The following is a 72,089-nucleotide window of genomic DNA, read 5'->3' on the forward strand; positions in this document are numbered from 1 at the left end:
AAGAAAAAGCACCTATTGCGGCGATTTTTATTCTGTTGCAAATAAAATTGCCACAATGAGTCACTTTTTGCAACGAATCAAAATTCGTCCCTTTTAATTGCGACTTGCATGGAGTGGCCCCTTACTGGATTCATTTGCAGTGATTTTAAGGTTATTGCGGCCATTGTTTTCACTGCAAAAAGAAAAACACCTTGCAATGGGCTAAAAGCTGTCTATACTTGGTTTGGGGTAGCAAAACACATGACATGTTTTATTCCCCCCCTCCCCTGGAACCAGCTTAGCCATTCCCTAGTACTTTCCTTCTCCACTCCTCTGTTCTTCCCCATTCCCGAATACCTACCATTGCAGTGTCCACCCACCCCCACACGAAGAGACCAACATTTTTGATCACCAACCAAACTTCTATTCCTCCACTTCGTTAGCCTTCCTAGTGAAAGCTAGGGTTGTCTTCTCCTCCCCATACAACTTGGCACCGTGCAATTGAGGATTTGAAGCATTTGGGGTTTTTTCAACGATTTTGAGCAAATTGGGGTGGAGATTGTCGACTAAGACTCTTGGGTACGTTCCGTCACCACAAGTATGGCTGCAACGAATTTGTCTATCTGTCCCCCTTCATCTGTGCTTGTTGTGGTATAAAAAATTGGGCTTTTTGTTTGTAGACTAATTTATAGGTATTTGAGTTTGAAATCATGTTTTTTTTTGCATGAGATTTTTTTGTATACTTGCATTTTGTGGACGTGTTCATGTGGGTATTAGATGTTGCAAATTTTTTATTAATATTTTTAATTTGCACACCACATTTTTCCCATTGAAGCATTAAATCCCTACTTTCTCAGTCACCCATTGACAATCCAATTGGATTGTACATATATAAACCTTTTATTACCCCACAATAGAATGCATGTTGTATAGAATTTGCTTGCAGGCTCTGAATGTTGTTCTCAATTGCAATAAGAAAGGTATTAGATTGAACATATAACCCCATGAATAATATTCTAAACTAGAAGAGGAAAAGAAATGCACTACATGAACCATGATGAAATCTAGTTAGTTGATCAGCATCTTTATCTAACTTTATCATCGCCTAATTAGAATTATAATTACCCTTGATAGAGTGTATGGTACTTATATTTTTAAAACAAGTGATATTTTTTCATATTTAATTTTAACCATCATGATCTTATGATATATATCAAATGTTTGACTGATGAGTAAGAAAAAAAAAATAGATAATCTTTTTGTTGTTCTTTAATCTAGATTTTATTTTCTAATTTTAGGTATACATATTTAGTGTTGTCCATTTAAGATATAATATATAATTAGTAGACATAATTAGAGATGACAAGATTTAAAATAAAAAATAAATATCATTTTTGGAAAAACATAGAAAGTGTTGATGGAATCATTTGTTGAGAATGAATAATGGAGGTTTTAGATAAACGATTAGAGGGCAAAGATCCACAAGTACTTGAATCATGGCAAAGTACTGAAGTAGATAGGTTGTTTTGAGAAGAACTTTCAGGAAGAGAGGGAGAGAGATCCAAAATCATGAATTTGTGTCAAGGCTTTCGTGCATGCATGGAGTATAGCATTTGAGGGGGGAAGTAGCTTATACATTTATTTTGATTTGATAATTTGTATCCAAGTAAGGATAAATGGGGCAAGGATTGGTAAGGGCTAAGGGGTTAATTAATTAATTTATTTTTTAAAAATTTGATCAAAATATTTTAAAATTAGCAATGATATATCATGTTTCTAAGAATAGGAAATATCTTTCAAAGTGAAAGTGAAACACAAGAATATAAATATATTCTTGCTGGCCTAATCTATGTGCTCCAATTGCAAGATTTGAAAACGATGACAATTTCTAGAAGCCACATATGGTGTGACCTGTCTGCAACATGTTCTATAGAGTCTTTCTCGAAAATTTGGTCGATATTTCAAAGTAGTCAATTTTAGTGCATTGCTTTGCTTTTGTGAAGCATTTTTCATTATTGAGTTATAGCATTTTGGAGTTTAGGGCTTGAAATGAGAGGAGTGGTTAAGTGATTGAGGTACATGAAAGCTAAAATCTTGTGCGTCGATGTATATATATATATATTTATCTCTCTCTCTCTGACATCGGTAGTGGCTCCTTGTAACACTATCACATATATACTTTATAATTTTAGTACACTTGTCATGTATCTTGTAGTGATTTGATTTGTATAAGTGTATTTCTGATGTTTATTTGTATAGAGTATAAATACTGCTCTTATATTTCACTTATATTCATTCGGTCACTATTCATTTTAGATTAATAATATTTTGCCTCTTTTCTCTCAGACCTTCGAGACCCTTCTTCTCCTTCTAGGGTTTTGTCATATGTATTAGAGTGATTTGCCTCTATGGCGCCGAGTCATAAGTTCCTTTCTGAGCACTTTGTGAGTCCTGTCTTCCTCCATTCCAGTGATAGCCCCTTTATTCTTCTTGTTACTTAGCCACTCGTCAGTGACAACTACCATACCTGGTGCCATTCCATGGCCATGGCCTTATCAACGAAGAATAAGCTCGATTTTGTTGATGGTTCCATCCTAAAACCCTCATATTCAAATGATCATCTTCTCTCTCCATGATTTCGTTGCAATAATATGATGATATCTTGGCTTTTAAACTCTGTTTCTCCTGATATCTTTACTAGTATTTTGTATAGTACTACTGCGTATGAGATCTAGCTAGATTTGAAGGAACATTTTTGTCAAAAAAATGGTCCTCGTATTTTCCAGTTACAGAAATCGATTTCTGCCCTATCTCAAGGGTCACTCTCCGTGAGCACTTATTTTACTCGCTAAAAGCTCTTTGGGATGAGTTAGCAAATTACAAGCTTGTTCCAGCTTGTGGTTCTAGAGCAATGTGTACGTTGAATTATTATGTTGAACAGGAGCATGTTTTAAAGTTTTTAATGGGATTGAATGAATCTTTTGCATCTACTCGTGCTCAGATATTGCATATGGAGCCTTTGCCTCCTTTGAACAAAGTTTTTTCATTTGTTTTACAAGAAGAACAACAACGAGAAATTTCTATTGTTCCTCTTCAAACTATTGATTCTCATGTATTCATTTCTAAAACTGATGGAGCCAGATCTATAAAATCCTTTTCTAAGAAGGAAAGACCAGTGTGTAAACATTGTGGAATTACTGGTCATGTAATTAAAAAATGTTTAAAGCTACATGGTTTCCCACCAGGCTACAAACCAAAACCTAAGCAACAGTCTATGGTCAATCAGGTTTCCAATAATGACAACCATTCCTAGGCAGTTTCTCCTTTCTCTTTGACTGAGGCTCAGTATCAACAGTTACTGTCCCTGCTTCATCCTCAAAATCCCTTTGATGAATCTCCTCATGTTGTTAATGCAGTAATTTCGAATTAATCATTTTCTTTTACATTTTTTCCTCACAATAATATTCACTCTGTCTTCTCTTCCAGTACATCCACTGGTTTTTATTTCAATTCTTGGATTCTTGACACGGAAGCCACAGATCATATGGTTTATTCTATTGATTATTTTACTTCCATAACAAGTACTGTACATTTTTTTGTTAAGCTTCCAAATGGCCAATCTGTGTTTGTCACATATATTGGTTCCATTCAACTTTATGAACATCTCATTTTAAATGGTGTTCTCTGTGTACCTTCCTTTACTTTCAAATTAATTTCCATAAGTAAACTTACTCAGTCACTCACTTGTTTTTTGTTGACCTTTGTTTTATTCAAGACCTGATTCATTGGAGGTTGATTGGAGTGGGTAAACAGCAAGGAGGCCTTTACACACTGCAGCAACCAGGCTCTTCTTTTTCTAAAACTCATGTTTTACTTGCTTCATATAATGCCTGTTTTCATAATCATTTGCCTATACATGTTTGTTCTGCATTATCCAAATACTCACTGTTTGAGCTTTGACATAATAAACTGAGTCATCCTTCTAATTCAAGGGTGTCATTTTTGAATAATTTTGTTCCAAATATGGTTGTTTCACATGATCCTTCTATGATTTGTCCCCTAGCTGAATAGAAAAAGTTGCCTTTCCCTCATACTGCTCAGTTAGCTGATGTTCCTTTTGATCTTGTACATTGTGATGTTTGGAGACCATATTCTGTGTCTACTGTTGAAGGTTATAGATATATATTTTTTAACTATTATTGATGATTCATCTAGTGCTACATGCGTTTGTCTTATTAAAAATAAATATGAGGTTCCTTTTCTCATTAAATTTTTTTTCAAGATGATCAAAAATCTATTTCATCTTAAAATAAAAAATTTCGCATGGATCATGTAGAATTTTCACTTTCTCATTTTTTTTTTTTAAATTTTAAAGGTATTACACACCAACACAATTGTGTTGAAACTCCACAATAGAATCCACAATAGAATTCTATTGTGGAGAGAAAACATCAACACATAGTTAATGTAGCCCAAGCCTTAATGTTTCAATCTCACTTGCCTATTCAATTTTGGGGTGATGCTATTTTAATAGCCACCTACATTATTAATAGTTTACCTACTCGTATCTTACATCATAAGTCTCCCTTTGAGATTTTTTTTTTTTAAAACATCTCCATCCTACACTCAGTTTAAAACTTTTGGTTGCTTATGTTTTGCTTCCACTCTACAAAGATCTCGGACCAAATTTGATCCTAAAGCTCGTGCTTGTGTTTTCCTTGGATATCCTTTTGGAATCAAAGGATATAAACTTCTTGATCTTAAAATGAAACAAGCTTCCAGAAAATGGTTTTCCAATTTCTTATATTTTATTTTTGACTTGGGCTTTGTACTCCAAAGCTGATTATTCTCTTTTCACCTAGTCCTCGTGTTCCTCTTTCGTTACACTTCTTGTTTATGTTGATGATATTCTCATAGCTAGTAATGATGTGAATTCTATGGAGCACTTGAAACTCTTGCTTGATGATAAATTCAAGCTCAAGGATCTTGGTTAGCTCAAATATTTTCTTGGGTTGGAAGTGGCTAGATCTCCTGCAAGCATTTCTTTATGCCAGAGAAAGTATTCTTTAGAAACTCTTCAAGGGGTTGGTTTAGAAACATGCTGGTTAGCTTGCTTCTAAACTAGCCTCTTTTCCAATGGAGTAGAATATTAAATTAAGTAAAGAAGAATGAGTTTTACTCCCTGATCCAACTCTCTATCGTAGACTTATTGGAAGACTTCTTTACCTTACATTGACTCAACCAGATCTATCTTACTCAGTGCATAGGCATAGTCTAGACATGGTTTAGCCTAGGCAGGCTCATCTCATAGTAGCTTATAGAGTTTTGCAGTATATTAAGAGTATCCCTGGTCATGGTCTCTTTATTCCAGCTGCTAACTCCTTGTCCCTTAAAGCCTTTGCATATTCAGATTGAGCTTCTTGCCCTAACTGCCATTGTTCTACCAGTGGTAATTGTGTATTTCTTGGCGGTTCTTTGGTTTTTTGGAAGACAAAGATACAATTCACTGTTTCTCGTTCTTCCGTAGAAGCTGAATACGGTTCACATTCTAACAGTGTTCAACTCTTTTGTGATAGTCAAGCTGCTTTACACATTGCTGCCAACCTTGTAATTTTTCATAAATAGATAAAGCATATTGAATTGGACTACCACTTCATCTATGAAAAAATCCAAGTTGGGATCATTAAGACTTTCCATTTGGCTTCTCATCATCAACTTGTTGATGCTCTAACCAAAACCCGGGTCATCAACAGTTTCAGGATTTAGTCACCAAGATGGGAGTTCATTCTATCTACTCTCCATCTTAAGCACATATATACTTTATAATTTTAGTATAGGTGTCATGTATCTTGTAGTGATTTGATTTGTATAAGTGTATTTATGATGTTTATTTGTACAGAGTATAAATACTGCTCTTATATTTCACTTGTATTCATTCATTCACTATTCATTTCAGATCAATAATATTTTGGCCTTTTTCTCTCAAACCTTCGAGACCCTTCTTCTCTTTCTAGGGTTCTATCTCTTCATTTTTCTCTAGGGTTTCGTCATTACAAACACCACTGTAACCTCCATTTGTCCAACCACCTAAAGTAAGCTCTCTTCTTTATCTCATTTTCTTCTTTCATGTTTTTCTTGTAATTTTATTTAACCATCCACTATATCTAAGCTAGATTTTTTTGGAAGTTTTTATTGAGAATCATAATCTAGAGTCGTTGCTCTTCTATTGTGGAGTTTGAGGTTGCAAGCATTGTGAAAAGTGGAAACATGGCCTTATACATTAGAATTGGTGTACAAAGTGATTGATGCACATGAAAGTTATTAAATGTCTCATCCATTTGATATGTTTTTTTCCCAATCAATAGTTTTTAGAATTTGGGGTTGGGAATGGAAGGAGTATGGTTGGGTTATAGTCATTTTGATATATTTTTTTATTCTTTTTGGCAGAAATGCTTATGTAGTAGACCTGGTTTGTGACTCATTCATATAAAAAATTTTAAGTTTTGGATAAAAAAAAAAGGAATTCTAAAATTTCCTGTGAAGTAGGTTGTTGTAACTTGTATTTTGGAGTTGAATTAGATTTGGGGATTTTTTTTTTCTTGCAGGTTTGATTGTCTTTCATTTTAAATATTGAAGTGCTTATATTATTATCACTGATATCAATTCTGTTTGGTTTCTAGGTAAACAAAAGATCAGTTCAAATATATGAGCTCTAACTTCAAATGAAAATGAGGGTTTGGATGCAGCTTTCTTGTAATATATGTTATATAAAAGGCTCTTAACATTATTAGAAATCAAACAATCTTGACTGGAATGGAATGTTATTTATGTTGTGTGCAATTTTGTGGTGTTGTTGGTGCTACTAGCATTGTTTTTATGCTTTCACAAAGTTTACTGATGAACTTGCAGCATGAAGCTGCTACCTAGAGTTCGCAGCATAATGCTGCTGTCCAAGAAGAGAATGAGGCACTAGACAAACTGCATTATGGAGGTGTACCTGTTGTGATCAGAGTAGATAAAACAAGTGGTGATAATGGGAGCATAACACAACAACTTTATGATAAAGTAGACTAGGAGTAAAGTAGACAAAAAGTGTTCTTTTATGTACAATGGACAAAATTTGTCCCTTTTGTTTTTTTTCTATTTTTGGCACTCATGCCTTGTATACTTGCTCTATATAAATAGAATTGTACATAGCTGAGAGGTGTTAATGAGAAATATTATAATTCTTCTCTTCAAGTTTACTCTTTTTTCGAGTAACTCACTCAGGTCATCAACTTGCTTTTCATCGTCAGTTCATTCATTGAATTCATCAGTTTGGCCTTCATTTATTCAACATGGTATCAGAGGTTGGTCATTTGTGATTCCAGCTTCTATTCTATCTATTTCTTTTTTAATCCAATCTTCTTATAATTCCATCTCACTGATCATACTGCTGTCACAATGGCTGATGAAGCCTCTTCTGTCAACATCTCTCATAACTCATGCCTATCTAAAAATCCCAACAATCATTTCTTCCTTCATCACAGTAATAACGCCAATACTGTGGTGGTTACCCCACACTTAACATGACCTAATTATCTCTCATGGAACATATCATTCACACTAGCTATCTCCATCAAGAACAAACTTGGTTTTGTTGATAAAACCATTGAAACACTTGCCATAACAGATCCTTTCTACATACCCTAGTTGAGGTGTAACAACCTCATCCTGTCATGGATTCTAAATTCTAAACTCCATCTCTAAGGAGATTGCATCTAATGTTTTGTACATTAGCTTTGCCAAAGTAGTATGGGATAAGCTCAAAACTTAATTTGCACAACTAGACAATGTAAGGATATACCAGCTTCAACAATAGCTTGCATCCATCACACAAGGATCCCAATTTGTAAGTGACTATTTTACTCAACGTAATGCTACTTGGGAAGAAATGCACAACTACAAACCCCTTCCCCATTGTTCTTGTGGCCGGTGTAATTGAAATGTTATAAAAACCCTTGCTGAGGATCAACAGACAGACTGCATTTTTAAATTTTTGATGGGGTTAAATGACAACTTTGATAGCATAAGGGGGCAAATGATTTTGATGACTCCTATGCCATCTTTGGGTAGAATTTTCTCATTAGTTTTACAAGAAGAAAGGTAGAGGGAAACTCGTGCCCTCTTGCTTCCTAATCACGAGACTTCAACCTTGGTTATATTTCAGTCTTAGGGAAGGAAAATGGACAAGGTTGATGTAACCTACTACCATTGTGAATAAGAGTGGTCACACTAAAGATAAGTGCTATTGATTAATTGGTTTCCCTCTAAACTTTAAATTTACCAAGTCTAAGGGGGGACTCTCAGTTGGAGACTCTACAAACCAAGTCACATTGCAAAGCCATGAGAAAGCACCCATGGAAGGATCAAAGCTGCCCATCTCTAAAGCTCAAATTCAACAGCTCCTTGCACTTGTCAATGCTCAAACAACACAGCTCAATGTTGGTAACCCTCTATCCCTTGATCAAAACAAGTCTGCTGAGTCCACAACTAGTTCCCCTTATTCCTCCAACATGGCATGTACAGATTTACATGCAAATTCATCCATTTTTTCTGCAACTCACCAACAACAGCTTGCATCCTTTCTAAACAACCATTTAACTAACTCACAAATTGCACCTTGCGTTCTTCATACTAGAGCTACAGGCCACATGGTTTGTTCTCCATCACTTCTCACTTCTATCACTGGTGAGACTCATTCCTTTGTTCAGTTGCCAAACAAGACTCACATTGGAACCGCGAAACTGTTTGATACACTGACCCTCAGCAATGTACTCTGTGTACTATCATTCACCTTCAATTTAATCAATGTTAGAAAACTCACTCATAGCACCTCACTTTGCCTTATCTTTCTAAACAAACTTTGCTTCATACTGACCCTCTCTTCATGGATGACGATTGGACTTGCTAGGGTTACTAATGGCCTTCACTTCTTCACTTCCAATTTACCTAGCTACAACACAGTTGATGGTTCACACTCTCTTAGTAATATTGTCAGTCAATCAACTCAAACAAACCAATTTGATCTTTGGCACTTTAGGTTAGGACACACTTCTCAATAGAGAATGAATGTATTTTAGTCCTGTGTTCTCAATGAAAAAAGTGACAGAGATATACAATGTACTATCTACCATTTGGCTAAATATAAAAGGAAATCATTCAGTCTAAGTACCTCTTGCACTTTCGCTCCTTTTGAACTGGTTCATTGTGACATTTGGGGGCCCTATTCACAAGCATCAATCCAGGGTCATCATTATTTCTTAACTATAGTTGATGATCACTCTCGGGTCACTTGGGTTTGTTTGATGAAATTAAAATCTAAGACAATGACTCTTTTACAGAACTTTGTTCGCATGGTTAATACCCAATTCAACACCAACATAAAACAAATCAGGTTTGATAATGGACTAGAATTCGACATGCCCACTTTCTATAATTCTAATGGCATTTTGCACCAAAAGACTTGTGTTTACACCCCTTAACAGAATGGGGTGGTTGAGAGAAAGCATCAACACCTCTTATGTGTTGCTAGGGCCCTCATTTTCCAAGCTTCTTTGCCTCTTCATTTTTTTGGGGATACTGTCATGAAAGCCACCCATCTCATTAACAGAATACTTACTCCCATACTGAACAATAAGTCCCCTTTTGAAGTCCTTTTCTCAGCCATACCATTATACACACATCTAAGGGTATTTGGATGCCTTTGCTTTGCATCTACCCTCGAGCATAACACATCCAAACTAAGTCCTAGGGCCAAGAGATGCATCTTCCTTGGCTACCCAGGGTGTCAAGGTGTACAAGCTCTATGACTTAGAAAGTCATTCCTGCTTCATTTCCAGGGATGTTATTTTTTATGGGTCCATTTTTTCTTTTCAAGATCCTGGTTCCAACACCATCCATGATATACCATCACCTGGTTTGGTCTTATCTTCACCATTATCAGACTCTACTTTCTCTTATCGTCAACCTATCCTACACTCAAACACACATACAGGACCACTATCACCTAATTCCCTCGATAGTCACTCCCCACTGCCTGAGGAATCCTCAAATGTTCAGTCCCATATACTATCATCTCAAACCTCTCCTTCATCACTTTACCCTAATGAATCAGTTCATATCCCACCTCCTAGAAGGTCAGATCGAGTTAGACAGCAACCTACCTACCTACAAGATTATTACTGTCAACTTGCCACCACATCTGATTCTTTCCCAACTCATCTTGCCTCTATTGCTTATCCTCTCCATCAACATTTAACCTACACAAGATTGTCACCCACTCACAGGTCCTTTTCTCTTTCCCTATCTCTTCTACCTGAACCACAAAGTTACCAAGAGGCTGTGAAGTTGCCACATTGGCAAAAGGCAATGAGATTAGAATTAACAAATGGAACTTGGACTCTCACTACTCCCCCTTTTGGTAAATCCACTATTGGGTGCAAATATGTGTATAAAGTAAAACTAAAATCTGATGGGAACTTAGAAAGACATAAAACCAGATTAGTGGCCAAGGGCTACACACAAAGAGAAGGATTTGACTATCAAGAAACCTTTAGTCCAATGGCAAAACTCATAATAATTAGACTCTTCTTAGCATCGGCAGCCATTCACAAGTGGCACTTATTCAATTGGATGTGCACAATGCCTTTTTCATAGAGATTTGGATGAAGAAATGTATATGGACTTGCCTCTAGGGTATTAGTTTCAGGGGGAGTTACCACACTCTATAGATAAGAGACTGGTTTGTAAATTACACAAGTACATTTATGGGCTTAAACAAGCCTCTTAGCAATGGTACTCAAAATTCTCTCTCTCTCTCTCCTTTTTTTTTTTTTTTTGCTTTCAATTGGTTTCCAGCAGTCCAAAGCAGATTACTCATTGTTTACTAAAGATGTCAAGTCAGGTTTTGTGCCCTTGTTGGTCTATGTTAATGATATAATCATTGGAAGTTCTAACATGGTTGTTGTTGACATTATCAAAGCAAATCTCCATTCTCAATTCAAGATAAAGGACATTGGAAATCTAAAGTATTTCTTAAGTTTGGAAATTGCAAGATTAACTTTAGGGATTCACTTGTGTCAAAGGAAATATAGTTTAGAAGTTCTTGAAGATGCTGGTTTACTTGGATGCAAACCAGCAAACACTCCAATAGAGATGAATCACAAGTTGTCACACTTATCTTCAAACTCTCTTCCTAATGCCACAACTTATAGTAGATTAATTGGGAGGCTAATCTATTTAACTATAACTCGACCAGACATTACATATGTTGTTAGCATCCTCAGCCAGTTCATGGACAAGCCATCTCAAATTCACATGGATGCAACTTATAGAGTTCTAAGATATGTGAAGGGTTCCATAAGGACTTCTCCTTTCATCACAATCGATTGTGCACTTGAAAGCCTCTAGTGACTCAGATTGGATAGCTTGCCCAAAGACTAGAAGGTCCATAACAGGCTTTTGCATCTTCATTGGAGATTCCTTAATTAGCTGGAATTCCAAGAAGCAAGCCACGATTTCTAGGTCCTTTGCAGAGGCAGAGTATAGGGCTTTATCTCACACCAGTTGTGAGGTTGTATGGTTAATTTCTCTGCTCAAGGATTGTAGCATAAGCCATCCAAAGCTAGCCCTCTTGTACTGTGACAGTCAATTAGCTATACACTTGACGAAGAACCCAATGTTTCACGAGAGAACCAAATACATGGAATTGGATTGTCATTTTGTTAGAGAGAATGTATTATCTAGAGTTCTTACACCTATGCACATAGCTTTCGAGTTTCAATTAGTAGACATGTTCACCAAAGCCCTTCCTGCTGCTGCTTTCTTCTTTCTGCTGTCCAAGATGAGCACCTTGAATATCCATGCGCATCTTGAGGGGGAGTCACAAAGTTCATTGATGAACTTGCAGCATGAAGCTGTAACCCGGAGCTCACAACATAATGCTGCTATCTAAGAAGAGAATGAGGCAATAGACAAACAGCATTGTGAGGTGCACCTATTGTGATCAGAGCAAATAAAACAAGTGGTGATAATGGGAGCATAACACAATAGCTTTATGATAAAGTAGGTTAGGAGTAAAGTAGACAAAAAGTGTTCTTTTATGTACAATGGATAGAATTTGTCCATTTTGTTATTTTTCTATTTTTGGCACTCATACCTTGTATACTTGCTTTATATAAATAGAACTGTACATAATTGAGAGGTATTAATGAGAAATAGTATAATTCTTCTCTTCAAGTTTACTCTTGGTTCGAGTAACTCACTGAGGTCATCAACTTGCTTTTCATCTTCAGTTCGTTCATTGCGTTCATAAGTTTGGTCTTTATTTATTCAACATGCTTCCCACATTTGTTTGTAGCTTAGAAGAAGTAATTTGCATATGCCTATTATCATTATTAGATTAGAGTTAGGTAATGAATCATGCTAATTTGAAGTTTTCCTTTTGTTCAATTTTAAGCTTGTATTGATATAATATAATCAATGCACTTTGAATAATGACTAAGCATGAGGATGGCTCTTAGAATGCTAGTTACAACCAGCTTGTCATTTGTCACCCAGCTTAGGTATCAAACTCTATACTTTAGTATATCATGCTTGAAAAATCATTTAATTGTGGGTGTATTTGTGTCCTAAGAAATATGTGGTTGCATTGTTGAAATAATGAAGATTCCCCATTGGATTCAAGATCTCCTTATGCTAGAACATACTCACTTCGTAATAGACCTATATCTACTGTGAATACGATGCATTAATGAAAGGTAGATACTTGGCAAAATGACTCATCCTATCATGTATTCATATTTTCAGTTTTCTATTGTCTCTAATTTGCAGGCCTTGAGACCCCAACATATGTAGACCAGTCAATTTGGAAAAATGCACTTGCAAGCATTTTTACTTTGAATTTTTCTGGAGTAATTTCAGCACCTTTTGGTTTTTTGAATAATTCACTACTTTAGCTTTTGAAGAAATTTCAGCACTTTGTATTTATGGAGTAATTTTAGTATTTGTAGTTTTTGGAGAAATCTCATCACTTGTATATTTCTAAAGTAATTACAGTACTTGTATATTTCCGAAGTAATTTCAACACTTGAGAATTTGAGATTTGACTTGTTCCTCCAACCTCATGTCTTGTGTTTAGAAAATCTTAATGGGTAGAGTTGCCCTTGGGGAACTATACACCATGATAGTATATTGACTATGTGCCATTTTCGACAACACAACCACTACTTGGAAAATATAATAGTATTCTTGTTGTCTCTTTTATTATTAATCTTAACGGCTAAATGTGTTATGTCATGTCCAGGTCTTAGCTTGCAAGCATGGGTTTCTAAAAATTTCATTTGTGCATTAATCCAACTTCATTTTAATCTTATATACTACAACTTTTTCTAAACACTTAGCTTTCATTTATAGAGGCATTATAATGTCAATGATGGAACTAATGAGGATGGTCTCGATAATAATAACATGAAAAGATGATGAAATAATAATGATATAACGAGATGGATTGTGATGATTATGATGATGAGATGGATCGTGACGGCTATGAAGATGAGGATGTGATGTGATCATGATGATATGAGAAGATGATGATAGGTATGATAATGATGAAATGAGATGGATGATGGTTATGAAGATGAGGATGTAATGAGATCATGATGATAAGAAAAGATGATGAAATGATAAATTATATGAAAAGGTGATAAGATGATAAGATGATGAGCATGGATAATGATGTGATGAGATCATGATTATATGAAAAGATGATGAGATAATAAATAATGAGCTATGTGGGCAAAGAGGTATGGGTGACTTGACACCTTGGCATACCATGTGTTGGGAGAGTATAACTACTGGGCGAGATCCTACATCTGACTTGCCTGACCCATCTATCCAGTCCTCGCTTGGGGGGAGGGCCTCCACCTGGATACCATGGCGAGAGGGCATGGATTCTCCCGTTTGAAAACTTGAGGGCTGGTGCCAAGCTAGGCCTTGGGCTTGCTAGGGTTTCACCCATCCACCTGTCCCTTAATATATATAAATATAAATATATAATAGTATAAGTTGTAATAAGATGTATATAAAAAAAAAAAAAAAACCCAAACTATAAATACCATAGTAAATCTCTCCTCTTTCTATCCTTACGAGTCGCCGCCCTCCTTTCCACCTTCCCCTCTTCTCATTTTCCCTTTCCTTTTAGGCTTTCACACCTCAATGACCATTATCTGCTTTTCTATCTTCTTTATCTTCTCATCCGTTTTCCCTCCTTTCTTCTCCTTCTCCTCTAAGTCGACTTCTGAATTCACTTCATTGTTGTCAGTCATGACTCATGGCCAAGGCACAGTTTACCGTGGTATGATCACATCTTGCACATGGGTCTCTACGACCCAAGAACATAGTCATCGATGTGGATCTGTAAGTTAGAGACCCACGACAACCACTGAGGGTTACGGGTCTGCTGATTTAATGACCCACAATTGCGACCATGGGCCATAAAGATCTACCAAAGATTTGTGCACACATCACTTTAAGACTCTTCATGCATGAGTCTATGCACAAACTGGGACAATTATTACTTGCGTTTAATTATTTATTTGCTTTGACCTTTAGCTTTGTAAGTTTGAATTGGTTTTTTGTTGGATTTGTTAGATTTTCTCATTTTTAACTTTGCTTTCTGTGATTGTTTTGTTAATTTTTGTAAAAAAATGTGGTGCTAGATAAGGTGGAGGGAAGGTGGTGCCGCTTATCTGCTACCCAAAATTTGGATAGGTGCACCTGTCGATGAGGGCCTGGGGCCCAACTCGACCCTCTGGTCCATGTGGCGGGGAATGGATCCAGAGCCATCTGTCTTGCGGGTGCAAGTAGCATCCCTAATGGAAATTGGATGCTTTTATAAAACAAAAGTAAAAGCTCTTTTGCCTATTTCACTCTCTAATAGTTGTCAAATAACGAAAAAAAACATAATTATATTGTTTTTATTGCGTAAAGTAAAAGTTTTAAGCCCTTTGTCGAGTTCTTCCATCTGCACAAGAATGTAAGAGGCAACATAGTCCATATATACTTGTAGTTAGGAAGGCAAACCACCAATAATGATAATAATAGAGAAAGCGAATAAAACTATAAATATTTTACGATACTTATTTTGAGTTCTTATAAATAGAAATATATTGGATAGGATAGAATGCACACCTAAACTGTTTTTGGCTCTGCTAGGGTTTCCTTACATGACTTTGCAAGGGCTCATTTGTCTTACCACTTCCAATGTTCTCCCTTACGTGAGGCTGCATGGCAGCCGCTGACAGCCACGCTGCTGGTAGGTAGTCTTTTGCTGATCTTGTCGTTGCGGTTTCGCAGCCTATCCCCAAAATCACAATTACTCCTCATGCACTGAAGTTCATAGATGGTGAGATTTTCTTCCAGTTCTCTAAGGATGAAATTAATCATTATGGAGAACCGGAAGGGTTCTCCATAGTCTGGAAGTTCCTTCAGCAATGACCCTCATTGGACGCCACTCAAGCTTTCATCCATAGTAGCTAGGGTCTGTCCTTCAGCCCGGTGATTTCCTTTATGAAGCATCCTTGTAATGTTTTTGTAAGGTTATCTTTTGAGGCCAATTTTGTGAAAGCCCTGTCCCAAGAATCCTGTGAAGTGAATGGTGTAATTTACTGTGCCTTTCATTGGACTTCAGAATTTAACAAAGATCAAGAACCATTAAGCGTTCCTGTATGGATCTCACTGCCAGGTTTGCTGCCTAACTTCTACCAAGAGTCATTTTTACATATTCTTACGGCCCCCATTGGACTTTTTATTCATCGGGACAACCCTACTCGTTGTGCGACTTGGACGGATGGAGTAAGAGTATGCTTGGAGATGGATGCAGCCAAGGAGCCTATCCCTTATTTCTGGATTGGTGCCACTCGCTTAACAACAAGTCAAAAGCAAGAGATTATTTATGAGACATTGCCTGCGTATTGCGGTAAGTGTAAGATGCAAGTACACAATTCTAAAACCGGTTGTGTGGGGAAATTGGTGAATGGTGAGAAATCATGGTTCCAAAAAAAAGGAGAACCATCAAATGGTGGAATAAGGTATGGTGCAATGCAAAGTGTTGATCCAAAGACTAACAATTTGGAGACAAATTTTGAAAAGAAGACTGATGAATCGAAAGGACAAGAAACTGAGGGTCCTTTTGTGGATGCATCCCCGTCCCTTGTTCAAGGGAATAATCCAGCTGATATTATAGTGGCTGATGATGGGGTGGTTATCGCACCCAGGGTTGATGAAGGTAATCATTTGATAACTTAAACTCAGACTGATACGGTTATTATTGTAGAGTCCAATCCTTTGATAATGGACGACCATGACAACATAGAGCAGGTCCTTGATCAAAACCTGGACGATGCGCAACTGAATGTGAATTTCTTTTCTCGGGAATATGATTTGCCTTGGAGCCTAAACCTAATATACCTCAAGAGGTCCTTCCCCAGGATAAAGAGTATCATATCGAAATTGAAGGAACAACCACAAAGCAAAAATATAAGAAGAAGCAGTTCGTGAAAGTAAGGAGCTCCACTCGGGTTCTTGCCTGATCCTCTACCTCGTCTCAATGATTGATCCGGTGCTTGTACGAAATATCAGGAGAATTGGCACATCCAGATTTGTTTAAAGAAGTTAATTGGTAAGTACAAACCAAAGATCATGGTAGTATTGGAACCTTTTTAGAATTTAGACAAAGCTCAAGGGTTGATGAGAACTTAACATTTTAACTCGATTATTTCTAATGAAGTAGTAGGTGGGAAAATTTGGGTTCTTTGGGAAAATATTATTGATGTTCAAGTGGTGCAGATGGGTACGCAATTTATTTCTCTTCAAGTTGATATAGGGTCTCATTACTTTCTGTGTAGTTTTATTTATGCAAAGTGTAACATGCATGATCGGAAAAGCTTGTGGGAGGATCTTAGCACTTAGCTCATGGGATCAAAGCCTTGTCTATTTGTTTAATTTGCAGTGATTCAGAGAGAAGGGGAGGATGTTCAAGACCTAGAGCTGCGGTGGAAGATTTCAATAATTGGGTTCAACAGGGAGGCTTGGTTGAGATGAATTCGAAGGGTAGAGCCTTTTCTTGGTGCAATGGTTAGTCTGGACATGCTCACTCTTGGGCAAAACTAGATCGGGTCTTCATGGATGCTCCCTTGCTTTCCTTGTTTCCTAATGCCTTTTGTTCCTCTCTGTTGAGATCTACGTCTGATTACTCTACAATGTTTCTCAACAAATGTGGGTGGATCATTCACAGTTTTTAGATTCCATTCGGCAGGTTTTGTTTGAATTTGTTGCTGGTAGGGGTCTTATGAAGCTGGTGGCAAAATGGAAGAAAACTAAGGTTGCTTTGCGGGCATGGAATGAGTTGGTTTTTGGAAGAACTACTATGCATATAAATATGCTTGATAATCAAGTTGAGGGGCTTGAAAATAGACTGCAATAGAGCTGAGATGAAGAGACAGAGAGGGACCTGATTTGCTCTTCTGCAGAGTTGGAAACTTGGAGACGTTGCAAAGAAACTAGATTGGCTCAGCTGTCTAAATTAAAATGGCAAGTGGAAGTTGATCATAATTTCAATTTTTTTCATGCTTGTCTAGTGAACAAATGGTGCAAATGAGTGGTGGAAATGCGCTCTTTGAATGGGGTTATTTTTTATTCACCAGAGAGTATTCATCAAGGGGCTATGGATTTCTTTTCTAATTTTCTGCACGGGGAGCTGCCTAGAGTATTAGCAGATCTGTTGCAACTCATATTACTAGTTATCTAGGATGCCAAAAATCTTAGTTTGTGCCCTGTTCCCTCTCTGGCATAAGTATCTTCGGCGTTGTCCTCTATCCCATCTAATAGTACTCTGGGTTCTAATGGGTTTGGTTTGCATTTTTTCGAAATTTTTTGGGAGGATGTGAAAGAAGATGTCTTGGAAGTTATATCTGAATTATTTTATTTATTTATTTATTTTTTTGTCCAACCAGCTTCCAAGAATTTTTACGGCTTCTCTTCTTGTCTTAATTCCAAAGGTTGATATGCTTTCAGGTTTTCATAAGTTTAGACCTATTAGTCTTTGCTCGGTATTTTATAAAATCTGCTTCAAAATCATTGTTAATCGCTTGATAGGTTTCCTCTCAAGAATGATCTCATGGGAACAAAGTGCTTTTATCTCGGGGGAGAAGCATCTTTGAAAATATTAGCCTTACACAGTAAATGGTTAATTCCATCAATAAGAAGGCTCATGGTAGAAACATCTTAAAGTGGATATGGCAAAGGCTTATGATCGAGTGAAATGGAATTTCCTATTGGAGGTCATTCGATGTTTTAGTTTCTCTCCACAGTTTTGTGCTCTTATCAGGGCTTGTATTTCGGCTCCTTGGTACTCTAGTATGATGTATGGCACTAAAAAAGGATTTTTTTCAAGGAGGCCATAGTTTGTGACAAGGTGATCCCCTCTCACCCTATTTGTTCATCATATTACAAGAAGTTCTCTCAACTGATCAAGCAAAGTGTGGAGGCAAAAAAATTTGGTCAATTCTCACAGGCTCGAGGTACGACTATAATTTCTAATCTTATGTATGCTGAAGATGTGGTGATTTTCACTAATGGCAGCTCAAGATCCATCAGGGAGCTGTTGGTCTTGCTAAAAAAGTATGAATGTTGGTCTGGTCAACATATGAATCAATAAAAAACTGCCTTATTTTGCTCTAAAAAATTCCTCTGGCACTCAAGAGATCACTCCTAGGAAATGGTGTCTAAAGTTCAAAAGAAAATCTCTGAATGGAAGATCAAACTTCTATGGGTGGGTGGCAGACTTATATTATTATGGCATGTTTTATCAAGTGTGGCCCTTCATCTTTTTGCTGTTTTACAAGTCCTGCAATCCATTACAGTTGAGGAAGGTGGCTTGGGTCTGAGGCACCTTGATGATATGCAAAAAGCCCTACACACCGGGTTTGCTTGGAATCTTATTCAAGGTAAATCTTTATGGGCTAATTTTTTCAAAGAAAAGTACGTGAGTTCTAAGCCTTGGACCCTGATTGATGCAATAAAGGGTACATGATTTTGGAAAATGATTATTAAATGCCTCTTGATGGTCATGAATAATTCAAAGTGGCGTTTAAAAGAGGGGAGTGTATTCTTTTGGTATGACAAATGGCAAGATAGCGGTCCTTTAATTGATGATATATAAATTGTGGGTCACTCTTTACTTAAAGTTAAGGATTGTAAATTATCTAATTGTTGGGATATGGATCTACTTTTGTAATTAGTTCGGCTGGATAATTTTGAGGGGATTTTGGAGGCTCTAAGAAATAGGAAACTAGGTTCAGATGTGTTGATTTGGACTAAAAATGAAACTGGTTTGTTTTCCACCAAATCAGCTTGGGACTATGTTCGTATCAGGGGTTGCATCTTAGAATGACATTCATGGATGTGGCATAAAAGACTTCCTCTTTAAATGTCTATCCATACGTGGAAGGCTTGGAATTTAGCCTTGAGTGTGGATGATCAACTTCGTCGTATTGGCATTCCTATTACTTCCTAGTGTGATTGTTGTGCAACTGGCAATTATGAAGATCAGAACCATGTGCTTTTTGCAGGTGAATTTGCTAGCAAGATTTGACATTACTTTGGAGCTCTATTTGGTATATCGCTTGGCCGTACCTAGAAAGAAACTGTGCAGACTTGGTTTTGCCATGTGAAATCCTCGACTCAGGTTGAAATAATAGTGGGGATTTTATCGATTGTCATCACAAGGAGAATTTGGTGGAGAAGATGCCTGGCGCATATGGAGGGATGGTTTGAGTCTGTTATAGAATTCTTGCATTCCATTCACTGGTGGATTGGTCTCCTGTGTCACTAGATGCGTAAGATTTCTCACCTCTCTTGTTTTGATATGCAGGGACTGGAAAGCTTGCAAGTTTAGCCTATGTTTCCTTCAGAACGGCGTTGTAAAGCTATTGCTTGGCACTGACCAGCGATTGGTTGGTTTAATATGAACACAGATGGTAGCAGTATGGGCAACTCGGGCGCCTCATTGGCACAGGTCGTAATAATAAAGCGAAGCTCTTAGCACTCCTTCAGGGGCTCAAGGTATGTAAATCTTTGGGTGTTAATTACGTTGAAATAGAACTTGACTCTATGGTTGTGATATCGTGGAGGAGGATTAGAAGATATGGGGTGCGGTACTTGGAGGATTTCTGGGAGGAAGTTCTTGACATTACGAACTCCATGGTTTGTTCGGTGCACCATATTTTTAGAGAAGGAAATAAAGTAGAAGATTGGTTGGCAAAGCATAGGGCTTCTGGTTCAGATTTGGTTTGTTCAAACTTGGCGGAAACTCCCCGAGTGATGCGAGGACTAATTCGCATGGAACATTCAGGGATGCCTTCGTTACATCTAAGATAGTTTCAATTTTCTATAGATTATTGTATTGGGTTATTTTCCTTTGATTAATGGTTTTTTTGTGTTTAGTATTTGTTTTGGTTTATAGGTTGTTTTTTCTGATGCATGGGATGTTTTTATTGAATATGTGTAAATCTCACATGTCCTGATTGTTACCACGGTATTCCTCCGTCATAAGCGAGGGCTATCAATAAAATTGAGGTCCTATCCTCTTCTTAAAAAAAATATTGGTAAAATTAATAAATAATATATTAAACCTATAATTCTATAACAACTTAAAGATAACTTCACCTATTAACAAATTTTCATCACACAATCTTTTGCCAACATTAGGGAATAAATTAACAAAAACATTAATATACAATAACAACAATAAATAACATGAACACTAACAATATAAAAAATAAAAATGAAAAATGTACAAATATCATTGTCAAACTTCGAGAAAAATTCATTTGTGCCTTAAGCCAGCTTCATTTTAATCTTATATGCTATGACTTTTTCTAAACACTCAACTTTAACTTATAGAGTCATTATGATACTAATGATAAAATAGGAGGATGGTCTCAATAATAATAATATGAAAAGATGATGATGAGATGATGATAAGTATGAATAATGATGTAATAAGATGGATAGTGATGGTTATGGAGATGAGGATGCAATGAGATCATAATGATATGAAAATCAAATGATGATTATTAACGTCGTGTTTGCATGCTTTTGGGCTAGGCTCTCAGCAACTAGATCTTCTGTCTTGGGCCTATGAATACAAAATAAATACCACGAGACGGGGCCATGGTGGCGGCAAGGGAGTCTCTGATGCCAAAGTCAGTATTAATGTAGAGCAAAGTGTAAGTAAGTAAAAAGTTCAGAGAGTCTAAAAAGGGTTCCTGATACCTGGGATTTGCCTTTTATACCTGATCATTGGGATCAATTGCTCGTGCTCTATGTCAGGGGGAGGTGTCCCCTTTGTAGTTCCTTCCGCCATGCTTCTTTAATGCAGTGTAGCTCTCTGAATGATGCATTTAATACATCATGGCTTTCTTAGGGGCGCATTTCATGCAGCGTGGCTCTCTAAGGAGTGTATTTAATGCGGCATGGCTCTCTGCCCTGTTGTACCAAGGGATGCTTGCTATCAGGCTTTTTCTTCTCCTTCCGTTAGAGGATCAGGGGCTCCCTACAATCTACACCCACATGTTCACTCAAGGTTATCTGGGATTTAGTTCTAGCGAGATGGTGTGCTCCTACCTCCTTTGTGCTAGGGTGGACTTCGTTGAACTTTGCCCTTGGCAATGGGGGTTGAGCATCACATTAAGGTTGGACTTGCCCTGATTCCTCAGTCGAGTAGTGTGTTTAGGCTAAACTTGCCTCGTTGACCCTTGTGCTTGGCATGGGGGGGGGGTCAAGTAGCTCATTAAAGTTAGACTTGCCTTGTATCTTTTGAGTTGGCCAGGCGGTTGAGAGACCGGATCCACCTCGTTGACCCTTGTGCTTGGCAAGGGGGGTCGAGCAGCTCATTAAGGCAAGACTCACCCTATGTCTTTGGAAAAGGCCAGGCAGTCGAGAGATCGGGCCACCTTATTGACCCTTGTGCTTGGCAAGGGGGGGTCAAGTAGCACATTAAGGCTAGACTCGCCTTGATTCTTTGGAGAAGGTTGGGTGTTCAAGAGATCGGACCCTCCTCATTGACCCATGCACTTGGCAAGGGAGGGTCGAGCAACTCATTAAGGCTGAAATTGCCCTGATTCTTCAGTGGCGGTGACTAAACTCACCTCATTGACCCTGGGGTTGAGCAGCACCTTAAGGCTGGACTTGCCCTGATTCTTTAGTGGAGGCTGAGCAATGCATTTAGGTTGAACTCATCTCGTTGACCCTTGTAGGCAAGGAGGGTTCGAGCAACACATTAAGACTGGACTTGCCCTGATTTTTCAGCATATGTTGGATTGACTTGTTGGTGCCTGATGAGAAGGTCGGCAGGAGTTGTGGGCTGTCAACCTACGAGAGTCAGCTTGGTTAGTTTAGATAACCTTTGGGACTTTGCAAACCTAAGTTGTTTTGCTGAAGAGCAGCGAAGTACACTTGCACTCCGTTGAAGGAGATATTCTTTTTTAGAGTCATATCTGGTAGTCAAAGGACTAACCTGCATTGTGTCGAGGGTGGGATAAGGATGCCTTAGGCCATGTCTGCACTTTGCCATGATGGGGACGGGGTAAGTTGTTTGGACAACCAAGAGGTCAGACCGAGCCAGGGGTTGGTTCTACCTACTGGCTCTCACGGAGAGGTAGGTTGTTCGGACAGTTTATGATTGTACCCACTCCTGTTTGTTGGCATCGTGAGGAAGGTTGGTGAGGGTTAGGTTGGCACTGATCCCACCCTTCATTGCAGTAGAGGTCAAGGTAAGTTATCGGGCGGCCGTAGGACTGAACCTGCTCTCTCCTGCTAGAGGAAGGAAATGGCCTTTGACCCATCTCGCCCTTTGAAGCTCCGCGGGGAGGTAAGTATATGGAAATTTGGGACTAGACCCACTCTTGCCTGTTGATGCTTACGAGGGAAGTAAGTCATTGAGTACCTAAGGAGTAGCCCGCACTTCACCCTGGGAGGGATCAAGCAGCCTTAAAAATTACACCCATCATCTTTGCAGATTCCATTGATTGATATATGGGTTTGATGGAGATATTGATTTTATACATTCTATTTCTAACATAAATTTATGTTTTTCATTAATAAAGTTTGTACAACAATTAGAAATACAAATTTGCAAGCCTCATGGGGAGATTGGCTTGCTCCCTGCTTCTTCTCTTATTTTTTCTATACACACACTCCACTCCTTCTCTAGACCTGCAGGTTGAGTCATTTGACGAAGGTTAGCCATGGCTTCATGTATGGCGTATACCTAACCCTCCTCAGTTGTCACCTCCTCCTCTAAAGCTTTACCTTCTTAATGGGTTGGAGAGCAGGCCATGTGGACCCTGCCAGCTCTTGGTTTTAGCTCCTGCATGTATCATTCCCGCGTTAGGACTTGTTCTCCCCAAATTTCTCCCACTCCCTGAAAGGTTGGGAATAGGTCAGGAACTTCATCTTCAGATGGAAGGTAGAGGTGATTGCTTTTAGGTTCTTGAGGATTGGTCGGCCAATTATGGCGTTGCAAGATTATGGGGCCTTCACACAACTAAGAAGTCCACCATGATAGAGGCCGTGTAGGGAGCATTGCCCTACAAGACGGAGAGAGTGATGGTCTTGACTGGCCAAACTGTCTCCGTATAAAAGTCCTTGTGCAGCATTGGAGCTAGTTGGAGTTGGGTAGTATCTATTCTAAGGCGAGTGTGAATGCTTCCCAAAGTAGGATGTCTGTTGAGCTGTGATTATTGATAAGGATCATCTTTGTAGTGAAGTTGGCGACTAGCGTGATTATCACCAAGGTGTCGTTGTGCGGGTAAAGGCTCATTCCTTATCACCTTCTCTGAAGGAGATTATGGGGGCAGGCTCGCTCCTTCTGTACTTGGCCAGGCGGTACGTGACCGAGTACACTTCTTTGTATTGGGCCTCTCTAGTGTGTGCCTTTTTCCTAGACCCTCTGCCAGCACTGGCGAACCCACCTGCTATGGTTCTCATTTGCCCTAGTGGGAGTCCTTCTCAGACCACACGGGAAGCCTTTGCTCGACTCCCCTTTGCCGCGGGCTTTCTGCCCTTCTTGGCCTGTCACCCCTATTGGTGCTTCTCTCCAAGGACTACCTCCTCCGTAGTAGCTTTTGTTGGAAAGCAAGGGGGTATCTCGATGCTGGCTAATCTGACTAAGATCCCTTCCAACTAAACCCAATTATAAACCCTTAAGAGATGAGATGAGGGATGAGATAGGATGAGATGTGAATATGAGATGAGAGATAATATATGAGATGAGATGAAATATGAGATATGATATATGAGATGAGATGCGATGATATATGAGATGAGAGATGAGAGATGAGAGGAGATGAGAGATGAGATGAGATATGATATGAGATGAGATGAAAGATAAGATAAGAGATGCTGTGATGAGATGAGATATGATGTGAAATGAGATGGAAGATGAGATATGAGATGCTGTGATGAGATGAGATATGATATGAGATATGACATGAGAGATATGAGAGATGAGAGATGAGAATTCACAGCCACAAATTAAAAATTGGAAAAGTAGAGCATGTATTACCACCTGTCAGAGAATCTAATAGTAATAGCCATTGCCCATATGGGCGGTCACTCCCATGGAAAGTTGAATATGAACCTCCACCAGATTCCGACAGGAAATTGTCGTAAAATAACATTATGTCAATATAACAAGTGAAGTAAGATAAGCTAATAAGGATTCCTCATATCAGGGCCATAATAATCACGAGGGTAAATACTGTTGTTGGCCCCATAATTAACTGAAATATACAGCCATTTTAATGATCCATATGATATAGTAAGCATTCTAAGAAAATAAAATCAATATTGAACATAAACTTCATACCATGAAAAGCTAATGGATCAGTATAATCCAAACACGAGCGAAACCTTCTAGGCTCCATGTAATCTCCAAAAGGCATTATTACTACAATAAGAAATATTATGACTCACTAAAAGGTTATGAAAAAAGCGATTTATCCTTAAAAAAATGAAACCAAAACGAAAAACTCACTCTCATATAAAATGGCCATTCCATGTCCATTCTCATTATAGAGATAAGGGCCATCAAAGTGCCTTCCAATGGCATGTCGGTCAAAGTGTCCTTCCTGAGAATATGATTGCCTCCTAGAAGGAAAATGCATCCGCCCCCTATGGCAGCACCATGCCAGGGTCGATCAAGATTAGGTCTTGATGGGGCAGCAACTATAGCTCCCACTTCGGATGTGTAATTACCACCTTTATATGAATGAATCCCTTATTCCTCGTGAGTTTGTAGGAATAATATATGAGATGAGACTTGCAAAAAATATGAGTAAATACGAGACTCATATTAAAAAAAATTAATTTTCAAAATTATTGTGCGACGCTTGCATACTCTACAATTGTATGTAGCATTACTCAATTGACAATCATCTTGAAACTTAGCATCTACCAGAACAGTTGAAACTTAATCTGGAGGACTTTATCACTCAAATAGAACATTTGAGTGATATCACTCAAATATTTACGCTTGCGCACTCAAATATCGCTCAAATACATATTTGCAAGAAACCGTCATAGATGCACATCGAAGATACCTGGAATCAGGAATATGGACCCAAGAAGCCACTCTTAATTCTACAGTCCCAGGTAAGGAAGTACGTCCTGACTTCCTCAGTTGTGGACCCATTGCTACCAAGTATCCACTTAACCAACCATAATAATTATGAAATGCCTACTTTAAGAAGTTATCATATGCACAACTTCAAATTTCTCAATGAGTGCACAACTTAAAATCTTTCCAAGAGTTTATTAACGTAAGGAATATAAAAATAATGTGCAAAAACATAAAAAAAAATAATATGATAACCCTACCTTAAACCTTCCGTTTCAACCTGTATATCCTAAAGTCTACATGATCAACCTTTCCACCACAAGGCACAAACCCTTCTATAAAGTATTTAGGGCTCATATATATATATATACATATATACATATGTATACATATATATATACAGAATGAAAGGAAGAGAAATTGAGGAAAATATTCTTTCAAGATAGAATCATCAATGTATGAAGACTCCAATGTGTACTTTTGAGGTAGTGGAAATTAAAGTATGCGAATTCTTTTGTTAAATCCACCAAAAGCCAAGTACTCAAATATTAAAGAAATTAAAATGAATTATGCCTCATCTTGGTAACTTCATATTAAGATGAGATGAGACGAGAGATGCGCGATGCGTGATGCGTTGCAATGCCAATAGATGCAATGTAGGATTAGAGATGTGAGATGCGATGTGAGATGAGAGATGTGATGCAAGATGAGAGATGCGATACGATATGAGAGATGCGATGCGAGATGAGAGATGTGATGCAAGATGAGAGATGCGATACGATATGAGAGATGCGATGCGATGCGATGAGATGAGATGAGAGATGTGATGCGGGATGAGAGATGCGAGATGTGTTGGCAATGCCGACAAATGCAATCTTAGGATTAGAGATGTGAGATGCGATGCGAGATGAGATAATATGAGATAAGATGAGATAAGAGGTGATATTAAGCTAAGAGATAAGATGATGACGTTTACGCTCGTAATGCAAAAAAAAAAAACAAAACAAAAAACACACACACACACACAATTGTCTTGCAAATTAGTATTGTGATGAGATCAGATGAGATGCGATGCGAGATGAAGATGTGATGTGATGCGATGTGAGATGAGAGATGTGATGCAAGATGAGAGATGCGATGTGAGATGAGAGATGTGATGCAAGATGAGAGATGCAATACGATATGAGAGATGAGATGAGATGAGAGATGTGAAATGCGTTGCGATGTGAGACGAGAGATGCAATGTAGGATTAGAGATGTGAGATGCGATGCGAGATGAGAGATGCAATGTAGGATTAGAGATGTGAGATGCAATGCGAGATGCGATGCGAGATGAGAGATGCAATGTGAGATGAGAGATGGGATGAAATGAGATGATGAGATGAAATGTGAGATTAGATGAGAGATAAGATGATGAGGTTTACGCCTGTAATGCAAAAAGAAAAAGAAAAAGTAGTTGATGTATTGAAAAAAGCGTCTTTAGAGTCTATTACAACTAATTGGAATTCCTCCAGAATACAACTTTAGTAGAAAGAGAGAGAGAGAGACAGAGAGCTCCGCATGCTTCTAGAACATGTACATATCATCCAAATACTTATCCTTTTAGGGTCTCATGGAAGAAAGGATTATAACTGTTCTTGAATTAATAAAGTGAATTTATGTCTACTGAATACAAAATCAAAAAGGGAGAAAGGTGTGCAGAAACACAAACTAAATTATTCAGGATTTCATCGTTCGAGACATTAAACTGGACCATATTTTATTTGTCGAAAATGTTTAAACTTACGTGCATCCCTTGGGTTCTAACAAAAACCAAGGTTGTGCAAGAATTCTATCGGCAAAATATACTCTATATCGTTTTCGTGCTACATCAATCACACCAAAGTTATTTTTTTATGAGTATCATCACACCAAAGTTGACCCATACTAGTAAAGATGCAAGTATTCGGTACCTTTTTCTGCACAGCAATGCATACTTCGTGAGATTATCCACAAAAAAATAGCAATGCAAAAACGAACCACTCAAGAGAATAAGTACACAAAAATAAAAGAATACCAAGATTTGGTTGAAAAAAGAGAGCTAAATAATGTCACTAAACTAATTCAAAGCAATAGACGAGCAATTAATCCACAAAATAGCATGCAATAATTTACTGAGAAATTCGTACCCTTTTTTGTTCAGCTTTAAATTTCACGACTGCATCAAATGAAAGTCCTAATCTCATGTCATCTCATCCATCTCATCTCACCTCACTTGAGATAGAATTTCTCAAGAGTTCTTTAGCTGATAGACAAAAAACTAAATCATATCATAAAATAAAAGCCGATTGCAAATTCAATCCATTGATGCGAAAGAAATCAAAGCCAAAGCAAAATTTCACATAAAACTAGCAGATCAAAAAGTAAACAAACATAGATGAATTGAGATGTAGAAAAGGAATCTGAAGTACCTCTTGCTGTTGCAGGGGAACAACAACTCCTGTGGCCATCTCTTCTTGTTTCCATTGAGAGTTCTCAAAGAGTGCACAACTTAAAATCTTTCCAATCGATTATTAATGTAATTATGCAAGGAATATAAAAATAATGTCAAAACACCAAAAAAATAATATGATAACCCTACCTTAGACTTTCCTTTTCAACCTGTATATGCTAAAGTCTACCCGATCAACCTTTCCATGGCACAAACCCTTCTATAAAGTACTCAGGGCTCATATATATCCACGGAATGAAAAAAAGAGAAATTGAGGAAAATATTCTTTCTAGATAGAAGCATCAATGTTTGAAGACTGGAATGTGTACTTTTGAGATAGTATATGAGATAGTAAAAATTAAAATATGCGAATTCTTTTGTTAAATCTACCAAAAGCTAAGTACTCAAATATTAGAGAAATAAAAATGAATCATGCCTCAACCTTAAAAACGCTTCCTGGTTACTTCTTATAAGAATTTTGAGTTTGAGATGAAAATTTTATGTTGTCAAACCGAACCTTAAAAAGACCACCACCACCCAGTAGTGTTCGAAAATGAAGCAAAGAGAAACCAAAAGCATAGTCGTTGAAGGAGGCAGATACTCATATATTAGATCTTTCAGAGATTTAAAAACCAACTACCCAGCAAAAAAAAAAAAAAAAAAAAAAAAAAAAAACAAAAAACCAAAAACAAACCAAAGCTTTGTCAAGTGAAGAAGATTCAAACATTCCTGATCTCATTCTGCATCAAGTGACGAATGATGCACCTCAGATAATTTTCTAAGACTTGTGATACAATCATAGGATCCCATGACTCTGTTTCCATTAGCACAGACCCTAAGACTATGGCCTAAAGATGATGATATATTAATGGCAACGAACTTCTTACTTCTCCAACAGTAATCAACCATAAGACTTCTGATAACAATTTAATATACTCACAACCTCTGAAACTAAGGCTACTGCACTTCAAAAAATCCATACTATCAAAAACCAAATTAATTCACTAATTATTCAATGAAATTGTTAGCCAAATTTGTTTTGATTACAAACCAAAAATGCACATTCAATATTTTGCCGTCACTTCCCAAATCACAATGGAACACAAAAATAGCACAAGATCCACTAGCTAAGAAGCTTAAAACGGAATTCGACCATCTAAGCTCAAGACGCATAACTCTTTTCCTGTCAAACTTCCATTTACAACAAACCATCGATATTTTTTTGTACACTATTTACTTGCCAGCTTTAATAACTGTTAACCTTATATGACATGAGATGAGAGATGACATGAGATATGATATGAAATGACATGAAAGATATAATATGAGATGCTGTGATGAGATGAGATGATATATGATATGATATGAGATGAGATAGATGAAATGAGATTAGAGATGAGATGATGAGATGTGATGAGATGACATGTGAGACATAAGAGATGAGATGAGATGCGATGCAATGCGATGCGAGATGAAGATGCGATGCGATGCAAGATGAGAGATGCGATGCAATGAGATGTGATGTGAGATGAGAGATGCGATGCGAGATGATAGATGCAATGCAGGATTAGAGATGCGATGCGATACGAGATGAGAGATGGGATGAGATGCGAGATGAAAGATGTGATTTGAGATGAGAGATGAGATGAGATTAGAGGTGAGATTAGATGAGAGATAAGATGAGAGATAAAATTATGAGGTTTACGCCCTTAATGCAAAAAAAAGATAAATAAATAAAAAAACAGAAAAACCACAATTGTCTTGCAAAGTAGTACGTGTATTGAAAAAAGCGACTCTAGAGTCTATTACAACTAATTGGAGCTCCTACTGAATACAACTTCAATAGAGAGAGACAGAGAGAGCGCCCCGCATGCTTGTAGAACATGTACATATCATCCAAATACTAAACTATGTAGTTTACTTATCCTTTTAGGGTCTCATGGAAGAAAGGATTATAATTGTTCTTGAATTAATAAAGTGAATTTATGTCTACTGAATACAAAATCAAAAAGGGAGAAAGGTGAGCAGAAACAGAAACTAATTATTCAGGATTTCATCGTTCGAGACATTAAACTGGACCATATTTTATTTGTCGAAAATGTTTAAACTTACGTGCATCCTTTGGTTCTAACAAAAACCAAGGTTGTGAAGAATTGTATCGGCAAAATGTACTCTATATCTTTTTCGTGCTACATCAATCACACCGAAGTTATTTTTTTATAAGCATCAATCACACCAAAGTTGGCCCATACTATTAAAGATGCATGTATTCGGTCCATTTTTCTGCACAGCAATGCATATACTTCCTCACTCCGTGAGATTATCCACACAAAAATAGCAATGCAAAAACGAACCACTCAAGAGAACAACTACACAAAAATAAGAATATCAAGATTTGGTTGAAAAAAGAGAGCCAAATAATGTCACTAAACTACTTCAAAGCAATAGACGAGCAATTAATCCACAAAATAGCATGCAATAATTTACTGAGAAATTTGTACCCTTTTTTGTTCAGCTTTAAATTTCATGATTGCATCAAATCAGAAGGTGATTTCCCTATATTTAAAATAAAATAAAAAAATCCTTCGGGGTTTCTGGAACATTTGAAAGAATTCAAAAAGAAAGTTAAATTTACTACATACATCCATTTTCGACTTGTACTCGTAGATAATTTATTTTAAGAATTACGTTTGACTAAAAACGAATAAAATGAAACTAAATCTATATGGTTCTATCAAATTGATTGAAAAACACTTACGAATCGATAATCCAAATTAGTTCCAAAAGAAAACTCCACTTTAGATTCTATCAGATCTTTACTATGGAAATTAAAATCCAAATGCCTCAAGTCCAGCTAATGACAGCGTTATCTCACCATTGGATATTGTAAATCTAGCAATAGCAAAACAGAGGACCATATTACTCTACAATCAATGCACCGGGACAATTGCAAGACAAAGGAAAACTTTGTTTGGAAGTCCAGCTATGTATACTATGTTTTGTATGTAAGTTTAGCTTGTTGTACAGAGCCTTGCTATAGGCTTCATATACAATGTAATTGCATGTATATAAGGAATGGAAACCTTTTCTCCATCTCACCTGTGAGATAGAGTTTCTCAAGAGTTCTTTAGCTAATAGATAAAAAACGAAAACATATCATAAAATAAAAGCCGATTGCAGATTCAATCCATTGATGCAAAAGAAATCAAAGCCAATTTAATTTCACATAAAACTAACAGATCAAAATGTAAACAAACATAGATGAATTGAGATGTAGAAAAGGAATCTGAAGTACCTGTTGCTGTTGCAGGGGAACATCAACTCCTGTGGCCATCTCTTGTTGTTTCCATTGAGAGTTCTAGCAAAGAATGCCTTTAAAACTCGACGACAGCGACGAAAACATTTGGAGACAACTGTTGCGTGCCTCTCCTCCTTTATGTGAGTCGTCTCCAGCTCGTCGAACCTCAATACCACAATCTCTCTCGCTCTCTCTCTCTCTCTCTCTCTCTCTCATCGAGTTGTTGTTTCTTTCTCTCTGCAGGCACATAGTTTTGCAATTATGGAGGAGCATTGTAAAATATATATATATATATACACACACGAAATGAAGAAGATATGAGGATTCCAACCCCTATGTATCCTTCATTGAATATAGTAGCTCAACGGGTTTTTAAATTTTGAAATTACTAGCCGTTACTAGTTTTAAAGTGAATATGAAATACAACGGCCAAAATAATATCCTTCTCTACGGTTACTAATTTTATGATCTAGGAATTCCTAGCCGTTACTTGTTTAGTCAATTTACTTTATTTTATAAAGAATATGATCAGGACTCAGGTGTAACTTTTGTTTGTGGGGGGACTTTCTGACCGTTGGATGGATATCAAATCGAAATGACTGGGCTGTATATATATATATATATCCTTCTATGCAATTTTTGTTGCAGATGGAGACAAAGAAGTAAACGGTGCCATTTACTATTTTGGCACCGTTTACTATTTTGGCACGTTAGGCACCGAAGGCACCGTTCGGTGCTTTTGTTAGGCACCTCCCCACCTCCCAAAAATCATGCAGCAATTTGCTGCATAGTACTGATATGCTCTCCTATAAATAGGAGAGCTTAAGTGAGTATCAGTGTGTAGCAAAGGAGCGCAGCAAAGTGTGGAAGAGAGAAAACAGAGAGAGCTGTGTGTGTGCAGACAGTGTAGAGAGTGGGTGAGAGAGTTTTCTGTAAAAATCGTTTTATAGTGAAATTACAGCAGCTGTGGACGTAGGCAATTGCCGAACCACGTTAAATTTCGTCCCTCTTTTATTTAGAATCGTCTCTAAGTCAGAACAGCTCCCAACAACTGGTATCAGAGAACCGGTTCGAGCTGTCCGAAAATTCAAATTGTTCAAAATCAATTTTTGACAACTCCACGGTGTTCCTCGCGTCGAGACGAATCCGTTGCTGCAAACGGAATCGAAAACGGAGGTCGGACGAGGCTACACGCGCCTCTAGAAGATCGGCGCGTGCATCTGCTGCAACTCCACGCGCCCCACGCGCTCCAGAGGTTGAAGACGCGTGCACCACACGCGCTCACGCGCCCCCACGCGCCCTAGAGAGGTTCGACCTCACGCTCCCCCACGCGCACAGACTGTAGGCGCGTGTATCTCACGTGCCACGCGCTTGCCCACGCGCACTGTACAGCGCGTGTATCTCACGCGCCAGACAGATCAGAACCGTCCGTTTTTTCAGATCTGTTTTTGGCTAGATCTAAGCCATTCGGAGTCCAATTTCGACGATCAAATAGTGCTTTCCAACTATTTGGATCATTCCGGACTCATCCGTACGGTCGAAATTTTGATATTCGGCGTCAATATATTGGATCTGAACCATCCACGTGTTGCAGATCATTTTGGGCTAGATCACGCCAGTTGGAGTTCCATCGCGATGATCAAATAGTGCTGACAAACTATTTGGATCATTCCGGACTCGTTTCCAGCTAATTCGAGTGTTTCGGACGCAGCGGTTATCTTTGTTTGTTTAAATTTGAACTCATGGCTGGAGAAGAAGCTAAAGGTGCCGGTATCGAGAAATTTGACGGTACAGACTTTGGCTACTGGAGAATGCAGATAGAAGATTATCTCTATGGGAAGAAACTACATCTTCCACTCCTAGGAAGAAAGCCAGATGACATGAGCAATGATGATTGGAGTCTCCTTGATAGACAAGTGTTGGGAGTCATTAGACTAACACTGTCAAGATCAGTTGCACACAATGTGGGAAAGGAGAAGACCACGGCGGATTTGATGAAAGCTCTATCGGATATGTACGAGCAGCCATTAGCCAATAACAAAGTGCATTTGATGTACAAGCTATTCTACTTGAGAATGGCAGAAGGAACTCCAGTTATTCAGCATCTGAATGAGTTCAACACCATCATCAATCAATTAGCTTCAGTGGGGATTGAATTTGATGATGAAGTACGTGCACCGATTGCTCTGGCTCAATTGCCAAAAAGCTGGGAGGCCATGAGAACAGCTATTAGCAATTCTTATGGCAAAACAAAGATGAAGTATCAAGAAATTCGGGACCATATTCTTAGCGAGGAAGTTCGCAGAAGAGATACAGGAGAAGCATCAACTTCCAGTTCTGCCTTAAACCTCGAGACGAGAGGTAGAGGAGCTAGTAGAAGTTCAAATCGGGGCAGATCGAAGTCCCGAAGAGGCAGAAGTAAATCTAGGTCCGGAAAACAAGTACAGTGCTGGAATTGTGGCAAGATTGGCCACTTCAAAAATAACTGCAAAGAAGCAAAGAAGAAGAATGAGCATGATTCTGTTAATGCCACAACAGAAGATCTACAAGATGCCTTACTTCTTTCAGTCGACAATCAAATTGAATCTTGGGTGTTAGATTCAGGAGCTTCGTTCCACACTACAGCACACCGAGAAATCATGCAGAATTATGTCAGTGGTGATTTCGGGAAGGTGTACTTAGCAGATGGTGAAGCGTTGGAAATCGAAGGCATGGGAGATGTACCAATCAATCTGCCCAATGGAAGTGCATGGTTGTTACAGAAGGTGCGATATGTTCCCAAGCTCATGAGGAACCTGATTTCTGTAGGACAACTTGATGCTGATGGGCATTCGGTACTATTTACCGGTGGCACGTGGAAGATAACAAAAGGAGCTATGGTAGTAGCTCGAGGCACAAAAACAGGTACTCTATATATGACTTCAAGCATTAGAGATACTATTGCAATTGCTGATGCAAATGCCAACCTATGGCATCAAAGGCTTGGTCACATGAGTGAGAAAGGAATGAAAATACTATTATCCAAGGGGAAGTTACCAAAGTTGGAATCAACTGATTTCGACATGTGTGAAGGTTGCATTTTTGGGAAACAGAAAAAAGTTAGTTTCCTGAAAAATGGTAGAACTCCAAAATCTACAAAGTTGGAGTTGGTGCACACAGATTTGTGGGGGCCATCCCCAGTCGCTTCTCTTGGAGGATCGCGGTACTATGTTTCCTTTATTGATGACTCAAGCAGGAAAGTATGGGTTTATTTTTTGAAAAATAAATCTGACACATTTGATACTTTCAAGAAGTGGAGAGCCATGGTTGAAAATGAAACAGGCTTGAAGTTAAAATGTCTGAGGTCAGACAATGGAGGAGAGTACATCGACGGAGGGTTCAAAGAATTCTGTGCTGCAAATGGGATTAGATTTCAGAAGACTATTCCCGGGACACCGCAGCAGAATGGCGTAGCTGAACTTATGAACAGAACTCTCAACGAACGTGCTAGAAGCATGAGGCTGAATTCAGGATTGCCTGAATGTTTTTGGGCTGATGCAGTTAACACTGCAGCCTATTTGATTAATCGGGGACCTTCAGTTCCCTTAAAGTTCGATCTACCAGAGGAAGTCTGGAGCGGAAAGAAGGTCACAAGCTGAACCTGAGGAGCAGCCAAAGAAACCTGAGGTTGTTGACTTTGATGTTACTCGAGTCAACACTGATCAAAACGAGGATCAAGAGAATGATGATCCACAGATCGAACAACGTACACCACTCACTGTTATTCGAAGATCTTCAAGGACGATCAGGCCACCACAGCGGTTCTCACCATCTCTATACTACATCTTGCTAACAGATAGTGGTGAACCGGAAAGTTATGATGAAGCTCTACAAATTGAAGATTCGATCAAGTGGGAGAAAGCCATGCAAGATGAGATGGAGTCACTGATGTCAAATCAGACATGGGAGCTAACTAAGCTTCCAAAAGGCAAGAAGGCTTTGCACAATAAATGGGTGTACAGAATTAAGGAAGAGCACAATGGTAGCAAGCGCTACAAAGCCAGAATGGTCGTGAAGGGGTTTCAACAAAAAGAAGGTGTCGACTACACAGACATTTTTTCCCCAGTTGTAAAATTGACTACGATCAGGCTAGTGTTGGCAATTGTGGCTGCAGAGAATCTACATCTTGAGCAGTTAGATGTGAAGACTGCATTCCTTCATGGTGATTTGGAGGAAGACATTTATATGCACCAGCCACAAGGATTCTCAGTGAAGGGAAAAGAGAATCTAGTTTGCAAACTGAAGAAGAGCTTGTATGGCCTAAAACAAGCTCCACGACAATGGTACCGGAAGTTTGACAACTTCATGTGCAGTAATGGATTTACAAGACTGCAGGCTGACCATTGTTGCTATATGAAGAACTTTGACAACTCTTATATTATCCTACTGTTGTATGTAGATGATATGCTCGTTGCAGGGTCAAGCATCGAGGAGATCAATAAACTGAAGAAGCAGTTGTCAAAGCAATTTGAGATGAAGGATTTGGGTGCTGCAAAACAAATCCTTGGTATGAGAATTATTAGAGATAGGTCTAATGATACTCTCAAGCTCTCGCAGGAGGAGTATGTGAAGAAGGTGCTCAAAAGGTTTAACATGGACAAGGCGAAACCAGTGAGCACACCCTTAGCTAGTCACTTTTGACTAACTAAGGATCAGTCGCCAAAGACGGAGGAAGAGCAAGAATGCATGGACAGAATACCCTATGCATCTGCTATTGGTAGTCTTATGTACGCCATGGTCTGTACAAGGCCAGATATTGCACAAGCAGTGGGAGCTGTGAGCAGGTACATGAGTAATCCAGGAAAGCAGCATTGGGAAGCAGTTAAGTGGATTTTGAGATATCTACAAGGCTCTTCAGATACGTCACTATGCTTTACAAAAGCAGGTTTAAAACTACAGGGATATGTAGATGCTGATTTAGCAGGTGACGTTAACAGCAGAAAAAGTACTACTGGATTTGTGTATACGCTGGGTGGTACAGCTGTATCGTGGGCTTCTAAGTTACAGAAGATTGTTGCTCTCTCAACTACAGAAGCTGAATACGTTGCTATAACTGAAGCAGGGAAGGAAATGGTTTGGTTGCAGTCATTCTTGGAGGAATTGGGAAAGAAGAATGAAAAAGGCATTCTGCACAGTGATAGTCAGAGTGCTATTTTTCTTGCAAAGAATCCAGCCTTTCATTCCAGAACAAAACACATACAGTTGCGATACCATTTTATCCGATCTCTTCTCGATAGTGGACAGCTGATACTTGAGAAGATTCGAGGAGCAGAAAACCCAGCAGACATGTTTACAAAAGTAGTTACTGCTGACAAACTGAAGCTGTGTATAGCTTCAGTTGGCCTCCGTACTTAAAGGCATGATTTGAAGTTGCTGTGATAATTGCTATGAAGATATGTAGACTCATTTGTCTCCAAGTGGGAGATTGTTGCAGATGGAGACAAAGAAGTAAACGGAGCCATGCACCGTTTACTATTTTGGCATGTTAGGCACCGAAGGCACCGTTCGGTGCTTTTGTTAGGCACCTCCCCACCTCCCAAAAATCATGCAGCAATTTGCTGCATAGTACTGATATGCTCTCCTATAAATAGGAGAGCTTAAGTGAGTATCAGTGTGTAGCAAAGGAGCGCAGCAAAGCGTGGAAGAGAGAAAACAGAGAGCTGTGTGTGTGCAGACAGTGTAGAGAGTGGGTGAGAGAGTTTTCTGTAAAAATCGTTTTATAGTGAAATTACAGCAGCTGTGGACGTAGGCAATTGCCGAACCACGTTAAATTTCGTCCCTCTTTTATTTAGAATCGTCTCTAAGTCAGAACAGCTCCCAACAATTTTTATTTAAACCTTTTTCACATAGTTGTATACAAGGTTAGTTTCTACTTGTGAAATTATGAGATACAATGCAAGTATGAATATAAGATGGTTCCCATTTCTTTAAAGTTTGGTATGCTTGTTAATTTATTTCTTATTTGGGTGTGCACAGATGGGAAGCCAAATCTCTCTTCATTTGGAAAGAAAGCTACAATTGGTGAATTCTATTGTATGTAAACAATGTTAAACTTCATCGAAAGGATATAATTAGACCATGAGAATAATTAGCTTACTATGATTATAATTTGATTCACTGAAAGGATACATTCAGTTTTTCAAAATTTAAAAACTAGAAATATTTGAGTAGGATGATAATATCATGTGTTGTGCTGATTCTTCACTTACTGATTATACTCGTTACTGCAGCTGTTATATTACCATCTCTTCAGCATCTCTACAATGACTCATTAGACTTGGAAACTACTGGAGGTGAATTTCATGGCTTGGGTATGGCAGTCATAAAGAAATCAAAGGATAAGTGGAAGAAGCTTTCAGATGTAGATTTGGAGAGAGAAGATGAGTGTGGGATCTGTTTGGAGCCATGCACCAAAATAGTTTTGCCAAACTGCAGTCATGCCATGTGAATCAATTGCTACCATGACTGGTATTCCGACATCTTATTTTCCTCCTTTGCTTGCCATTATATTTTACTGTCAATTTGTAATGATGGTGAGTAGCTGTGATTCTTAAGTTACAGTCTTTCTTTGCTTTTGTATTTCAAAGAAACACAAGGTCAGAATCTTGCCCATTTTGCCGAGGAGCTTTAAAGAGAGTGAATTCGGGATACTTATGGGAGTTACCATGGAAATCCGGGGAGTTCTAGGGGAGGGGGAGTGATAAGAGATGATCTCGGTATTGTGTATGGAGCCTTCTCAGTTCATTTTGGTCAGGGTACTAATACTGGGGCTGAGTTAAGGGCTATTACAGAGGGGATTGTTTTGTGTAAAAGGCTAATTCTTTTTAGTGTGATTATTGAAAGTGACTCTAAGATGGTAGTGGATTGGCTTCGTGTGGGAAGGTGTACTTTGTGGTACTTATGAGACTATTGGGATGATTTACTTACTACTCTTGAAGGGATTCATTTGATGGTAGTGCACAATGTTTTGAATACCGTACCAGATGGTGTACTGGTCAAGGTGCTGAAATGAAATATTTCGATATCGGTACCGTTTCGCGTACCATTTCGGGATAGTCGATATATAAACAAATTATATATATAAATATATATAAATTATATTTCAAAATAATAGTCTATATATGAATAAATTATACATGAATACATATGTATATATAAATTATAAATAGTTTGGTATGAATTGGGGGTCAAAAAATGAGATTATAGCTTAAAAAATGAAAAAAAAAAGATAAAGATAAAGAGTCGAAATACTGGCAGGTACAGGCCGAAATACAGGACGGTATGGCCGGTATCGACCAGTACGGCCGGTATTTCAACTGGTACGAAACAGGTACCATACCTGTACTGGTCGGTACGGTACGGTACCAAAAACACTGGTAGTGCATCAATTTCAGGAAGGTAATCAAGCAACGGATTTTCTAGCATGACAAGGCAAGTTGGGACAAAATTTTACTTACGAAGAACATCAGAATTTGCCACGGATTTTGAGAGGTATTCTTTGTCTTGATAAATTGGGATTTCCTAGCCTCAGGATTTAATTTGTTGGGGTTTTGCTAAATTGGTTTTGGTTTAAAAAATAGGCATGTTTAGGTTGGTTTTTATTGCTTTATTTATTTAGTTTATTGTATAGGTTGTTTTTATTTTACTATTTTTTTATGCCTGGGATGGTTTTTTTGAATCTTTGTAAATCCCAAGTGTCCTGCTTGTTACTGCGGTATTTCTATCAAAGTTTTGAATACCGTACCAGAATCCGTACCGGTCAAGACATTAAAACGAAATATTTCGATATCGGTACCATTTTGGAATAGTCGATATATGAATAAATTATATATATAAATATATAGATATAAATTATATTCCAAAATAATAGCTTATATATGAATAAATAATAAATTATATATAAATATACATATATAAAAATTATAAATAGTTTGATCTAAATTGTGGATCAAAAAATGAAGAAATGAAAAAAAAGTAAAGGCTGAAATACCGGCCGGTACGGGCCAAAATATAGGCCAGTACTGGCCAAAATATCGGCCGATACGATTGGTATTTGGAACGGTACAAAACAGGTATAATACATGTACCAGACCAGTGGCCGGTACAGAAAATATTGGCTGGTACGGTATGGTATTTAAAACACTAATTCATTTGCCATAAGCGAGGGTAATCAATAAAATTGGAGTATCGTCCTCTTTTTTTTTTTAAAAAAAAAAAATTAAAACAATCATGAGAATGATGATGATGGTGTTATAAAGCCAAGGTCGGGAATGTCATTTAAAACTGAGGATGAGCAGTTGGACTTCTACAAGCAATATGGAAAACAGAATAGGTTTTGTGTAATGACCCAAAGAAGTAAAAGAGGAGATGATGGGAGAGTTAAATATTTAACACTTGGTTGTGCTTGTGGTGGCAAGGCAAGGAACCGTATTTTGAATGTTTCTAAACCATGTTAGACTATGAAAACAAATTGTAAGACAAAGATTAATGCTATTTTGCTTGATGGGGTATTGCATCTAACAACGGTTGAGAATACACACAACCATGGGCTAAGTCCACGAAATGCAAGGTTCTTTAGAGGTAATCGACAGATAGATGAGTCTATAGATATCAACAAGAAAGCATAAGTATGGCTAAAGGTTTCGGTGCATTGGTTGTGGAGGCAAGTGGATTTGGTAAGCTTTCATTTGTTGAGAAAGATGCATGGAATTATATTGACAAAGGAGGTGCTAATGCACTTCATCAATATTTTGAGAGAATGTAGTATAAGAATGATGGGTTCTATTCCTTGATAGATTTGGATGATGATGGGAGATTAAAGAACATTTTTTTAGCCGATGAACGTAGCATAGCAGCATATGGGTATTTTAGGGATGTTGTGACATTTGATACAACATACCTAATAAATAGTTATGGCATGCCATTCATTCTTTTTGTAAGAGTGAACCACCATGGACAATCTATACTTTTTGGAGCATGTCTACTTTCAAGCGAAGATATTTATACATTTGTTTTGTTATTTGAGACTTTGTTGAAATGTATGGATGTGAGAGCTTTAAAAGCTATCATCACTGACCAGGACAGGACCATGAAAAATGTGATAGCAATAGTTTTCCAGAATACTCAACACAGATTTTGTTTATGGCACATTATGCAAAATCTACCAGAGAAGTTGAGTTCCGATTCACACGCTAGTTGTGGTTTGAAGAGTGCATTGTAGAAATATATTTATGATTACCAGACTTCTAAAGAGTTTGAGAAGTATTGGGAGGTGTTTATTGGTACGTACAATTTACATAAGAATGCATGGCTTCAAAGTCTATGCAGTGAGAGAATGCATTGGGTTCCTATACATCTGAAAGATACATTCTGGGCTAGAATGAGCACAACTTAGAGGAGTGAGAGTATAAGGAAGAAAGTAGAGTTCGTCGATCAGTTTGAGAATGCATTGGGTTCCTATATATTTGAAAGATACATTCTGGGCTGGAATGAGCACAACTTAGAGGAGTGAGAGTATGAGGAAGAAAGTAGAGTTCGTTGATCAGGTTTTGTGCATTCAAAGACGATGTTAAAAGAGTTTGTCGATCAGTTTGACAATGCATTGAGGAAGAAAGTAGAGAAGGAGATTGCAATGGACTTTCACTCATTCAACAGATTACTATACATCATTCTGGCATAGCAGATATAGCCAAACAACCAAAGCAAAACATTGATGGAGTGAGGTAAACATCAAGTAGTTTTTTAGACATATTCTAGGCCCTTTTTACAACTAATTTGTGTAGTTGATAGCTTATTCTGACACCTTAAGATATTCATGGAAGGGTTCATACTTTTCCTGTGCAAGTGGCATAAATTCTTCCAAGACTTAAAATATAAATTTGTAAGTTGTCAATTTCAATTGGGAAAGAAGATATAAAGAGTTGCAACATCTCTTTGAAACAACACGCTCATATAAAGAGTTTTGTGTTTTGTCTTCAAAGCAGGCTCTCAAAATCAATTATTTTGAACAAAGTAGGGAGAAACAATAGTTTTAAAAACTAAGGAATCAAAAAGTACAAGGGGATGAGAAAAAAAAAAACCTACAAACTGTAAGTGCAGTGTAGAAAGGAAATATAACTCTAAGTTGAATGGTTATGACCTGTAGTTGGTACAAAAATCTATTATATGAGATAGAACTATAGTCATTGTAAGAGAAATTATAAATTTGTTTTTAAAAAAAGACACTAATTAGTAGCTCTCTCTTGTTAAACTAGTAAAAATAACAAAAATAAATTGTAGCTTCCTTGTAGCATGCCACAAGATCCAAGGTTCTATACTATTAATTTGATTAGACTTGGGTACAATATAGTTTGGTTGTGGCAAACTTGGTCCCTATTATTATACAGGACATTTTTCAAATAGTTTTCTTCCAAAGAACTAATGTGATGAATTCACATCTGCTCACCTGTGGACTAATCAACTTTGTATGATTATGCTGTCATATTCATTCTCACCCATTTGGCTTAAAAAGTATGCTAGGGGTGCAAAAAAAAAAAAAAAAGGATGAATGGTTAAACCGGTCTTCAGCATCGAGTTTCGTTTGGTTAAGTATCGATTTTTTTTTTTTTAATAAAAAACCGGTCAAAATCGGTCTAGTTCTGGTTTTTGTTTTTCTAAAACCGGACCCGTTCATATATATATTTTAAATTTTTATATTGTATATACTTTTTATATATAATATATAATATATAATTATATATAAAATAGTTTTGTATCATAAGATAAATTACTAAATAATATAATATTAAATTTTAAACTTTTATATCACTATAGTTTATTGTATTAATAGTATACTAAAACTATATGACTATATATCATAATATATCACTATAGTCTATAATACAATTATAATATATATTATAATATACTACAATATATTATCATTATAGTATTATATACTATACTATATTATATATATTATATAATATAGTATATTAAAACTGAAAAATATGACCAAACTGGATCGAAAATCTATAAAATTGGAATACCGGTTTAGGAGGGTAACCGGTGCGTAATCGGTCTTAAAAAATATAAAACTGGTGCATATCAGTTCGGTCATAAATTTTGTTCAAAATCAGATTGGACCGGACCGGTTACACTTCTAAGTATGCTTTAAAACATAATGAGATGTTCACATAGTTTAGTCTCAACATCATAGCAATAGAAACCAAACACATTTTTGGTGGTTAAACAAGTGGATGCTAAACAAGTAGAGGTAGCTTTATACAGGGATCCTAAAGATTTTAAGTATCATTGGCCAAATTGCAAATTAATGCGAATAGTCAAACTTTGGAGAATCTTTAAAAAAAAAAAAAAATCTTTTGCTTGCAATATTATAAATAATAAGATGAGCACATGCTGATAATGTTAACAACAAAAGACACTAGATTGGCAACATGTGCATTAGGGGTTGTATCAGAATTCCTTACTTGATTCAGGAGTTGGAAACACAAATCCTTAGGGGATGTATCAAAATTCCTTACTTGAGTACTTCATCAATCTGGCTTGAAACTCTCCCTCTTAAGTATTGCTTTCTTCCCTTTTTTTTTTTTTTTGGCTTTATCTTCTGCCTTGACCCTAAACAAAAAAAAAAAAAAAAAAAAAAAAAAAATCAATACATGCAACAAGTTCCTCAAGGAAAAAGAATATATATCTGTCGGTGATATTGAGCTCTGTTATATTATATATATGTGTGTGTATGTGTGTGTGTGTGTGTGGTTTTTCCCACAGAAGGTTAATATAGCATCAAGATTATAGTAGATGATCTGATAACCTTATATTTTCATTTGACTATTATTACATAGTATCACTAATTAAGGGGGTCTGTCTCATACATGAGGAAAAGTATTAGACTACTAACTAATGATTAAATTCATATAATTTTGTGGAAAGGGGAGTTAAAGTTTGTTCTATAGCTACGGTACTTGGCGAAGAGTCTTGAAACTTTTTATGCCCCAGCCAAACTCATTCATTCTATGCACTCCTCTCTCTATGGATTGTACATAGCAAACAACCACCAAGATTGAGTTCTAGACTTAGTTTGTTTTACTAGCAATATGAGTCAATAACATGCTTTTCTAGATCCACTAATTTGTACAAATGTTGTTATTTTAACGGATGCAAATTGCATTACAAACCTCACACCTACTAGCATTTGAAGGGGACGGCAGCTCTCCGACAATTCAGGTTGATGGCAGCTCAAAGTTACAGGGGTGATAGCTCAGGTTATAGAACATTTGAAGGGTCGATAGCTTAGAGCATCGTCCTCTTCCTCCTCATGCAATCCCCTCTACTAGGGTTTCGTCCTCTAGAATCTCCTTTATGCACTGTTTCGATAAAAGCTCTCCAATAGCATGATTTCCTTCTATGCGAAAAGGAAGGATTCGCTCCTATCTACAGTCTCTTTGTTTTTAGAGTTCTTCTGAGTACAGGCAATTTTGCATACCCATAGGCGCACCAATACTGACATGGTAGGGGTATTTTTTATATAAAAGAAAATGAAGTGAGAAGAAAGTGGTCGCAAGATTCACAGAAAAGGGGCAAGGAATACCAACTTTCATGGTAGTTGAAGCTTTTCATATGTACTATCCCTTCTCAATTAATCACAAATAGGTACAATCGGCCTCCATAGCCCTTCTTCACTCAAGGTCTTTTTTCATATCTCATTGTGGATATTCCTTGTTTTCTATGGCTTACTCTACCTTTCTAAATTTTTGGTTGGATTTTTTTTTGGGATTTTGTCAAATCTAATATGGGCAAAGCGAATATATATGGACACCAGATGTTCTTTGGACTACCATTGGCTAGAACAATGCTTGAAATGCAACCGTGTTTTAACCAATCATTCGTAGATTGCAATATGGTTTCTTCTCAAACTTTCATGAATAAGGCTGATAGTGGGCTCTTCTACACCATCCCTGATCGAAGAGAGCATCCTACAGATTCGTTCAACGAGCTTAATGATTTGACAGTTCCTCAAAAGAGATCCAAAGCATCTAAGCTATCGTCTTTTCTCGACCAAGTCATCATTTTCAGGCTCAGAAACAACAACAGACAAAGATAGATTGGTTTTTTTTTCCCACTATGTAATTTTCTATTCTTTGCTCTGGCTTCCAAATTCTTTTAAGCTTTCCCAAGAAAATGGTGAAAAGGAAAAAGGAAGTAATCGTTTTATGGTTTTGACTCTCTCTCTCCCTTTCTCTAACCTCGCCTTGGCTTTCGAAACTATCCAAAACCGTCGACATTGCCATGGAAGCACGGATAATTCAAGAGATCATATCCATGCGTCGCCTCCAGCAGTTGATCTTAGTGCTACATTTCTGCCACCAAAACGGCGTTGCCCACCACGACGTGAAGACTCAAAATCTCCTTCTGGACAAGGACAGCAACCTAAAGGTCTCTGGCTCTCAAGAATGGATTACTCCCATTCGATGATAGCAATATCGTAGCCATGTACGTAGAAGATTCACCACCGAGATAGATTAGTTCCATATGAAGAGAAGGGGAGAGAAGAGAAGAGATGCTACAGGGTGTGTTTCAGTCGATTGGAGAAGAAAAGGGGAGGGACGTTGGAGAAGAAGAGAATGGGAGGTTCGGCTTAGTGGGGAACGGAAGAGAAGGCGTGGAACTCAGAGATCAATACCACACCAAAATGAATACAACGCTTTTGTTTGGCCAGGTCACATTTTGGTGTGCAACGGTGTGCCAAACCACTTGCATTTAGACTTTTCCTATTCATAAGATCTATTGCATAATTGATATTGCTAAAAGCAAGAACCACACATGAAACTCAACAAAAATTGTCGCATGGGTGATTCAACTTATCAAAATACTGTTGAATACGAGCCATTATTTTGAACATAAAAATGTGTATTAATCTCGTGAACATATGTAAAAGAATAAATATTATTTTACGAGTAATGCTATAAACCACACTCTCATTTTATTCTCATCTCACTAAGTAAAATGTGGCACTCTTACCACCCTTAGATCATCTTTTCTTTTATTTTATATTTTAAATCTACATGTTGATGAACAATATTACCTTATCATAGTGGGATGAGAGTGAAATGAAAGTGTAGTCTATAGAATTTCTCTTATTTTACACTTCATACCCCACAAATCTTGCATACTAGTTTTTTTTAATTTTCCCTCCATATATAATCACTTGTGAATTAATATAAAATATCTATTCCCAAGAAGAACTAACTTGAGAAGTCCCTTTAAATGAAAGTTTTTCACATTTGATCGTTACTACAAAATAGAGTTGACAGTTCCATGGCCCCTCTATTCATCTATCCTCCCCCATCGACTTTCTCTTACCCTTTTATATTTTCTTCGCTTTTTCTACTTTATTATTGTAGATTTGGTTCTTTCCAACTATTACAGGCCATCATGGACCCTATATGGATTCATCCTCTTCAAGAATTGTTCTTCTATATCATGAATTGCTTTTGCAGCAACTTCATTTGGCATGTGAACGCAACCAAATGATTTTCCTATGCCATCTTAGCCAATTATGAACCAACTTCCTAATAGCCTTACATTTGAAGGCAATAGATGATCAAGAGAACCACCAACTACGTGATTATTGCATAACTTCCATACTCTGCTCTTTGTATCCCTAGAAATCCTCTACAATCTCCTACTTTAGGCATGTACAACACACTATTTATTGCATCCGAAGACAGCAGATCAAGAGACCATCGACTACATGATTACTGAATATAACTTCCATACTTTGCTCATTGTATACCTAGAAATCCTCTACAATCTCCTATTTTAGGCATGCACATCACACTCTTTCTTTATTTCTTTCTTATACATGTAAAGTCAACCTTGTATCTTCTCTATATATGCAATACATACAATATCTCTCTCTGTTCTCATTGTGAGGCATAATTCTCAAACTCTCCTTTTTCTATATAGTATCATAGCAGAAGTTCTGAATTTGAACTTTGACTCTAAAGCTATTTTGTTATAAAGTAAATCTAACTTATTATGAAACCATATCAGTACTAGTAACCAACACTCATAATATTGTTGGCACCAGATGTATGAGCACCACTGGAATGTTCTCTCTCATCTCTTTCCCTACATGGGTATATCCATCCTTGTTCTTGTAGATGGAATCTATTGCTTGTGAAAGATATAAAACACACATAAGGAGAGGTATTGGTATCGCATTAGGCCTTGTAAAATCTAAATTTTGCATCGCAATCCCACACTGTCTCGGCCATCATATCTACATACATGGATATTCCCAATTAGGATGAAAGCATACATGTGATCAACGTTATTCATTCAGTACTATTTTATCATTAATTATATTGATGTGATACATTTTAGATCATTTTCATCTAATATTGATGTAAAGGATTAATTAGATTCCAAGCTGGCATAAACGTATGCAGTGCATGCCATTGATCAGCAAATAATAAAAACATAAAATAAATGAATTGCCAAGTTTTAAGAGCTAACAATATATTGTTTAATGAATGAACTAAACGCACATTAAGTTTGTAAAACTCATGCTCAAATTACAGTTAATTTACGACCTTGCCCTACATGCCTGCCGGCCTGCAGATCATCATTTCTAATACTCATAGATACGGTGTTGGAAAAATCTAACAATGATCATTTAGCATCAATCGCACATGTTTTGAAATGATTAGCACATAGAAAAGCATGTGCGTTCAATATCATGTTTTGAATGGAAAAATGGTATACATAAACAGCCAATACTTATCACACACATAGGCCTATGCATAGAAGGGCTTGGCCTGATCAATCCGAAAAGGCCCGACATTGGCCCACTCGACTAAAGTAAGGTTCAACGGGTCAAACCCAATACCGGGTTTATTACAAAAAAAATTGGTCGAAACCGATCACCCTTCTTTTGCTCCCAGTCAAGACTCCTCCTAAAGCCACCTTCTCCGTCATTATGTCTGATCACCATGAAATGGCCAAGCTCGTCTTCACAGTTACCGTTACCTTATTCTTGTTTGCACTCTACCATGCCCGTTTTTCGTCAAATCTTATCCAAAAAGATGCCATAGTCGATGAATCGAAAACTGCTTTCTTCACCTTTTCCCAACCTGATACTGAAACAACTAAAACTGTCAAAGTTTCTCAACTTGTATATTAGAAAGAAACCATCTTTATAGTAGAGTACAAAATAAATAAAAAAATCAGTAAACCTATATTTGCTATAAAACTTTTGTGGCTAGGATCATGGATGACCCATGAGAGGAAGGTTTCTATATTTACGACTAAATTGATTCTAACAACATGCCAACACTCCCCCTCAAGTTGATACATATAGGTATCTGATCCACAACTTGTCAAGTGAGTTGTGAAAATCTTTGCTTGATACAGCCTTTGTGAGTATATCTGCTAGTTGGTCTTTGGACTTTACAAATGGAAATCAAATTATTTTTGCTTCTAGATTCTCTTTGTAAAATGTCAATCCATCTCTACATGTTCGGTGTGATCATGTTGTATTGGGTCATGAGAGATCTTTGTTGTTACAGAAAAGATCAATCTCGGAGGTAGGAGCAAAGCCAATTTCGGTGAGTAGTCTTTTGATCTAGAGAAGTTCGCAGATTCCTTTTGCAATTCCCTATAATTCAACCTCTACATTTGATAGTGCCATTACTTTTTGTTTCTTGCTTCTTCATGTAACAAGATTCCTGTTGACAAACATGAAGTAGCAGAAGTGAATTTCCTATCTAAAATGCTCCATGTCCAATCTGCATCTGTATAACCATTCACTTGCACTTCGTTACTCATCACCTCTGCATTTGTATAGGCATCAACTTTTAGATGGGTGTGCTTGGAGAACATAAGTCCTTTTCCGGGCGAGGACTTCAAGTATCGGAGTATTCAGGTCACTATGTCCATATGGTCCTCACTAGGATTGTGCATAAATTGACTAACAACGCTCACAGCGTATGCAATATCTGGGCGAGTATGAGAGAGATAGATAAGTTTTCCAACTATCCTTTGGTATCTTCCTTTATCTGTTGGCACTTGGTCTGGATACTCTCCAATAATTGGGGTGTCTGCCGGTTTACACTCCAACATTCCTACCTCCGTCAATAAGTCCAACACATTTAATAAACTTGGGACAGGGCCACTAGGACATGTGGCTACTAGCTCTTCGCTTACAAAAAAAAAAAAAAAAAAGTCCAACACATATTTCCTTTGGGAGAGAAAATTACATTGTCTTGACAACATCAATTCCTAGAAAATATTTGAGTCATCCTAAGTCCTTCATCTCAAATTTAGTTGCTAGCTGTGTCTAAAGTCTAAATATTTCTTCCTTATCATCCCTTGTGATAATTATGTCATCTACATAGATTATTAAAGTTACTATAACGCCTCAATGGAAGGCCCAAACCACATAACCTATACTTCAAAAAGACTAGTTAATGATATAATTAGAGCACCATTGAAACCTTATAAAAAGCAAGAACTTCTCATTCCCAAGTAATGTGAGATCTCATACTCCACCTACCCTCAATCTTATCATATGGGGGTATCACAATCTACCCCCTTAAATTCCCGACGTCCTCATCGGGCCTATTTGTTGTAGGTGGCACGGCTCAAGTGTTACATTTCTGGTTGTGATAGGCTCTGATACCATTTGTAATGCCCCAATGGAAAGCCCAAACCACATGGCCTATACTCTAAAAGGAATAGTTAATGATACAATTGGAGCTTTATTAGAATCTTATAATGAGCAAAAACTTCTCCTTCCCAACCAATAGTCATATCCAAGTTTTCAAACCAACTAAATAAAAACGAAACCAAAAATATAGTCTAAGGTTTATTAGTCCGCTCCTTCTAAAATTGTCCCACCTGCTCATAGTCCTCATTCTCCTCACCCCTGCTCATAGTCCTCATTCTCCTCACCTGGAAGGTTAAAAAGAAAAAAGAAATAAAAATTAAAATGAGTCGAAGACTCAGTAAGAATTTACCACAATATAAACATAATAAATAAAAAGGCATTTCATAATTTTTTTCATGCTGAAAGAATAAATTCTTGTCATATCATGCTAATGCACACGCTATACGTGACTGTCTTAATTTATCAGAATTAACTGATTAATTGACTGATCTGATTGGCTCACACACCTAACCCTGTGTGCAAGGTACAATGAACCACACTTGAGTTCATGGCTTGTACATCCACCCTGAAATTGAACTGAAATGCCATCTGATTAATTGATCTAATCTTATCTTGCACTTGAACTTAAGATAGCTTACGTGTCTTATGCGATGTGAGATGCGTGACCTTCATACTAATATAAATAATTGTAACATGTTGAACATGAATATGATGCGAAAAATCAACATGATCATATGCTTTAATGACTGATATGCTTACATAGATCACAACATGCATGGTACATAAAAGAATGGCTACAAAAGAATTGGCTATAATAGTAATAGTCTATCTATGTAATAATCCTAATTTGTGATCAATTACTTACCTCTTAGCATTGCTTCTACAACCTCACTTTGTAGTTCGTTACAGCTACCTATATGAAACACTATTCGTCACTAATTTTCTAGAATAGCATGTAATCACATTTCACAAAATTAACCACTGTCTAGAGAAAATAATTAAAAACATTTGGTAATGTCCTACTAATTTCATTTAATATTTAAACACTAAAATCATATCTAATCTTTCAATTATACTTAATAGCATAATTTATACTTACTACAAATTTATTAAACAAGTCAAAGAAAACTCAATTAACAAAATAGATTTAATTGTATTAAAAATAACTAAGAACTAAAATCTGAATTCTCATATAATACTGCAGTAATTTGGTTTTCCTTTTTTTTTTTACTATTTATTTAAATACAAGTTCTTTAAATAGACTAATTCACCTCAGAACAGTTTGTATTCTTAACCAAAAAAAAAAAAAAAACCCAACTAGTAGAGCCCATAAAACTTGCAGTTAAACCAAATATTAAAATTATCATGAGTAAAGTCCACATTCTCAAAACCCATTTACAAACTCCCAAGAAATTAACATGTAACTTAACCAGTAATGACCAAGGGTTGAATTGTAAATACACTAAATTAAAAAGGCTTCTAAGGATTTCTACATAAACTTGTCTTGAAATATTTAAAGGATTTAATGAAAAGCAAAAGAAATATGGATCTCTGATAACTTACGAAGAAAACGAGAACAAAAGGAGTTGGTTAAAATCTAACCACATTGACATAAAGTTTCTTGTCGTGAAAGAAAGGGTTCAGAATCATCATGTGTCAACTGAGTACATTAATACTAATCTCATGGTCGCAGATCCACTCACTAAGGGCTTACCATCAAAAGTGTTTAAAGTGTTTAAGGACCATGTAACTCATATGGGAGTGGTTAGTTCTAGTGACATATTTTATTAAGTGAGAGTTTGTTTGTTACGTACTTGATTTATTTGACACTTACCATGATCATGTTTTAATTTATTGATAATTATTGCATTTCTTTCAAATTGTGGTAATACGTAAGGCTTGAAAGAATGATACAGGGACCATTTGGAAATAAGCATTATAAAGGATCACATTACATAAAATTTCCATGCTACACATTCGTACTTGATCTATGTTGTTGATGATGTTGGTGTTTGTGACCATTGGTGGGTCCTGTCTCGGTAAATGTGACAAGGATTGGCATGATCCTATACTAATATTATTCAATGAACCAAACTATTTTGAAATGATATCTATGAAGTCTGGCATATATAGTTTGAGCTCATAAAGTTTACAATGTTTGATTTTTCATAAATCTATAAGGTCCAAGTGGGAGATTGTTAGCATTATTTAAATTAATGGACCTACATATTCATATTGTATGATTGCCTAATATAAGGTTTGGATAATATTTGTAAGGCCTAATAACTGTGATCAATAAAGTGACATAATCGGCCCAACACATCTCTAGAAGCCCATGATTTTGGTCACGTCATGAGGATAAAGTGGTATGGGCCCAATTCATGTGTAAAGACCCATTAAGGACCTATGTAATTCTATTATTTTATGATGGAAAAAACTAGAATTTGGGATGTTATATAAGGTCATGATCCCCACTCCAGATTCACTTTCTACTCTACACATCCCATCATTGTGAGTTTTTACCAAAGAGTGAACATTGGACGTGGAAGATCATACTGTTGCGCTCTTCTCTCCAATGGCTACGTGTATACTCTCTTTATTATATTTTTACCTGGATTTGACAAGAGATTTGGTATTTTCAGATTTTATTCAAAATCCAACACATAAATGTGCACAGAAGTTTAAGATCAGGTAGATTATTCACATTACCATTCTTGATAAATTTTGAGTAACGCAACTCCCTTAAACATAAAAAAAAAAAAAAAAAAAAAAAAAAAAAAAAATCTCATTTTTATAGAAAATAGATAAATAAAGGAAATTGCCAAGTAAGAATAGTCATTTGAAAAAATTATGTCAATCAATAAGTATACAAATGGCAAAGCTAGAGTCATATGTCACACTAGTTTTAGATAAAACTCATGCCCAAGCAAAAAATACTTTCATGTACAAGCATTGTATTGAATGCAATACAGGACAACAATCTTATATAGAGAGCATGATAAAGCACCAAAGAATAGCATGTGTTAGATTATATTTATTTTATGTGCACAACAAGTTTTTAGGACTATTATAATGCTCCTAGTTCAAGCATCCTATTCTAGAATCCCTATATATAAGATATGAGCCATATACAAATGAGGCACTCGTGTTTTGTAGGAGTCTTCACTATTCATAGCCTAAGGTGTTAAGATTAAATCAAGAACAAGATAAGAATGAGAGTAAATCAACATCATACCAGAAACTCATGAAAATCACAAAGAATCAAGACGAGATTACAATCATGACTGGCAAAGAACAAGAATGAGGGTCTTGATGACAACCTCTTAAACCAAAATCCATCAATAGAAAATTACCATTCTTGAGGTGTGCCACTGCATATAAGTTCTAAGTTATGGTGCTGGCTGAAACTTACAATATTGGAACACAAAAGGAAGAAGAACTGTGTAAAACAGAGAAAAAGAATGTAAATGAATCACAACATTTCATTAATAAGCCATGGATTTTCGAGGCAATCCAACCTCTCAAGGTTCAAATAATTCACAAGTTTTTGGAAAAAATCCCGTTCTTTCCCCCCTTGTTTCCCTTGTAATAGCCTGCCAGAAATTCAGTAGATGAATTTCTTTAGGCTTTACAAACTTCATGAAAACTTCGAAAAGGTCTTAGGAATCGAACAATCATGTAGGTTTTAGTCTGTCAGCTTAGTCACTTTTTTACCCATTTTGGTGAAAGAAACATGATTTTATTTACTTGAGGCCCTTAGGAGTATGAGATTGAGAAACAGTTTGCGAAATTAGTCTTATATGAATATTTTATATTTTTTGGCGCAATAAAAAATTTTAATTTTTTGGATAATAGCTTTTCGAAAACACGTTTTGATTTATTCATGGCGCTTAGGAGTCAAAATTTGCAAAATGAATTGCGCTTTTAGGTTTGCAGGATTATTTAGAATTTTATGGTGTAAAGTTATTTTTACCATTTTTGGAGTGAATAGTAACACCCATGTTAGCATCCAGTCTAGTTGTTTTATTTAGACACTTGGCAAGATGCCACACTTGGTGAATAGTATAGGATGCTTGGCACTAAAAGGAACCATGAGATGGAAGGGTGAAGAAAAGGAAGGAAAATCAAGCATTGTGATCATGCCACCTAAGCCAAACACTATTCCATCCAACCATTCATTTTTGTGCCAAACCAAAGAGGGTTACAACCCTAGTGAAATCCCAAATCTTTGAGATGAAATTGAAATCTCAAAAATTGAAAGTCTAAACAGTTTCCCGAAACCTCAAATGGTTACCCTTTAACCCTAAGTGTTGGCCAGTTTTAGGTAAATGTTTATGATTAAATCATTTCCATATATTGTTAACCATTCAAATTCATGTCATTACACCCTTATTTATTTGTTTATAACGTGATAATTTCATTGGGGCAAAAAAAATTGGATTCGCACTTTTTAGAAACCGAAAGCCCAAACCAAACCCTATTGAAACCATAAAAGAGACGCAATCAGTTTAGGCCCATTAAGCTGGCTTACTGAAAACTCCACCTATGCAAGGCTTCTTGAGGAAGTTACCCCCATTGCCCTAGGTGTACTTCCACTATCCACGTTAGTCTAAATAGTGGCTGATGAGAGGTCAATCAGCCACCTCACCACCACCCATCACACGACAGCTTCCAATGTAGAAAGTTGTGTGCTACATCCCATGGTTTTGGCTCACAAAACCACCATTAAGTGGTCACCCTCACATCCCCTCTCAGCTCCCCAGCTCTATATAAGTCATCCATGGCTTGTTCTTCTTGTTTGGTCATTTTCACTTTGCTTTCTTGGAGAGAACTCTAGAGGAGATTTAGATAGTTTCTTTGGTGATTCTTGCTTGATTTCATCAAAGTCTTTGTAATTAGATTCTCATGAGACTACCTTCATTTAATTTGTTCCTATTTAAGTATAGTTTCCATCGATGATTTTGTGTTATTTTTCCTAGAGGTTTGATTAGTGAAAAGTCTGTTTAAATATACAAAGGTCTTACTAGACAACAATTTGGATTTTGTGTGAAATTTTGATTTTTTTTTTTTTTTTTTTTATGAAGTTTTTGATAAGATCTTGGTTTGGTCTTTAGTAGATTAGAGTTAACATGTTAAAATACAAGTTGGATTTAGGTTTGTTGCATGTTAAGAGTTTATACTAAATGTTTTGCATGATTTTAGAAAGTTGGAAAGTGGAGGTGTGAAAATAGTTTCTATTTTGAGTAAGTGTTGATCTTTTATTATTGAAGCATAATCCTATGGTCTTGATATTCACATATGTTGATTTTAGGACTTTGATCTATATGTTAGGAAGTTATTTTTGGAGATTAATGGTTTTGATCTTATGAAATGAATTTTTGTGCATGCTAAGATTCGGTTAGGAGAAAAGCTTGAGGCTCATAGGTTTGTTTTTATGGAATTTTGCCATGTGATATTAGGTTTAATGCTTAGATCATTTTTAGAACTTTAATATCAGTTATACAATTTTATTTCTTGAAAGTTTTCTTCATGAGAAACTAGGATCTAGTGGTTTGATAAAATATCAAAACATGTGATACTCGGTTTTGAAGTTAGTATTCAAGTCGATTGTGTTGGATGATCTTTTGTAATTTTGTGGTCTTTGATTTGTTTGGTCAAGAATATTATAGACTAAGGAATATGTTAATATTATGTCTTTGGACTTTCAGAGTCCTTGGAGTTTATTGGAAATGAAATAGCCCAACTGCATCAAGGAGTTGTTTGATTTAGTGTTTTAGCATTTTCTAGCATGAGGTGTTTATGCTCTTTGTAAAATGTATGTTTTATGGTCTTGGCATGATCTTAAGCATAGGATATGAATTTTATGTGTTGCATAGTTTGACTTAGCATGGAAGTTAGAGTTTGATAGAATTGCAACAAAAATCAAGGATTTTAGCCCTAGCATATTTCGGCCTAAGCATAGTTCACATAGTTGTGTTATGTTTTAGAACTTTCTAATTAGATATTTGGAATTAGGACAAAACTTGCATGATAAATGTAAGTTTTGGTGAGTTTTGGATCTAGGATGCAAAACCCTTAATTTATGGGTAAAATGGTCATTTTTTCACAAGTATTGGGGTAAAATGGCTATTTAGCCTTGAGTTAGTGATTTCTTGTTTCTAAGTTTGTTAATAAGGATTTTATATTTCTTAGAAATATCTCATTTCAGTTCACGTTATTTCACACTAGTTTATGTCACATTATAATCACTGTAAGTTGGCTTCTAACTTACTTTTAGGATACTTGCATATGTATGGTGGTAAGAAACCATCATTCATTTTTTTAGGTTTATAAATATATATATATATATATATATGTGTGTGTGTGTGTGTGTGTGTGCGTGTGTGCGTGTGTGCGTGTGTGTGTTAAGTTATGCCATGCCATGTTTTCTTTTCAAGTATATAATTACTGTTACACGTCATGTCAAATCACGCCATGTTGAACTCTTACACACCAGGTTATGCCATGTCATTAGTCATACTTACATGTCATGTCTAGTTATGCCATGCCATTTGTTATTTCATTTCACGCCATATCATGTCATATGGAGTTTGTCACAAAAAAATAGTATTTCGAAGTCAGTTGAGTTTTTTGCATTTGTTACAACACCAAGCGCTAGGATGAGATAATATCCTATTGGAACTCCATTGTTCATGTTAGAGTATTTAAATTGGTGTGAATCTCCCTAATTTGGTAAAGTACAGTCAATAGGTTTTGAATTGGGCTTAAGTAATTGATTGCCAGAGCGAAGTCAGTCACCAAAGCTGATAGTGCCAATCACAGTTCATGTTCATGTTATACTCACTTGAGCAGGTGTAGATACCTATTACAGGATACGTACATTACGTACTCATAGCAAGTGCATATACCTATAGTGTGATGCGTATGTTAACTTAGTCATAGCTGGTGTGGATACTTATGATGTGATGTGGTATTGGCAAGGGCATATAGCTCAAGGGAACCTATGTGGCATCCACATGTCATGTTTAGTTAATCAGTTTATTTATGGAACACAATTCCAAGTACATGTTCAATTCATATTCAGTTACAGTTCATGTCATGTTTATTTCACGTTCAGTCCAGGTTCAATTCAGTTCAATATATGTCAGTTTCCAGGTTATGTCAGCACAAGTCATGCTATTTTCCAAGTCATGTCACACTCATTCATGTTCATGTCAACATTCAGTTTTTATTTTATTTTATTTTATTTTATTGTCATTCATGTATCTAGTTTAAGTTCATTGTTAACTTGTTGAGTTTTGTAATTAAATTCAATATGATAGTCTCAACTACCATTCCCCCCAAATGGTAGACCATGTGTCAAGATTTGGAGGACTCGCGGAGGATCATCTAGACGAGGTTGATTAGACCACAATGCAATCATGAGGAGCTCATTACGTTGATGCTCCAGTTTTGGAAAGGATTATGGCTATCCTGGCCGAGTTGTGCGAGCTACTCCTTAGGCTAGCCTAGTAGTTATTGTGATAGTTTTATTATGTAGATGAGGAGCTCCGTCTCTAGTGCTAATGACGTTACAGACATTTTGACAAACACCGTAGCTTGTGGACGTCAGTCATTATATGTTATGAAGTATGCTTATGTTAATTTGGGATATATTATATTTGGTGCATAGTATTACTCATGAAAAAACTTATCTTCTACGAATATTGCATATTCTTAAATGCATGCTAGGTGCATTGCATTTTTTTCTATCATGAACGAGGGCAGATAACCATGTGTTACATGTTATGATACTTAAAACTTGGCAGCGTACTCTTTCACAGTTAAACTGCCCTGAGTCAAAGACATGAACTCTTGCGCCTTCAGTTGTTTGATGGAATTTGGAAAGAATCTGTTGTCAAACTCTTCTTTGAACCTCTTCCATGTCAAACCAGTGAGGGTTTCTACTTCTCTTATCAGAAGCTGCCTTCGGATATCCCACCATATTCCAGCTTCACATTGGACTAGGTATCCATCATATAAAACCTTCTAGTCCTTAATGCATCCGCATAACTCATGTCCTTGCGAGATCTATAATCCATTTTTCTACCCTAAGATGTCCTTCATTATTAGAAAAGTTCAGGTATCTGTGGTTCAGAAACTTTTCATAAGAACAACCCCTACTTTGAGTCTACGTGTGTGCACTTGCTGCTGTTGCTAAAGTCTAAGTACATCAGTCATCAGATGTATAACTTTGGCTAATCCTTGTCCTCGGTCCATTGGAGGATTCTGATATTCCTGGTTGTTATCTCCACTAGGGTTCCTAGGTACTTTACCACGTGTAATGTGTTACTTTCTAAAATACATGGGCATCCATATTGAAACACGTACTAGCTCTTATAATTTAAGAAATTCAATCCAAATAAACACTAAAATTTCATGCCTAATATTTAATGCAATTTCTAAAGACATGTGGATTTAATCCCAGAGGCGTATTGCTCTGATACCATTTTGTGAAACCTCCGGATTTTGTTTAGGATTAGATAGATATCTGAAGGGTTGGGACATGCAACACATGGTTATCTTCCTCTTTTCATGATAGATAAAGATGCAATGTTCCTAACATGCATCTAATTATATGTAATATTCACAGTGAATAATTTTTTTAGGCAACATTATGCACCAAGCTAATAATATCTTAAATACTTAAAACATGATCTATACATACTAAAAGGATAAACATTCATGATTACAATATGGGTCTCAGAAGACTATAATCTCAAAAGCATATGAGACCAAGCTCCAAAATTACATCACCAAAAAATATAATTGCTGGACTATTTGTCAAGCAACTCACATAACTCGACCAACAATGTAACTAAATTGATGCGTTGTTTTATAAGAGTAAAAGAAAATTAAGGTTAAGACTACTTGTAGATTCTAATATTTACAAGTGTGTATATTTTATTATAATATAATGTAAGAGATGTTCATGAGATCATTTAATCACTATGCATGGGTAAAATTGCTGGAGAAAACATGTGTACTTATATTAGAAAAATATATGTGACTCCTTGGTCTTGGATGGGTCGGATAGTTACTTGTCATTTAAAATCATATCTCACCATATAGATATAAACTCAAAATTCTCAATTACACATAGATCTCAATATTTGAAACCAACTATTCCAAAATAATTAACTAAAAAAACCACAAAGTTTTAATATAAATGTCAATCTTGCAACATACCACGTCATCAGAATACGACAAAATGACTTAATAAAATTTACCAATACTCATAAACCTTTTTGTGTTTTTTTTTATATCACATATTCTTCATAATCTTGATTATTAACTGAAACATTCAAATCATTTGAAAAATATTATAGAGATAAGAGACGAGTTATCAACAACTCAGTAAATAGAGAACATATACTAATATGTAAACATGGGTATTTACAGAGTTCAGAATGCAAAACAAAACATTTACTTTCAAAATACAGAATTAAAATATTTGCTTCTAGAATGCAAAATGAGAACATTTTATCATAATATTAGAGTGAAACTTTCAAGAAAAACGTTCTCATTAAAAAATCCTTGTAATAATTAGAATTTTAGATAGTTGAGCGTCCACTAGGCTTATGAGTTTTAGAACACGGTTTTGAATTTTATTAATAAACTTTACTCTCAAAGTTTTATTTTTATTTTTTAATATGTTCTCAATCTGTTAAGGTAAACTAGCCATGAAATAATCTTAATTTAGTTCGGTGTCAATAACGTAAAAAGGTTAATTTTATGTACATATTCAAATGCTGACCAACTGAATTTCGTTAACTAGGTAGTTCTCCCAGCAGTTGGCATCGCATTAATCTAGCTACCAAACAAGAATAGTTCGGAGAAAATTCATCTGATGGGTAGAAAAAGCCATACCTTTTCCTGAACCCTATTGCTGTTATTATTAGCTTTATTTATAACTACCAATACAACAAATTAAGTCAGCAATGCTCAATTCTTTACAATTTACTCGATCTGGTTCCTCATGTGATGCTTTTATAATCCAAAACACACTAGTCTTTGAAAAATAAATAGCTAGCTACAATTGTATAGGCATTTGATCAATGTACGAAACATATCAAACTCCATGCATATATAAATATACCGACCGCTAGCTGTGGTCTAGATAAGCAATATATATTGCATGAACTTCAAATTCATGATTTATAATCGAAGTTTTGAATTTCATTCCACTCTAGTCGGAACGATCGGAATTTATCGTATCGAAACAGTAACTGGTACAATGTAGCAAACTGTTTCATTTCGGATTAAATTCCGGTTATTTCAGTCTATTCCGGTCAATTCTAGTGTTCGACATTTCCACAATTTTGATTCTCTCTGTCGGCGTTGCTGTTGCTCAGAAGGTCTCCCTCAAGTCTCCACCTGATTTTGCAAATAATCTATAGGTATTACTCTCTCTCTCTCTCTCTCTCTCTCTCTCTCTCTCTCTCTCTCTCTCGCTTTGTTATTGTAATTTTCGTACGTGTATTTTCACTTTGTTAGGATGCTTTTCTTTGGGTTATGAAATCTGGGTTTCATGGGAAGGTGGTCGTTGGTGAAGTGTTCCAGCTAACTCTTTGGGTTTCATGGGATCTGGGTTTCATGGGTTTCATGTGAGGCAGCTATTTGATTAAATGCCGGTTAGGAAAGTCTTGCATTAGGAAACCCTGATACCAGTAAGTTCAACTTGTGCCACTGCTTGATTAATAGCATCAATGATGTCCATTTTACCCCGACTTGCGACCTCATCCATTGGAGTCTTCTCATAGCTGAACACCTAGGATCATGATGATTACGAAATTAGAAGGGGAAAAAAAAAAAGAGTTTATCACTCTAACTCTAACACTAGAAGTTGAGATTTTCTTTTTGCCGATACATACAAGATTTGATCCATTAGGCAGATGAACTACACAGTTTATCTTGTGAGTGTCTCCAAAACTTGTGAGTGTCAGTTATTATGAAGGTCAAGATCGATTATTTCGTCCTTAGGAAACAGTCCAAGCCCTCTTTATTGGCTTTGAAACCATCTGTTTGTCAGTAAATAGGGACAAAGTTGTATCATGTAAATATGTTAGACTTTGTCCAATTTGGGGAATTTCTAAACTACTTAGTTTGCTCTCTGGAAGCTAATGGTTTGTTTGGTTTGATTTATGTGCCGAGCTACATTTCAAATTTTGGTTTAAAAATGTGGGTGCTTGATTGGTTGAGTGTTAGCCATTTGACAGATCCTTTTGCAGCTAAAAAATGCAGTTAGGGGAATTTACAACAAAAAAACCCTATCTATTAATGTATTTAATTAACACTTTATAATTTATCAACTCTACCATGTGGGTAGTGTATTTAATGAGTGGTGTGTAAGAATTACGTGTGGATGCTCCCAACATAGCAGTTAGTGTGCTAGGGAAGTAAAGAATTCCACTACCAATGGAATTCTTGGCTATGCTAATAATGAGAGTACTGTGTCTTTCCCTGTTGGAAAGATTTCAAGTATTGCGAGGTAGAATATTTATTAAGGAATGGTTATGGACCCCCAGCCTGCTCTTTAAGAACACAGATTGAAATCATATTCTCCTTCTTCTTCTTTAATGGCTCGTGAAAAAGCTCATTTTGTAAACTGCATACAGAACATGATTGCAGATAAATGTCTTGTACTTGTTACAAGTCTAGACTGAGCAAGATATGCTTGTTTTTTTCCCGAGCTTCATTTTGTAAACTGCATACAGAATATTTTGTAAACTATTGTTTTTATAAAGGGTATGGTTGACTTGGTCATCTGAAAGTGATATCATGCATTCTGATTTTGGTTCTTGGTTAATTTTCATGTTTTTATACACACGTGTATTTGATATCCTTGTGTGCTATGAATTTAGAAGAAATTCCTTAAATGCAGCGATGTATAAGTGCAGAATGGCAAGATCATGAATGATTTTCATTAACTAATCAATATATGTGAAATGTTAATTAACATATCGATTGTGTATAGACCCAATCTACAGCCATTTCCAGAAAGAATAATTTTAGTCAATAATAAAAAAAAAAAAAAACAAGAAGGCAGTCCAAAACAATATATATATATATATATATATTGGCCTCAATTCTAGTGTCGGTATGTTTAGATTAAAGTTCAACTACCTATATGCTCCACCTGGATACCTTCCAAAAGTCAAAAGTCAAAAGTCAACAGTCTTTGTAGTTGTTTATTTTTCTAATTTATTTGTCAAATGAGAAGAAGTTACCCAGAGCACCACCTATAAAAAGAAGATATGACCCTTACCATGTTAATGAAGATACTTGCTTCGTTGACTCCCAGTCCCAGTGAGACAACTCATAATGATGCTTTCAATACTGTTAATACGAATTTTGTATTTGGATTTTTATCAATATTTTTATCATATGTATTGGGATTTTTGTTAACAAATTTGTGGTCTTATCTCAAATTGCAATTGAACCCTATGGAACCTAGTGCTGTTGTGCCTTTATTTGAGTCTGAATCAATGCCCAATGTGATTCATTTGGATAGCACTCTACCTCCAACTTTGGATAGCTCTCTCCCTACAACTAGTCCTCAAATTTGCCCTCCTATATCAAGAAGACGAAGTAGATCTGAAGTATGGCAACACTTTACAAGGGTTGCGGAGGCCGAGGATCCTAATGAATCCAAAGCCAGATGCGATTATTGTAGTAAGGTTTTATTATGCCATCCTAAAAGACAAGGTACTTCATCCTTGAAGTACCATAATAAAAGATGTAAAGCCTTTAATACTAGTGAGGTTGGAAGGGATAACCCCCAATAAAAAGTGACCGGCACTAGCAAGATGAGGGTGGATGGTACAACTAGAAATCCTAGTGTTGGACTTGCCAAGTAAAACGAACAGAAAATATGGTCAGCGGTAGCTAAAATGATAATTATGGATGAGCTACCGTTTAGATTTGTAGAAAAACAAGGTTTTAAAGACTTTATGGCCGTAGTTGAGCCTAGATTTCCAATTCTCTCTCGCATTACTGTTATGCGAGATTGTATGAAGATGTACATGTTAGAAAAAAAAAGTTGAAGAACATGTTCATGGCATCCAATTATAAGATTTGCATCACTACTGACATGTGGACATCAATTCAAAATCTAAATTATATGTGCATAACAGCCCATTTTATTGATGATGATTGGATCTTGCATAAGAGAATTATAGATTTTAACAAAGTTCCTGGTCACAAAGGGATAACAATAGGAAAAGAGATTGAGTCATCTGTACTTGGATGTGGTATAAAGAAGATATTTACAATTACAGTCGATAATGCATCTTCTAATACTACGACTATTGATTATTTGAGGAAAATTGCTAAATTTAGGGACTATATGGTATTAGATAATGACCTTATGTATATAAGATGTTATGCACATATTTTGAATCTCATTGTCCAGGATGGATTAAAAGAAATTGATAAATCAATTGTGAAAATTCAAAATGCAGTTAAATATGTGAAGTTTTCCCCAGGAAGACTAATAAGTTCAAGTCATATGCAGAGAAACAAAATATTTTAGGTGGTGACCTTCTTTGTCTTAATGTTCCAACTAGGTGGAACTCAACATACCTAATGTTGAGTGCGACTCTCAAATATTATGCGGCGTTTGAGGTGCTGCAAGATGAAGACAATGAGTTTGGCCCATATTTACATGAGGTTGGATAAGAGATACCAACTTTACATGATTGGGAAACCATCAAGGTTTTTGTACAATTTTTTAAGCTTTTTTATGATACCACTTTGCAGGCTTCAAGCTCATTTTATGCAACTTCAAATTTGTTCATTAAAGAAATATTTACAATCTATAAACATTTGAACAAATTTTCCATGAGTGAGAGTAATGTACTAAAAATCATGTCGGAGAGGATGTTGTTGAAATATGACAAGTATTGAGGGGATTGTGGGAAATCGAACAAAATGTTGTTTATTGCATCTATGCCTCATCCGCGCTTCAAGTTGGAAGTTTTGGAGTTTTGTTTTATAAATATTCTTAACCATGAGCGAGCATCTGAACTTGTTGATTGGTTAAGGAGGATGATTGAGCGGATGTATAAGCAATATTAAAAATCTAATGTAAGTTCAAGTAGGGGCCAATCAAGTGTTGGTGAGACCCAAAGCAACACTTCTTATAATGATGAGGATGATATATTCAATTTATTTCAGCAATATCAAGCATCAAAAGCTGTGGTAGAGTCTAAATCAGAATTGGATAAGTATTTCATGGAAAGTGTTGAAGGATCGACACTCGACTTTGATATTCTAATATGGTGGAAGGTGAACTCAATCAGATATCCGATTCTTGCCAATATAGCTCAAGATGTGTTAGCTATTCCGATATCTACTGTTGCTTCTGAGTCGGCATTTAGCGTTGGAGGTCGGGTCTTAGATTCATTTCGTAGCTTATTGGCCCCAACAACAGTTGAAGTTCTTATTTACACACAAAATTGGTTGATGGCTCCCTCCATTAATTATGACTCCCAAGATGTAATGGAAGATGATGAAAACTACAAGTTAGAAACCGGTAAGATTCACATTTGAAGAATATTTTCTTATAGTCTTTTCAATTAATTATATGTTTAACATTATTTTTTATTTCTTGTAGAGATAACTTTGAAGAATATTTTGAATGAGGCCGATTGAAGATTCTTTGAAGAATACACAATTCTTTGGAAGATGATGAAAGATGATGTAATGGAAGATGATGAAAACTACAAGTTAGAAACCGGTACGATTCATATTTGAATAATATTTTCTTATAGTCTTTTCAATTAAATATATGTTTAACATTATTTTTTATTTCTTGTAGAGATAGCTTTGAAGAATATTTTGAATGAGGCCGATTGAAGATTTTTTAAAGAATACACAATTCTTTGGGAGTAGGACCTATGGATACAGAAGCCGCTTGTGCATTTTAAAAATTAAATAGGACCTATGGATTTTTGGTTTAGTGTGATTACTAAAAGTACATTTATACAACATTATTGGTTTATTAAATGAACACATGAACATTATTGGTTTATTTTTGGTATTTGTTTTTTAAAACCTTGGTTTAAAAAGCATTGGTAGGGAAGTTGGTTGTATGAATGATTGGAAAAAATCAAGTTAATACAAATTTGCAATCATTATATCCAATGGATTTTTTTTTCTTCTAGAAAATGTAGCCAAAGTCAGTGAAGTTAATCAACAGTTTTATCAAATTAATTTACATTTTTGGCATCATCCTATTAAGTACAAGACGAGAAGTTGTGCAAAAATTTCGTATCCATTCATTAATATTAACAAATGAGAAATTTCTTGAAGGAGTTTTGCTTGGTGGGAATGTTTTATAATTTGCATTTGTTATCTTATTCTCATGAAAAGATGAATTCTACTAATACGAAAATAATTTGCATTTAAAACAAGTAGACATGTGACAAATTCTTAAAAAATTGTCTATATGGTTTTCTTCCTAATACATTACAAGTATAATATATATATATATATATATTTACACCAAAAACACAAAAAAAGGGATCGGAACACTATTCCGAATTCTTATCAGGTCGGATATCGATTATCAGGTAAACGGAAGCTAGCCTTATCAAGTCAGGTTGGGATGTTTTATCGGATTGGGTCGGGTAGTTGAATAGTGCTAGTCCTTCGGCCAGTTGCATCTCTTTCTAGTTATTTTAGAGTGAATTCGTTGTTGTGTCAGTGTGGGTTCCATTGTTTGTCAGAATGAGGGATGGTTTGGTCGGCTGTTGGGATGGGATGGGATGGGTATGAGTTGGGCTACTATGTCCTTTTAATTTGCTCACTTGGTATGCATAAGTGTAAATTACACTTTTATTTATTTATTTTATTTCATACATTTTAAAGAAAATTTTACATATCATTCCTACATTACATATCAACATATAATTAATCATTTTTATCATTTTTTATTTACACATATATTAATATGTAAATATGTGTATTTAAATAGAAAAATAAATATGATAAATCACATATTGATATGTAGTATAAAGATGATGAGAAATATTTTTCTGTTATCTATATTTGAAAATTACTGTATTAACTTACAATTATCTTATAATTTTTTTACTAACTCTATTAAATGAAGTGGGTAGATATCAGCCTATGGCCAAAAACGAAAATATGGTTGATATTTTCAGTAATATATTCACAAAATATATTATACAAAAAAATATTAAAATAAATTGACCAAGATTTTCCACTTAATAATATAAATATATATTTATAGCTTTTATGAATTGGAGGTCATTAACATTTTATTCAGTTCGATCTTTTCCAGGTGTGAAAATTCAACAAAAAATAAAAAATAATATTATCATTGATTTCCTTTAATCCATTTAAAATCACCTATATTTGTTATGCAGGATGTTACAAAATTATTGTCATCACTAATCACAACTGTTACTTTGGGCCGGACCCATAGCAAAGATACTTCAATCATCCATCCGGTTCTCAAGATGGGCCTAGAACTAATATCATTCTAAACCCGGTTTATGGCAGGCCCTAAGGTAGCTGGACCAGACCTCATAAACCGAACGGCTTGTCAACAATTTTGGGTTCGGTTCATTAAGATGTTTGCTCGAGACTCGATTTCGTTCATTGACTAAGCAAATTAAAACGGAGTCCATGTTTAAAGTTCATTGCCTAACAGAATGAACTTGAACAAACCCAACGTGAATAATATGTGTATATATATATATATGTATATATTATTTTAGTAAAATTATTTTATTTTTAAGTCGGTGTATAGAGTATATAATTCACATCACTTAAATTGTAAGATTTGACTTGTAAAATTTAAATTTTAAAATTTATTTTTTAATTCAAATTATATCATATATTCATTTTAGTTAGTGTGTTCTGCACATCGACTTAAAAATAAACTTTATCATTAAAATACGTGTTATTGTGAAAGTGTATATGTAAAATTTAAAACTGAAAATTATTTTAATATAATTTTTAAGAGTATTTTTGTTTTATATTTTTTAAAATTTTTTATTAATTTTTGTGTCTAGATAATGATTGGGTAATGGTTGGATGGAAAGTATAAAAGTTGAAATAAGAAATTTGAGATATAAAGATGTTTGCTTTAATTTAGAAATAATTGAGAATCTTTGAAAATGTTTGTAAACCGAATATTACCATATATTTTATAGTTTTTTTCTTTACTAATTCTATTTTAAATGGAGATTATTTTTTATTAAATAAAATTCTAAGGTATCTTTATTTTATAACAATTATATCTTTATTTTTGGGTACTCAATTTATTTATTATATCTTTACATCTTTATAAAGATATAATCTTTATAATGATTATAAAATAATAACAATGCCATTGCTATTTCTAATGTCAATTCTCTTAGAAATGCCAGAAAAAACGCTAGTCCCAAATGCCAGTGCTATTTCTAAATGGCAGTGCACTTAGAAAAGCCAGTGGAGCTATAAGTTTAGCTAATATGTCACTATTTGAGCCACATTGAATTAGTCAAACTAAATTCATCCACCATATGAGCTAGATCTATCCCAGAAGTCAAATATATGATTGGTTCTATAGCAGGATCAAATGTATTTTTTATTAATATTTCGCCAGACACCCTATTTCATTTGTTTCTTTCCCGTGGCTCCTTTATATTCTCTCCCTCCTCTTGTGCTTTTTCTCTCTACCTTGTCCTCGTTGTTAGATCGTGCCCATTGCCAGCTCCTCTCCGTCACCAGTGAGGTTTCTGTTGTCTTCTACACTCTCTCAAAATTTCTTCCTCATGGGACCAATTCATTCTTCACAGATTGAGGAAATCTTTTCCTCCAAATACCAAAATTTCTTCTCCACACCTTGTTCTTCACAGCTTGTTCTTGGTCATTTTTTCTTGTGATCGTGCCTCCATCATCGATGCAACTTCTCCATCCACTCACATCGGCATTGCTTGAACTCCTCCAACATCCAAGCTGCCATATCTTTGTTTTGCCAATTTCTACATCTTTAATTTGCCATTTTCATAAATTGGTTCAACTTTTTTGCATTTTCGGTTCATTTATCTCCTCTTCTTTAAACAAAGCTCTTCAATCAACGCTACACCACTTCCAATCACCACACAGAGCTCCTCTATCAAGGGTAAGAATCAAGACCTTATATTGATTCAAATTTATATTACTAGTTTGTGACTTTAAGTGAGATTTGGGTTGATTTCTCATATGCACTTCTTTGGATTTTTGTTTATTGGTTTGTGCTTATTTGGAGCTGGATAGATTTTAGAGATTTTAAGTTCTTTTTAATGGATTGATTTTAGGGATGCTATTTAGAGATCTCGATGTGAGGATGAGGGGGTGCAAAGAAAGGTTGGTGAAGCTTTGGATTTTTTTATTTTTGTTTTTGTTTTTGTTTTTAAAAAAAATTCGAGGATGAGGCTAAATGAAAGCAACATACTGAAGAAGAAATAGTTGTAGAGAATGGAAAATGTTGTCCAATTTTTGTGCTTGTAATCTCCTTTGAACCTGGTGAAGTTGTTGGTCCAAGTGAGCATGCATGAAAAGGAAGAGAAACGTCGGTGTTATATATTTGTGGTTCAAGTGATGAAACCTTATTTTGTTGTTTGTTTTGTTATAATCGATTGAGTAGTTGTTAAACTTGTTATGTGTTGTTTGGAAAATATGTGTAGCTGTTGTTGTTTGGACATTTAGGCTATAAAAACTGGATTAACAATGAAGTAGGAGTTGGTTCAATATCATGTAGACACCTCACCTTTTTATTATATATATGATGAGTACTTAACAATGTTGAAAGACTAACATATATTTTAAATTTCTCCAAGGAGGAATTTGTTACAATTTCTAAGTGACTATATAACTGAATTTTTTGGGTCATACTTTTGTCTTTCATGCTTGATAGAAACATGAATTAGATAAGAAATTACCAAGTTTTAGAAATTCTATGTGCCAACAATTGCATACTTTCTTCAGGCTGCACTCAAAGTGCCTTTGATGCTAACACTAAGATGATCTACCAAATATCTTTCCTAGGAAATGAGAACCACCTCTAGTGTAGCTTAATTAGTTATATGGCGGTCCTTCTCTCTCCTTCTTCTCTAGAGGAAAAGAGTGTAAGGTTAGTTTTTCCTGCGCGTCTTTGTACGTTAGGAGTTGATCTCTTGGATTCAATCTGAGAGTTAGTGGATTTACTTTCTTGTTATCTAGTTTCCCATCCTTGTTCGAGGAAGTGGTGTTAGTAGGAACTTGCCGGAGGTTTGGAGCTTGTGTCTTCCAAAAGAAGCAAACATTTTCAATCACAACAAGCCAGCCAAAGTGACAATACAAGAGATGGTTAAAAACATGTATGGCGGAGGAGGACCTTTCAAAACTTTGGGAAGGTCTCAACCTAACCGAGGTAGAAGAAGAACCACTTAAAGTTACAGATGAAGACATCATGGCGGCAACTCAGAGAGGAAAAAATTGCCTGTTGGCAAAAGTCATCACCGAGAGGTATTTCAACAAGGAGGCCTTTCGGTCCACCATGCTTAAGTATGGAGGAACGAAGGAGGTATGACATTCACTGAGATAGGTGACAGTAGTTTCATGCTGGAGTTTGAAAACGGAATAGACAAGCAGAAGATTCTCCAAGGCAGGCCTTGGACATTTGACAGGAACTTAATAGAGATCCAAGACATTGACAGCGGCCTTCCCCCATGTGTGGTGAGCTTCTCCCATGAACCTTTCAGGGTCCAAATCCATAGCATTCCTTTTGCTGGTATCAGTGTAGAATATGGTAAACAAATTGGCTCATCAATTGGTAGAGTCATTACTGTTGAGGTAGACAAGGAAGGACAAGGCTGGGGTCGGTGCTTGTGAGTGAAAGTAGAGCTGGACATCACTAAGCCTTTGGTCAGAGGTAGATGGATGCAAGTGGGAGAAAGGAGAGTCTGGGCAGCTTTCAAGTATGAGCGACTACAGAATTTCTGCTTCAGATGTGGTGTTATCATGCACCAAGGTAGAGGATGCCCTTTACAAAAGTCTCAAGGAGATCAAACTTCCCAGTATGGACACTGGCTTAGAGCCATGCCTCCCAAAACTCCATTGGGAGCCTCCAGGTCCTATGGAGGTAGCTCAACGACAAATAATTCTGATCCTAAAAGGTGACATGCAGACATGGAGGATATGAACAGTGCAAAAAGGACATACAATGAAGGTCATGGGGATGAGTTGAGATCACTAAGCCAGGAGAGGGAGGAGGTGGGGAGTCAACTGGTACAAGGTTCCATGATGGAGGAAGAAGAGGGACCACATCCCCAGGACAGGAGCCAATACTGTGCTCTGACAGGTGAGTTTCCTCTCGTCTATATAGTAGAAAAGGACCACAAATTGTCCACTATCGTATCCTGCAACATAGCCCATACAATCCAGTCAAGTCCTACCTTTTCACCAACTGGGGAATGTCTAGATGTTGACGTGGACCAGGACCCCAAAAGTGCAAAAGTCAAATGTAAGGCAACCCGACTTAACCCCTCAACCAAATGCCAAAAGAGTCGTGATAGAACTAAACCAGATTAGGAAGCCCAGGGCAAGTACTCTATAACTACAAGAAAGACCACCTAGAAAAGGAAAGCTCGTGACACTATACCGACAAAGACCATAAATCCTGATGACTCAACTGAACTCCCAAGAAAGAGAGTTGGCAGTACTATATTGGGTGACATCTCTAACACCCAAGGCACTAAAAGAACAAAGTTACATTATATGTGCTCTGAGGCCAACCAGGCCAAAGGTAGTGATGATCCCAAAAATCTGGCAGAGGCTGCAAGATAGCCCTGCCAAGATAAATGAACCTATTAAGCTAGAACTACTGAGGGCTTGGGAACACTAAAACAGTTAGCTTCCTTAAGCTTCTAGTTAAGAAAAAGAGCCCAACCATGATTTTTCTCATGGAGACAAAATGTGCAACAAGAAGAGTGGAAGAAGTTAGAAGAGCCCTTAATTTTGAATCATGTCTGGTTGTTGAAAGTAGAGGTAGTGCTAGTGGTTTGGCTCTAATGTTGAAAACTCACACTAAGGTATCCATTTATAATTATTCAAGGTGGCACATTAGTGCCCATGTATCGAGCTTAACAGAGAACCAGACTTGGTTGTTCACAGCTTTTATGGTCAAGCAGAAACCTCAAAGAGGAGTAGTAACTGGGAGTTCCTAAAGTTCCTAAAACCTCTCAATCCAGTCCCTTGGCTATGGTGACTTCAATGAACTGACTTGTTAGGCTGAAAAATTGGGAGGCCCTCCCATACCCTATCGACAAATGGAGATTTTTAGAGAAGCTCTTCAGTGGTGCTCCTTGAATAAGCTAAGGATAGAAGGACCAAAATTTACTTGGGCAACTAATAGGATTGGCCCAAGTCATACCAAAGAACTACTAGATCGAGCCTTAGGCAACCCAACTTGGCTACAAATGTTTAAAGATGCCTCATGCAAGGCCATTCCTATAGTAAAATCAGACCACTCACCCCTAAACATTTGGTTAGATTGCAGAAGGAACATTGACACTAGTAAGTCCAGACCTTTTAGATTTGAAGCTGCATAGAACTTGAAGGAAGGATGTGACTCTACTATTAAGGAGGTGTGGGGAATGGCTACTCTAGGTGATAGCCAAACCTCAATAATGACTAAAAGACTTATAAACTACAGTTTAGCATTGAAGAAGTGGAATTCTACAGAGAATAGAAGAACACCTTCTGAGATCAAGGAAAAAATGATAAGGCTTGGTGAACTACAAGACAAGGTTAGTGGGGATCAGATGCCATCCATTTTCAAACTACAAAATGAAATTGAAACAACCTTAGTTGAGGAAGACCTGAAGTGGAGGCAAAGAGCAAAACAACACTGGATGAAAATGGGAGATAAAAATACAAAGTTTTACCACTTGCATGCTACCCAAAGAAGAAACACAAATAGAATCCAGCAAATCCTTGATTGCAGGGGTAACTTGGTCACTGAAAAACAACACATAGGGCCTATACTTTCCGCATTTTTCATTGATCTATTTACATCATCAAGGCCCTGCGGAATTGAAGAATGGTTAGACGACATGCCCCAGAAAGTCACACCTGAAATGAACACTTACCTGACAAGGATATTCATTGCAGAGGAGGTAAGGGAAGTAGTTTTCCAGATGAATGGTTTGGGTTCTCCAGGGCCAGATGGCTTTCCTGCTCTATTCTATCAATCCAAGTGGGAAGTGGTAGGGAAAGAGGTCTCTAATTTTGCTCTAAACATTCTAAATGAAGGGGAACTCTTGGAGGGAGCCAATGACACTTTCATTACTCTCATCCAAAAACTTAAGGAGGCTAAAAGAGTTGCTGACTTTAGACCTATCAGCTTATGTAACATTTTATACAAAATTGTAGCTAAGGTTATTGCAAATAGACTCAAATTTATACTGCCTAACATTATCTCCCCAAACCAGAGTGCTTTTGTTCCAAGTAGGGCCGTCACATACAACATTTTGGTGGCTTATGAAGCTCTCCACTCAATGTCTACAAGGTTGCAAGGGAAATTTGGCTATATGGCATTCAAACTAGATATGAGCAAGGCCTATGAGTGTGTGGAGTGGCCTTTCCTCTCATCTGTAATGGCAAAGCTGGGGTTTGACAGCAAGGTAATCTCCTTGGTAATGGAATGTATAACTTTAGTCTCATACTCAATCCTACTCAATGGTGAACCACAACCCCATTTCAAGCCATCCCGAGGACTAAGGCAAGGGGACCCCCTTTCCCCCTACCTCTTCATTCTACATGCAGAAACTCTATCCTCCCTACTCCACAAGGCAGATAGAGAAGGAAGTATTACTAGTTTACCAATGGGAAGAGG

At 36.5% G+C, this 72,089-nt stretch overlaps 1 protein-coding gene and 1 long non-coding RNA gene across 2 annotated transcripts; one reads left to right on the forward strand and one right to left on the reverse strand.

Moving 5' to 3' along the window:
• Positions 1 to 27,312: 27,312 nt before the first annotated feature.
• Positions 27,313 to 29,562, reverse strand: LOC122306993. The gene is made up of 2 exons (XR_006241601.1): positions 28,150 to 29,562; positions 27,313 to 27,983 (listed from the first exon to the last, which is right to left on the reverse strand). It is a non-coding gene; the product is annotated as an uncharacterized LOC122306993 (long non-coding RNA).
• A 7,811-nt stretch (positions 29,563 to 37,373) lies between these two features.
• On the forward strand, positions 37,374 to 38,449 carry LOC122306101 (E3 ubiquitin-protein ligase AIRP2-like). The gene is made up of 2 exons (XM_043118501.1): positions 37,374 to 37,539; positions 37,737 to 38,449. Exons 1-2 carry the CDS (start codon positions 37,419 to 37,421, stop codon positions 37,952 to 37,954), a joined length of 339 nt encoding a protein of 112 aa, XP_042974435.1. The 5' UTR covers positions 37,374 to 37,418; the 3' UTR covers positions 37,955 to 38,449.
• The last annotated feature ends 33,640 nt before the right edge of the window (positions 38,450 to 72,089 follow it).

This window comes from Carya illinoinensis, chromosome 4 (assembly GCF_018687715.1).
Source record: "Carya illinoinensis cultivar Pawnee chromosome 4, C.illinoinensisPawnee_v1, whole genome shotgun sequence".
Lineage (NCBI taxonomy): Eukaryota > Viridiplantae > Streptophyta > Magnoliopsida > Fagales > Juglandaceae > Carya > Carya illinoinensis.

What these genes read in the sequence shown, in the direction of transcription:
- LOC122306101 (XM_043118501.1), top strand. Translation starts at nt 37,419, where the DNA reads ATGGTTCCCATTTCTTTAAAGTTTGGTATGCTTGTTAATTTATTTCTT. An exon ending in TACAATTGGTGAATTCTATT is followed by an intron (nt 37,540 to 37,736) that starts GTATGTAAACAA and finishes TCGTTACTGCAG; the next exon opens with CTGTTATATTACCATCTCTT.